The 51774-nt window shown below is 46.6% G+C and overlaps 2 protein-coding genes across 4 annotated transcripts; one reads left to right on the top strand and one right to left on the bottom strand.

Moving 5' to 3' along the window:
• Window positions 1-14044: 14044 nt before the first annotated feature.
• Window positions 14045-28184, bottom strand: LOC132005926 (vomeronasal type-1 receptor 1-like). The gene is given in 6 exon segments (XM_059383443.1): window positions 14045-14671; window positions 16777-16866; window positions 21354-21413; window positions 21546-21652; window positions 27294-27926; window positions 27929-28184. Coding segments are annotated over 6 exon segments (1773 nt in total).
• A 9421-nt stretch (window positions 28185-37605) lies between these two features.
• Window positions 37606-46108, top strand: LOC132005143 (zinc finger protein 549-like). 3 transcript variants are annotated; one of them, XR_009400737.1, is made up of 4 exons: window positions 37606-37841; window positions 38252-38411; window positions 40310-40436; window positions 41724-46108. XR_009400737.1 is itself a non-coding variant. In XM_059381975.1 (3 exons), the coding sequence occupies exons 1-3, from the start codon at window positions 37809-37811 to the stop codon at window positions 42539-42541; spliced, it is 978 nt and encodes a 325-aa protein (XP_059237958.1). In that variant the 5' UTR covers window positions 37609-37808; the 3' UTR covers window positions 42542-46108. The 3 variants fall into 3 exon arrangements, 2 of the variants coding, with proteins under 2 accessions (XP_059237958.1, XP_059237959.1); XM_059381975.1 differs by lacking the exon at window positions 38252-38411 and having other exon boundaries at window positions 37609-37841; XM_059381976.1 differs by lacking the exons at window positions 38252-38411; window positions 40310-40436 and having other exon boundaries at window positions 37609-37841.
• The last annotated feature ends 5666 nt before the right edge of the window (window positions 46109-51774 follow it).

Genomic DNA, 51774 nt, shown 5'->3' on the forward strand with positions numbered 1-51774 from the left:
TCAAGAAAGACATGAAAGGGGGCGCCTGGGTGGCTCGGTGGGTTAAGCCGCTGCCTTCGGCTCGGGTCATGATCCCGGGGTCCTGGGATCGAGTCCCGCATCGGGCTCTCTGCTCAGCGGGGAGCCTGCTTCCACTTCTCTCTCTCTCTGCCTGCCTCTGTGCCTACTTGTGATCTCTCTCTGTCAAAAAAAAAAAAAAAAAAAAAAGAAAGACATGAAAGGCTGCTTATCATCACTTATCAGGGAAAAGCAAATCAAAACTACAATGAGATATGACCTCACCCCTGTCAGAATGGCTAAACAACAAACAACACAAGCAACAACACAAGTGCTGGAGAGGATAAGGAAAGGAGTTCTTGGGCACCTTTGGTGGGAATACAAACTGTTGCAGCCACTGTGGAGAATAGTATGGAGGTTCCTCAAAAAGTTAAAAATAGAACTACCCTAAAAAAATAAATATAAAAATAGAACTACCTTACCATCTAGCAATCGTACTAGTGGATATTTACCAAAAGGATACAAAAACACTAGTTCAAAGGGATACATGAACCCCAATGTTTATAGCAGCATTACTTAACATAGAAAAGATATGGAAGCAGCTCAACTGTCCACGGGTTGAAAAATGGATAAGGAAATATGGTATAGGTACATACAATGGAATACTATTGAGCCATCAAAAAGAAAGAAAGAAAGAAAGCAATGACATGGATAGAGACAAAGTGTAATGCTAGGCATCATAAATCAGTCTGAAAAAGACCTACAACATGATTTCATAATGAGGAATTTTTTTTTTAAAGATTATTTGAGAGAGAACTCCAGAGAAAGAGCACAAGCTGAGGAGGGGGCAGAAGGAGAGGAAGCAGCAGACTCCCTGTTGAGCGAGGAGCCTGATGCAGGGCTGGATCCCAGGACCTGGGATCATGACCTGAGCAGAAGGCATACCTAACTGATTAAGCCACCCAGGCTCCCCTTTTATGAGGAATTTAAGAAACAAGCAAAAGGGGGAAAAAAATAGAAACCAAGAAACAAACTCTTAACAATAGAGAATAAACTGATGGTTACCAGAGGGGAGAGGGGTTGGGGGATTAAGGAGTGCACATGTCAAATTGAACACTTGGTAATGTGTGCAGTTGTGGAATCACAACATTGAATACCTGAAACTAATACAACACTGTATGTTAATGAATGGAGTCAAAAAATTTAACAAAATTTTAGCAAATTGAACCCTCCCGTGCACATATATAAGCCCCAATAAGTCATACCCTGGTGTGGTTTATCAGGTATGCCAGAATGACCTAATAACGGAGTCTAACGCAGACTGTATTACCAGGAATATGAAAGCCACCGAAGACTGGTGGAAGCATTTCACAGACTTAAACCCAGCCTGTGATAAAATCTCGCAGCAAACGAGGGTTAGATGGGAATTTTCTCAGCCTGCCTCGGGCATCTGTGAAAACCAACAGCTTACAAATCAGTGAAAGGATGTCCTGTGCTAACAGATGGAAGAAGTGATTCTGTTAAACTCTGCCTCACCTAAAGCCATCTAGATTCCACACGACCCTGTCAACTTGCCAAAGGCGTCTTCCACAGAATCAGAACAATTGTGAACTCGCACAGAGCTGTCAGAGACACGGAGCGGGTCGCACGGAGCCGTCAGACACCAAGCGGGTCTCATGGGGCCGTCAGAGACACGAAGTGGGTTGCACGGAGCCGTCAGACACCCAGTGGTTGCGTGTTCGCGGAAATGACCCAGCTAGCACCACATCCAAGTGCATGTCCATGCTGGCTCTCCTGACAGGAAAACCTCACTCCGGGCCCCACGGTTCCGGAACGGGACAAGCTCCTGGTCTCGGCTGAGGGCCTTGGGCCAACCACCACTCCCCTCCAGGAGCCCAAACTCAGGTGGGCACAGGGGAGGGCGAGGAGCTCCAGGACCCTTTATATTGGGCCTCTGGAACCGGGAGGGCGAGAGGGTCCCACCGACCCAAGTATCCCCATAGCCTGCACCCACTCGCCTGCCCCCAGCCCACCACGCAAATTGGAAGGGGCCGCTGGGGCCCTGGGAGTTGTCTGCTCCCACCCTGCCAGGTCGCAGGTGGGGGGTGACCGCGGCCCACCGCACTCCCAGCCTCAGTAGGCCTTCTGGAAAAGGCCCCCATGGCCACAGGTGCTGGAGGGCTGGAGACCAGTGTGGGTCTGGGGAAGCAAGGGGCTAGGCTGGCACAGCTCACGCAAAAGGGAGGGGATGGGGTGGGGTTCTGCTCTCCTTCCCTTCTCCCCCCACCCTCAGCAAACAGGCACAGACCACCCCCCAGCCTCTATGACATCATGGGAATGTCTGCACTCACTTCCTCGGAGGCAGGGTAGGGGGACGCCTCCCTCCTGTGTTGTTAGGGGAGGACTGATGGCTGCCACACACATGGCACAGCCTGTTGGGTAATGTAGTTTCTGTCCTGCATGTGACCAGGTTGGGCTGGGCCCTCCCCAGTCCCCACAACCTTGGCCGTCATACTACTGCTGTGGATGTACTGTCATACATAGCACTGTGAGGGCCCATGGGAAGTACTGCTTTAGGACTCCAGAGGCAAGGGCCATGGGGCTGTAAGGGCCTGGTTGGCCGGAGGGAGCCATTTTGTTGCAGTAAACTTAGATTGACCCTATGCAGTGGACTTAGATTGACCCTGCCCCTCCCAGAGGAACTTACTTGCAAAGCCTAGATACAAGGGTGGATCAGGCCAGGTGAAGACATCCAATCAGTGGGGCACTCATATATTTACTGAGGTGAGTTTAAATTCCATTGGCCACCTGTGTTTGGGCGGGGCTCAACCACCCCTATAAAGGTTAGTTTGGGAGGCTGAGCTGTGGGAGGAGTAGGAGAGCTGTCAGAGCTGTCAGAGCCGCCAGAGCCACCAGAGCCCTCAGAGCTGTCAGAGCCATCAGAGCTGTCAAGAGCTGTCAGAGCTGCCAGCAGCCCCACTGCCCCGAGCCACAGTCTTGCCGAACGGCCTTGCAGGAGCAGTGTCATTCTGGGGAGCAGCTTCATTCCGGGAGCAGCTTCCTCGACATGAGGCCTCCTTGGTGAGCGGCCTAGTCAGGAGCAGCATTATCTGGGGAGAGGCCTTGTCTGGAGCAGCCCCGTCAGGGAATGGCCTCGTCCAGAGTGGCCACGTTGGGAGCGGCCTTGCTGGGGTCATCGTCGTCACCTTTTCGTAAGAGATCGCCCTTACCAGTTAGTTTGGTTTTTGATGCTTGGTGTGAAATAAAGCTTTGCTTGACCTTCGCTTTGTATCAGTCTCGTTCCTTTGATCACAGACCCTAACATTGGGGGCTCATCCGGGATTAAACAATGAGAACTGAGCCAACATCAGAATTTTTGGGAAAAGCCTTCGGAGGTATTGGGATCTTGGGTGTTGGGATCTTATCTGTCTGTCTGGTTCCAGAGCTCCAGGGTATAGCCCACCAGGGAGAAGCTGGACGTGGCCATGCTCACCAGGGCTGGAGTGGATGTGGGGACGCCCCATCCCTCTGCTGGTAGATCGACAGGGGGTTCGAGTCCCCCTGGGCGGACAGGGGGTTTGATTCTCCCTGGGTGGTTGGGAGCTTCGAGCCACCCTAGACGGTTGGGGGATAAAGAAAGCCCCCACCAGTGGCAGGTTCTGGGTAAGAATCGTTGGGCCTGCTGTTGTCTTTGCCTGGTTCTTTTGTTGTCTGTTGTGTGGTTTGTTGTGTTTGTAGGGGACCAAGAAATCCCCCACCAGCAGCAGGCTCTGGATGGGGATTGCTGGGTTTGCGGCTGTCTTTGCCTTGTTTTTTGGTTGTATGTTGTGCTGTTTGTTGTATTTGGAGAAATGGGACAAACAGGGAGTAAGGGGCCTGTGACACCCCTAGGTCTTGTTCTTGAACATTTCAAGGATTTTCAAGGTAAAGCCACTCAGTCAGGTGACAAGGTTTATCCGGGAAAACTAAAAACACTCTGCCAATTAGAGTGGCCCACTTTCTCCACAGGGTGGCCGCCGGAAGGAATGTTTGCCTTGACTCAGATCTATTCTACCCTGAGTGAGGTCTTTGATCTACATCGAGACAAAATACCGTACATTGTGGCTTGGCAATATCTGATAGAAGAGCTGCCATCATGGCTCAAGTCCCACCTTCCCCCTGCTAAAGAAACCATCTCTCTCCCTCTAAGGCAGGTCAGAGCACCAAAACCAGAACAGACAGATGAGGGGGAACCAGGGAAGAAGACCGTTCTACCTCCATCGGATATGGAGGATGTGGAATCTCCCCCCAACCCCTTATTTGTCCTCTAAATCTGACTCTCAGTCCCGAAATGCCTTTACCAGTCCACCTCATACACAGTCGGGGTCCACCAAGCAGAGAGACTTCCCTGACCCTTTCCCTTTCCTCTATCCCCCTCTGCTTCTCTTTACCTCACCAATACTGTCCGCGCCAATGCTCCCTCTTCATGAGGTTGCTCTACCAGACGGGAGAGGGCAGCCCCACCTAAGCTATATCCTTTTCTCCTCTTCTGACATTTATAACTGGAAGACTCAGCACAAATCCTTTTCTGTCCACCCTCAGGATTTATTTAGCCTCTTGGAGACGGTCTTTCTTACTCATCAGCCTACCTGGGTGGATATTCAACAGCTCCTTATGGCTCTCTTTAATGGGGAAGAGCAAGATTGCACCATGTGAGAAACCCATAAGGTGATAAGTGAGAGACTTGGCAGGGACCTCGATCCCCGCCGAATAGAGGACTACTGTCCAAGGGAACCCCCTGACTTGGATCCAAACTCTGATGAAGGTAAGGAGAGCTTATGTTTCTATTGCCAGGCTCTACTGGGAGGCCTCCGTGCAGCTGCAAGGAGACCCATAAATATATCTAAAATTAGTATGGTGACTTAAGTTAAGAATGAGTCTCCAGGAGCTTTCCTAGAAAGGCTAATTGAAGCCTATAAAATCTATAGCCTGATCGATCCTGAGGCACCCGAAAATCAGAGGGCAATGAATCTTGCTTTTGCCAGTCAGTCAGCCCCAGATATAAGGAGGAAACTTCAGAAAATCGAAGGATTTGATGGGAAGAATCTGAGTTAGTGGGAATAGCAGAAAAGGTATTTAACAACAGGGATGCACAAGAGGATGAAAAATAGACAAACTGGTTAAGGTTTTGGCATTATATGAGGTGGGGAAGAGACGGGTAGGGGATAGTAAATGGAAGGAAAAGCCTAGCATAGAGAAGGCAGGTGGGAAGACTTAGATTCAGATCAGTGCTCTTACTGTAAGGAAAAAGGACATTGGGCCAGGGAATGCCCCAAAAGGAGAACAGCAATGCTTGCCACCAGAGTCTGAAGGGGTCATGGTTCGGAGCCCCTCCCCAAACCTCGGGTAAAAATTGAAGTGGAGGGGAAATCAGTTGATTTTTTGGTGGACACGGGAGCCCAATTTTCATCATTACTTAACCCTATGGGAAAAGTATCTGGAGAGGAAGTTTGGGTACAAGGAGCAAATGGCACAAAGAGACATAAATGGACAACAGAAAGGACTTTAAATTTGGCCTCGGGGGTAGTTAAACATTGAATTTTGGTCCTCCCTAATGCCCTATATAACTTGATGGGAAGAGATCTCCTCCACAAGTTAAGAGAGGTATTCAGTTCTCGGAAGGAGGCATGACTGTAACCTTGAGACAACCCACTGTACAAGTGCTTATGGCAGCAGTAGATGAATACCTCCTTTACGAGCCAGTCTCAAAACCAGAGGGAACAAAGGGGGGGGGGGAGCCTTCTCCAAATCCTACAGGACGAGTTTTCCCAGGTCTGGGAAGAAGGGAAGCCCCCTGGCTTGGCCAAGGAACAACCTCCAGTGGTGGTACAATTAAAGGTGACAGCTATGGCTATTCACGTTTGGCAGTACCCCCTTCCCCGGGAAGCAAAGGAAGGGATCAGAAAACACATTAACCACCTCTGAGGAGATGGGATCCTAGTTCCTTGCAAATCTCCATGGAACACACCTATGCTGCCCGTCAAAAAGGCCGAGACTGGGGAGTACCGACCTGTCCAGGACTTGCGGGAGGTTAATAAATGGTTTGAAGATATCCACCCAACGGTGCCTAACCCCTATACCCTACTCTCCCTCCTGGGCCCCAAAAGAACTGTGTATACCATCTTAGATCTCAAGGATGCATTTTTCTGTATATCTTTAGCAAGGGAATCTCAGCCCCTTTTTGCTTTTGAGTGGTCCAACCCACAGAAAGAGTTTCAAGACCAGCTCACCTGGACAAGACTTCCCCAAGGATTCAAGAATTCACTCACCATTTTTGACAAGGCCCTACATGAGGATTTGCATGAGTACAGAACCTCCAACCCAGGAGTCACTCTGTAACAGTACGTTGATGACTTGTTAGTAGCCGCTGAGGACTATGAGTCATGTTTGTCGGGGACGAGAGCTCTCTTACAGACTCTGCAGGAAAAAGGGCATCGGGTGTCCGTGAAGAAAGCACAGCTCTGTCAGAGCCATGCCACTTATCTAGGCTTTGATCTCCATGAGGGAGTGCTTTCACTGTCTGAGTCCAGGAAACAGGTGATTACCCAATACCCCCGCCCCACCACATCCCGACAAGTGAGGGAGTTTCTTGGGACAGTGGGCTACTGTAGGCTGTGGATACTGCAGTTTGCGGAGATTGCCTGACCTCTCTACGAACTGGCAAAAGGAGGGAGGGCTCACTATTATAGAGTGGACAGCTGAGGCAGAAGGAGCATTTCAGGAATTACAAACAGCCTTAATGAGTTCCCCAGCATTGGCCATCCCAGATGTTACCAAGCCCTTCCAATTGTATGTGGATTAAAAGGCAAGGATGGCCAAAGGAGTTTTAACTCAGACTCTGGGGCCTTGATGAAGGCCAGTAGCCTATCTTAGCAAGAGATTAGATCCAGTAGCAGCTGGGTTCCCCCCCTTGCCTCCGCATAATTGCTGCCATGGCCCTCCTGGTCAAGGATGCAAGTAAATTGACTTTGGGTCAAAATCTCATCGTAACCACCACACATGCTATTGAGGGCCTTCTCTGGACTCCACCAGACCAATGGATGACGAACACCCAAGTGACGGGGTATCAGGCCCTTCTCCTCAATGAACCAAGAGTGACCTTCCAGCCCCCGGCAGTGCTAAATCCAGCCACACTTCTGCCAGAGGAGCTAGCTGACCATCCACATGACTGTGGGGAGGTCCTAACCCAAGTCACAGGAATAAGGCCAGATCTCAGAGACATTCCCCTCCTGGATGCCAAGATGACTCTGTTCACAGATGGGAGTAGCTACATGGTCAATGGAAAGAGGTATGCAGGGGCTGCGGTGGTTTCTCCTGAGCAGAAACTCTGGACAGCAGCCCTGCCACATGGAACTGAGGCATGAAAAGCGGAACTGATTGCACCACTAAGGCACTGCAGATGGCCAAAGGTAAAACCGCCAACATCTATACTGACAGCAGGTATGCCTTTTCTACTCTCCATATACATGGGGCTATTTATAAAGAAAGGGGCCTATTAACAGCAGAAGGAAAATGAATTAGAAACAGAGGAGAAATATTGGCTCTCCTCCAGGCTATTTGGGACTCAAAAGAGGTGGCTGTTATGCATTGCCCGGACACCAAAAGGGGACTGACCTGATTTCAAAAGGAAACCACTTAGCAGATCAAGCTGCAAAGCAAGCAGCCCGAGAAACAGTGCAAGAACTGGTTACACTCCCAGCTCCAGCCCTACCAGAAAAACCGAACTATTCAGAAGAGTATTTAAAGTATTTACAGAAATGGGTTAAATTGGACTATGAAGGGGACTGGGCTAAGACTAAAGCAGGAAAAATAATTCTTCCTCAAAGACTAGGTAAGAAGTTAGTAGACCAGATACATCAGGGTACTCATTTGGGAATACGCAAACTCAAGGACCTTATAGGCAAGCAACTCCAGGTTTCTAAATTAGGGCGTATGGATCAGGATGTAGTTGATAGATGTGCTCAATGCCAGGCAGTTAATGTGGGAAGAACTAAAATGGAAAGAGGGAAAAGAGAAAGAGGTAAGGAACCAGGAATTTATTGGGAAATAGATTTTACAGAAATGAAACCCGGAAAATATGGGCACAAGTATATGCTAGTTTTTTATAGATACCTTTTCAGGCTGGGTAGAGGCTTTTTCCGCCAAACATGAGACGGCAGGAGTGGTAGCCAAAAAGCTACTAGAAGAAATGATTCCTAGGTTTGGGCTGCCTCTCGCGATTGGGTCAGACAATGGCCCTGCATTTGTGAGTTCAGTCTCACAGGCATTGGCCAAGGCCGTGGGCACTAATTGGAAATTACATTGTGCCTACTGGCCCAAGTTCTGGGAAAGTAGAGAGAATGAACCAGACTCTTAAAGAGACCTTGATAAAACTAATTCTGGAGACTGGCGGTAGATGGGTGGATCTCCTTCCTTTCACCCTCCTCAGGGCATGATGTACACCCTATTTAAACAAGGTGGCCCCATTTGAAATAATGTTCGGGAGACCCCCCCCCCAACTCTGTCCTCGGCTACAGGAGGTTGCCCTAGCAGAAATGACTGATCAGTCTGTACTCCAGTCACTGCAGGCATTACAGTCTGTCTTTAAAAAAGCCCATGCAGGGATCTGGACTGCCCACATTGGAACGGAGACGGAGGTGGAACCACATCCTTACCAATCCGGGGACTTGGTTTGGATATGTCACTATCAAGTGGGGAACTTGGAGCCCTGCTGGAAGGGATCGTTTACTATTATCCTGACCACCCCCATGGCAGTAAAAGTAGAAGGCATTAGGGCCTGTGTTCATGCGGGTCACGTCAAATGAGCAGAGAGTAAGGACGCCCCCCCAGAGATGGAAGCAGCAGCCGACAGACCCCGCTGACCATGGACTAAAGCTAAGACTAAAGAAACTGTGAGTTTATTGTTGCTCCTATTGTTACCTGTTTATGTAAAGTATGGGTGGGAAATTATATGAATGGAATTAGGAAAAATGTGCCGACTGTGTACTAATGTCATTTGTATAAGAGAAAATTAGAGCGATAAAATGTTAGTCTAACATGCTCAATATAACATAGAACTGGCTGAAAAGTCAAGGATTTGACTAATCTCCAAAGAAAAGGGGGTAATGTAAGGGCCTGGTTAGCCAGAGGGAGCCATTTTGTTGCAGTAAACTTAGATTGACCCTATGCAGTGGACTTAGATTGACCCTGCCCCTCCCAGAGGAACTTACTTGCAAAGCCTAGATACAAGGGTGGATCAGGCCAGGTAAAGACATCCAATCAGTGGGGCACGCATATATTTACTGAGGTGAGTTTAAATCCCATTGGCCACCTGTGTGGGGGCGGGGCTCAACCACCCCTATTAAAGGTTAGTTTTTGAGGCTGAGCCATGGGAGGAGTAGGAGAGCTGTCAGAGCCTCCAGAGCCGCCAGAGTCATCAAGAGCTGTCAAGAGCTGTCAGAGCTGCCAGAGCTGTCAAGAGCCATCAGAGCCTTCAGAGCTGTCAGAGCCATAAGAGCGCCACTGGCCCCGCCACCCCAAGCCACGGCCTCGCCAAGCGGCCTTGCAGGAGCAGCGTCATTCCAGGGAGCAGCTTCATTCCGGGAGAGGCTTCCTCAACATGAGATGAAGCCTTCTCGGTGAGCGGCCTAGTCAGGAGCAACATCGTTTGGGGAGAGGCATTGTCTGGAGCAGCCCCGTCAGGGAACGGCCTCGTCCAGAGTGGCCACGTTGGGAGCGGCCTTACCAGGTTCGTCGTCGTCACCTTTTCGTAAGAGACCGCCCTTACCATTTAGTTTGGTTTTTGATGCTTGGCGTGAAATAAAGCTTTGCTTGACCTTCGCTTTGTATCAGTCTCGTTCCTTTTATCATGGACCCTAACAGGGGCCACCTTGGGTGAAAGCCCCATCCTGGGTGAGCTGTAATGGGAGACTTCTCCTTACTGGCCTTAAGCAAGCCTCTTCAACCTCTGAGGAAAAAATTATACTTAAAAACCATAAATAAGCCCTGGGGATGAAATGTGCAGCATGATGACTATGGTTAACAGTACTACACAAAAAGTAATATTTAAGAGGTTTAAAAATAGGTGATATAAAGATAACTTGCAGAATCGTGTACTAACATTAAATAGTGCTCTAATCAAGTACTTCCCAAACCAGTAGCATTAACCTCACACAGGAATAAGTTAAAAATGCATCCAGGAGGACCCCAATCCATGCCTGAACCTGCAGCTAAATCCTGGGGAGGTGTATGCAAACTGAAATCACGGACGCTGGAGAAGATATCCAGTGGAGGAACACAAATGAGAAAGCATAATGAAGATATAATTGCCTAATAACTTCTGCCTGTATTTCATTGCCCAAAACTCATTTATATGGCTCATGTAGACAAAGCTGTGTGTCCATCAAGGGAAAACCAGATTGGAGAGCATCTACCTACTTCCTCATACAATTCATCAGATATCCATTTTATTATTCTTCCTACATATTCAGTACTACTACCCTTTGGGTGGTAACCCAAAATTCCATACCTTCTTTTTTTTTTTTTTTAAGATTTTATTTATTTATTTATTTCACACACACACACAGAGAGAGAGAGAGAGAGAGAGATAGATCATAAGTAGGCAGAGAGACAGGCAGAGAGAGGGGGAAGCAGACTCCCTGCCAAGCAGAGAGCCGGATCCAAGGGGCTCCATCCAAGGATACTGGGATTATGACCTCAGCCTAAAGCAGAGGCTTTAACCCACCAAGCCACCCAGGCGCCCCTCCATGCCTCCTTCTTAATGTTAGTATTTCTATTTTTTTTTTTAAGATTTTAAGTAATCTCTACACCCAAGCTGGGGTTCACACTCAGAACCCTGGGATCAAGAGTCGCATGTTCTACTGACTGAGCCAGCCAGACACACCTAATATGTCTATTCTTAAGACCACACACAAAGTGAGTTACTTGTTGTCACTATATAACTATTGTTCTGTGACACTGCAGAAGGACCCATTCAAGGATCTGCTGAAGGAAAAAACCATGCCAACCTAGATTTCTATATATGTCAAAATTTCAAGAAAGAATACAAAATAAGACTATTTCAAACAAAAAATGAGGAATTTAATGGAAGATTAATACACACAAAATAAAATCCTAAAGGTTATACTTAAGAATTTTGGAAAGTAATCTTAGATGAAATATTTAAAGTGATAGAAGGAATGAGGACCCAAGAGGGGAATACATATGTGGATTGGTATATCTGCCTATTATTTGCATTAAACATGAATAACATTTCCTTGTGGAGTCGGATTAATAAAGTTAAGATTCATAATCTCAACACATATACTGAGATAGAACATATTAATCTTCTAAGTCCCTTATATTGCCTGGGAAGAAGGAAAAGCATTAATAAGTCTGTGCTATACTTTTTTAAGTGTTTGTAAATTTTAGCTTAAACAATAACAAACAGAATGAGCTTTTAAAACTAGATTTTTTTAAAAAAAAATCTGGATTGTAAATAACAGGTTTTTTTAAAGACCAGAAAAATAACAAGTGAGGCAAAGAAAGCCACAAAATAAGAGGACATATAAACCCAAATATGTAAAATATTACATTAGGTAAGTATGAAATAAATTAAATTAGCAGTCAGTCTTTTTCATAGTTAAAACCCCTCTTCACAAGATACTTAATCTTCGTTAATAAATTTCAAGGACAGTTTTCAAATTGCTATTCAAAGAACAATTAACATTCTATGGCATCCTCAGCCACCCCATCTCTACCAGGGAAAGAAACTGGGGCAAAGAATGTCCTGGCTTTGGTTGCTGGGGAACCAAGACCTTGTGCTCACGGTCACCAGAATCTATGATCAAGCTTCTAAAGGTCTAAAATCAGCTGAGACGTCATCAAGACCTGCAGTGTATTTTTACAAACAAATCCCATCAGTACATGTACTGATGAGAAAGGAACAGGATGGCATGAAGGGGTTAACACCATAGTGAAAATCATTTTAACAACAGCTAACATTTGGGGCACCTGGGTGGCTCAGTGTGTTAAACCTCTGCCTTCGGCTCAGGTCATGAACTCAGGGTCCTGGGATCGAGCCCCACATCGGGCTCTCTGCTCAGCGGGGAGCCTGCTTCCTCTTCTCTCTCTGCCTGCTGCTCTGCCTACTTCTGATCTCTCTCTGTCAAATAAATAAGATCTTTAAAAAAAACAGCTAACATTTAAGAATACCCACAAACCTGACACCAGGTACTTTACAACGCTATCCTTTAACCTGCATAACCACCTGGTGAGGTGTGTCAGTCAACACTCTTGTTTCATAGGTAATGAAGCTGAGACTCACAAAGGATATTAGATCACCCACTTTACAGAGGAAGAAACCAAGAACCCAAAAAGTCCCTGGGTTGCACTGTCATGGCCACTAGAAAGAAGCGCAGCTGAGAAGGGTGCTCACCAGCACTGCATGGCTTCCTGCCCAAATTCAACCAATCTGGGTAGTGGTAGGGCCAGGGCCCCACAGAATCAGAGAAATAAAGCCATGGCAAATTCACTGCCCATGTAACCATCAAGGGGAGAGAGTCCTGCCTTTTTTTGTCCAAGAAAGGGAGTCTTCAGCTTCACTTGCTCACTCAACAAACTAGGTGCTGACTGAAAACCTAGAATACAAGGACAGGCCATGTCACATTCCCAAGGATACAAAGGGCTCATTCTTCATGGAGGAGGGAAAGTCATTCCCTGGGGCTCACCCATCATACCAATTATGGACATGTCTTGTTGGCTCTGCCTCCTAACATGTCCCAAGTCATCTTCTACCCACCAAATACAGTGCCACCATTGTGGGACAGTCCAATGACAATGCACTCCTAGACCACCCAGTGGCCTCATCTCTCTATCCCACATCAATTTTTCCCTCTTCAGTCCACTCTCCACACAGCAGCCAAGGGTAAATTCTACCTAGATCATGCTACCTCCCTGCTGAATCCCTTCCTCAGCCTCCCAGAACAGTTAGAATAAAATCCACAAAGCCCTGTGCATCTGGCCCTGTTCTCTCTTGTCTTACTGCTCACCACTCATTTCCTCCAGACACACTGGCATTCAGCTGTTTCCTCTAATAAGGCCAGTTCTTGCCTGCCTCGATGTCTTCACACATACTGTTCCCTTTGCCAAAAATGTTCTTCCTCATTGTTGAACATGGCCGGGGCTCCTCCATCCCACATGGGTCTGCATGCTGTCACCCTTTGTTTACTGTCTGCTCCTCTGTCCATGCTTGACAGAGGAACATACATCTTCCCACTTATACAAGAAAGGCCTGTGGGGAAATGACATGACTGAGGTCACCCAGATGGTGATGGGCACAGCTTGGAAGTGCTAGAATTCCAACTGTCCCAAGAACCCAAGCCCTCAGCCACTGGACCACTCTTCCCAATGGACATCTGTCCTCCATGCCTAAGTGCTGACCCTGATTATGCCACATAAGGAGTCCAGGCACATTACTGTCATAGCAGCAGTGTTGCTACACCACCCCTCTGTGTTACCACATGTTCTTCCCTTCCAGACAGCAAGGCCCATGTCTCAGCCCCCCATGTATTTCCAAGACACAAGGTACATGTGGGTTAATGGGCATGAAGGATGGGGTTCTTGTGACTCCTGCCCATCATACCAGCAAGAGCACAGCAAGCCCATGGAAACACAGAAAGTTAGATGGGGGGAGACAATGGACCATGAGGGAGGAAGGCCCTTCATCTGCAAAGCACATTGGTTCTGCTATGGGACAAAGTGAGGCCATGTCTCTGCAGGTCACATGACAGTAAAGAACTCTCATGTGTGGAAAGAAGGTCCCTCTACTGAGAACCACGTTGTATTTTGGAATACTGGCCTCCAGTCTCTGTAGTGCCAGGGCTCAGCATCAGTTAGAGGTGACGTTGCAGGCATAGCACAAACTGCACATGTATGAAACACACACAGTATGCAGGGAAGCCTTGGGTATGAACTCTCAGATGCCAAGTAACATCCTCCCTCCGGTCAAACACTCTGCCACTGCCATACTTTAAAAAGGTCTCTTTAAGAAGAACTCAGTATGAGTTCTCTGATGTTGACTGAGGCCTGCCTTCTGGTCAAAGGTCTTCCCACATCTCTTACACTTGTAGGATTTTCCTCCACTGTGAATCTTTTTATGAGTAGTGAGGGTTGAGCTGTAGCTGTAGGTCTTTCCGCACTCACTGCACTCATAGAGCTTCTCCCCAGAATGACACCTCATGTGTCGAGTTACAGAAAAGCTGTTACAAAAGGCTTTCCCACATTCTTTGCACTCAAAGGGTTTTTCTCCAGTGTGGGTTCTATTATGGCGTATAAAATCAGAGTGGCGGGCAAAGGCCTTCCCACATTCACTGCATGCATAAGGCTTCTCTCCACTGTGAATCCGCTGGTGCTCCGTGAGGTGTGACCTGCGGCTGAACGCCTTCTGGCATTCGATGCACACATAGGGCTTCTCCCCAGTATGAACTCGCTGGTGTTCTGTGAGGTGTGACCTGCGGCTGAAGGCCTTCTCACACTCTACGCACTCATAGAGCTTCTTCTTAATGTGAATGCGATAGTGTCCAGTGAGATCTGCCTTCTTGAGAAAGGCCTTCCCACACCTTTTGCATTTATAGGGTTTTACTCTAGTGTGAATCCACTGATGTTGAAGAAGGAAGTGATTCTTGATAAACTCTTTCCCGCATTCCTTGCATTTGTAGGATTTCTTCCCTCCATGAATCAAGGGGTCTTTCCTTGGTCTATGTGATTCACACTCCAGGAGACCATCTCCTGGAGAGACTTGCTCCTGTAAATCATTTCTGCCCAGATTTTTACTTGTTACCAAATCATCACACTCAGGGTTCACCTTTTCAGGCCGGGTTTCCTTGTAGGGGACTGTCCCTGTCCTTATATGCTCTCCCTGTTTTTCTGATGGTCTTTCTTGTTCCCTGGCTTCTCCCAATGTGGAAACACTGGAGTCTTCCTCAGTCAGTAACCTGTGGGGCAAGCATCCCTCAAACAAGGCTGGTGGAGAAGCAGAAGGCTCTGTAGTATTGGTTTTTGCTTTGTCATCTGAAGGGAATCCAATGCACAGAAGAGGCCCATTAGCAATGCCAACATACAAGGAACAAACTCACTAAGCCAGTGGGAAAAAGAAGATGGAAACAGGGCCACTGATACCTGATGGATTTTCACATCTCTGAAACTCAGGTTTGGATTTTTTTTTCCTTTTTTGCTGGTCCTTGGATTCTTGACATCTTTAAAGGGACAACCTTGGGGAGAATCTGGGGTAGGGACCAGAGAAGAATCCCTTCCTCACTATCCAGAGGGGAGAGAAATGATGACACCATGTGCTGTGTTTGTTCTAATAAAGGATGTCACAGGGAGCACTACAAAGGGTGCATCTAACCCAGCCCAAATGAGAGAGAAAGACAACTGGGAGGTGTCTTGAGATCTGAGTCCTAACGAAGCAAGAGTTTACAACAAACAGGGCACTGCAGCCAGAGGAGGCAGAGTGTACAAAGGTGCAGAGTCTAGAGAGAACCTTGGGTGCTGAGGGAACTTCAGAGCACTAGAGGATGGGGGAGATGTAGCTGGAGACGCAGCAGGGTGCAGACTGCAGAGTCTGTAAGGGTGAGAGTAAGTACAGCCATGGCCACTCCCAGGACAGTGACTACAAGGCTAAGGGTGAGTAGGACCTGCCAGGGGGACATATTAAACCTACTGTGTGAGGAACAGCTAGGTAGCTAAAACACGGACAAAAGCTAGAGAAATTTGAAATATTTCAAGATATTAAAGAGAAGCTATGCAAATGAAGAAGTTTATAACAAGGTTGTCAGCTCTCCTCAAATCTATCTGTAAATTCATCACCAGTCCAGATAACAAGATAACAAGATTTTCCATGAAACTCAACAAGCTGATTCTAGAATTTATATGCAAGAGTTAAGGGCCAAGAATGTCACTGGAAAAAGAATAATGAGATGGGGCTTGCCCTCCCAGTATTAGGGTTATGATGAAAGTATAGACATCGAGACAGCATGGTACTGGCAGAGCCATAAGGAAAACTAGCAGCAGGACACCACAGTGCTCAGAAATAGACTCAGGAAAAAAAAATAAATAGACTCAGGGATACACACAGCTTTCACTGACTGCAGAAATGGTGCAGGGGGTCAATGGCAGAAGAAAGGGCGATATAACAAATAGAGCTAAAAACCTGGCAACCCACATGCAGGAAAAAGTTACTGCATTTCTACTGCATGTCATACACAAAGTTAGTTCTTAGTAAGCAACAAAAAAGGAATATAACTTGAGCTTGGTGTAAGGAAAGGCTTCCTAGCAAGACATGAAAAGCAGTAATCATAAAACAAAAGATAAATTGATCTGACTAAATAAAATACGAGTTTCTTTTAATCAAGAGATGCTTTAAAGAAAATTTCTAAAAAGCTAAGCTCTAATAGAATACAATCGCAGCATAAAGAATGAGTAAAAGGTTAGTATCAGGAATTTAAAAAAATCTGACAAATCAGAAAGGGAAGAGCTACCATCTTAAGTGATTCCCGATGGAGACAAAGGGAGAGCAGACACATCTCAGCCTAGAACATGGCAGGGACTGTGGGAAGGATGGCAGGTGGCTCTAAAGGCCTTCTCCACCAGCCAGGCCTCAAAAGACAGGAGGAAACCAAGAAGGAGGCTGCACGTCCCTGAATGGAGGTGAAGAGAAGACTTACCTAGTGAGACCAGGAGCCTGCAGGTCTCCCTCATCACCTTCCAGTACAGTGTCCTTTGGGGCAGGTCCAATAATTCCCACTCCTCCCGGGTGAAGGTGACAACCACATCTTTGAAGGTCACCAGTGCCTGGAAAGTCAAACACAGTAGCATTATGTGCTTTATGGCTGTTGGGTGGGACCAGAGCCTGCAACTTAGTGTCTGGTGAAGGTGTACAGAGGTCCATCCCTGAATCATTGAGGCCTCTTGAAGGCTAAGCTCTGAGCTGGACTTAAGAGGGAGGCAGACATGGCTGACAGAGAAGCCCTCCATGGTGGAAACAATGGAGAATGTCAGACAATCACATTCCCACGTGGACCATGGGGACAGATGATAAGTGGTCTGGGACAACAGAGGGACAGGGAAATAACCATGATAATTCCAGTAACAGAAGAGCAGCAGCCCAAGCCAAACCTCCCTGGTTCTTCCTGTGTGCCTGCCTTGGGCTGTGGGATTCACATGCTCTGGTAAAGGGATGAAATGTTCGCAGCTGTGTACCTCATGGAAGCCATTTCACTTCTCTGAGCCTCGATTTCCCCGTCAGTATAATAGTTCTCTCACCTTATCAGGTTATTTGAGAATCCAAGGGAAAACATTCCTAAAGCCAGCACTCGAGTTCTGGCTCAGGGCAGTGCTCTGTACATTTATTAACCCTTCCATCACCATGAAGATAAATGGCATCATCAGCTCCACATCACAGGGAGTTGAGGCTCAGGGAGCTACTGTGAGTCACCTGAGAGTTCCCAGTCTACACCCCAGAGGTAGGATTTGAACCTAGGTCCTTCTGGCCCAGATCTGTAGTAACCCTGACACTGCTCCATTACTGTATGTGAAGCACTTTTTTTTTTTAAGTAAAAATTATTTATTTGAGAGAGAGAGAGAGAGAGAGAGAGAGCATGAGCAGACGGTGGAAGGAGCAGCAGAGGGAGAGGGAGAAGCAGACTCTCCATCAAGCAGGGTACCCAATGTGGATCTCAACCCAAGGGCCCTGAGGTCATGAGCTGAGCTGAAGGCATATGCTTAACTGACCAACCCACCCAGCCGCCCCAGGTGAAGCAGTTCTAGTAACAGTTGCTGTTAATCTACTTCTGCCATCCCTGACCACTCTTCCTTGGACATGGACAGAAGACTTCAGCCATCCTCACCCTCATGCAAGAGGCACAAAAGAGGGTGATACTCATCCTGGGAGTGGTAGTGTCTGGGCCATCTCTCCATACCCACTTGGGTGCGCCAGCCTTCTCAGATGCCCCAGGAGATTCCGCAGTGAGCTATCACTCAGTTTTCCCTTCCTGAGTCCTGATAGCATGTGTCTCTGAGTCAGGAACACCATACATACCAGGGAACCCGAGTGGCTGAGAACAATGCCATAAAGGCAGCAGCCTCTGACTGGCTGTGATGTGTGTCCTGGTGAGGGTGGGGTGAACATCCAGCCAATGACCGCACATGCTCCCCTTCCCAAGACACATCTCAGCAGGTGGCGAGGGAGGGTGCTTGGCAATCACAAGGCCCTCTGGTGCCTCCTTAAACAACTCTCCTCACTGCCTCCATCCACGAGGTTCCCCAATCTGGGACGGCTCCTCTTACTCTCCTTGTTCCCACACTCACCTGTAGGGGAAATCCCTGCCCATCTCACAGAGGTTAATATAGGTGTCATCCTCGGGCCTCCCCAGCCCACTGTGGTTGGAAACACAGGCTCTGGTAGCTGGTAGTTAATGGACAATATGTGATGTTTAACTACTTCAGAGTTGCGTGACCTTGGGTAGGTAACTTAACGTCTCTGAACCTCCAGTTCCTCTTCTGTAAAGCAGGGATGATAATAGCACCTAACCCTGAGGGGACGGGAAATGAATGAGATGAAACACAGTAACTGTTCCTCAAAGCAAATCAAGGGCTCAGTAAAATCCAGCCATAGCCATGTTTGGTTATTCTTATTTTTCCTCCTTGCTCCTCAAGCAACCTGGAAAGGCTCAATCTGGCACTCAACTCTGCACAAAAACGCAAGCTCCCGTGCATGTGAGTTCAGGGGGTACTTTAGCTAGAACTGGAAAGATGAAGTGGCATTTGAGCAGAGGACTGAGGAATGCACCAGCATGCCTGCTGAGCTCCAGAGACCGTGTCCTGGGCAGAGGGAACGGCCAGGGCAAAGGCTAGCAAGTGAGCAAGAGCTCGGCAAGTGGAGGAGGGCATAGCTGAGGGCCGTGAGATGGGGGAAAGGGAAGACATGTGGGAGGACACAGAGCAGTTGCAGGGACAGGTGCAGCAGGCCGGCAGGGGGGTGGTTGAATGTAGATTCTAAGTGTGACAAGAGCCCACTGAGGGGGTCTCATTCTCCAACTAGCTGTCGAGGTCCTGTTATGGCTCTGACAGAGCAGCGAAGAGCAATCACAGCTCCTGCTGGACAAAGATCACCAACGAGGACTAAATAACTGAGCAAGATGATGCCAATGGCATTAGGATTTCTGAGGCCAAGGGAAGAAAGGACAGGATTAGAGAGATGGGTCCTTGTTAAAACAAAAACTGGGGATGGCCTTACTGCAGACAGGTGCCGAAATGGCAGGAAAAAAGGGAGGGGGCACATGCTGGAGATACCTGGGAACTGTTGTATATTCATGTCTAAAGACACACCATGGGGGCACCTGGGTGGCTCAGTGGGTTAAAACCTCTGCCTTTGGCTCAGGTCATGATCTCAGGGTCCTGGGCTCGAGCCCCGCGTTGGGCTCTCTGCTCAGTAGGGAGCCTGCTTCCCTTCCTCTCTCTTTGCCTGCCTCTCTGCCTACTTGTGATCGCTGTCTGTCAAATTAATAAAAAATCTTTAAAGCCACACATGCCCCAGCACTGCCACCGCTGACTCCTTAATGCATCTACTCTTCACATAAAAATAAACGTCTTAAACAGAAAAGTAATCTTGTCATTGTAAGTAGCAAGCCCGCTTTACTCGTAATAAACAGATGGCAATTACAAAGATGAATCCAGTAACCTTCCTGGTTCCCAGGGCCTGAAGGCCCTTTTCATCCCAGCAGAGAAGGAGTGATTCCAAAAATACTGCTCCCACTGTGAGTCTTCCCCTAGGCTTTCTTACCATAGTCTTCGGCTGCATACAAGCCTGAGACAGGGGAAACCCCAGGGCAGGATTCCCCTGGGGTAAGCCCCTAAGTTCATCACAGGACAAGAGGCTCTGCTCCCTGAGAACAGTGTCCAGAGTGATGCTACCTGGGCAGTGTTGGGCACTGGAGGACACACATCACACATATGCCCTCTCTGGCCCCTTCAAGCCACAGGGAGGAAATGCCAATATTCCCACTGACCCCAAGAGATGGAAGACAAAGGCACTGATGAGACTTACTCAAGGTCACAGCCCTGGGAAGGGCATAGCCAGAATGCCTCCTGAAGCCTCTACACTGCTAGTGAGCTCTTTCTGGAAGCTTGGTTCACTCAGACGGAGCAGGGACAGGGGGATTCTGAGCCACATTTCTCTCTCACCACATTGCCAAGAGGACAAGAACAGAGCAAAGGCCTCCTTGGACCCCAAAGATCACAGAAATGAATGGCCACGACCAGCATTTACTGGGCATTCCCTGCATGCACTGCACTGTCTTTCACACTCTGCCTCCCACATCTGTCACCAGGACCCCAGAGGGAAGAACTGCAATTGGCACATTCACAGACAAGGAAGCGAACGGTCCCACGGCGGTGCAGTGGCAGAACACGGAGCTGAACCCAGGCTGTTGGCTTTGTAACCCGTTTTGCACACCTGTGACACATGCTGCGACTGTGAGGGGGCTGAGGGTGACATGGGGAACAGAGTATTCCAAGTATTATGTGGGGCTGCAGGGAGCCTCCTTCCTGCTGTCCCTGCCTCGTTTCCCCTCCACAGATAGAGAAATCCTATTAAGACGTGACCCAAGAGCCAGTCCTCCTTAGTATAGTGGTGAGTATCCCCGCTTGTCACGCGGGATACCGGGTTCGATTTCCCAACAGGGAGGCTGCAGAGAGCTTTGGGGCACCAGTGGGTTGAGCCTCTGCCTTCGGCTGCAGTCATGGTCTCAGGGTCCTGGGATTGAGCCCCACATCCTGCTCTCTGCTCAGCAGAGAGCCTGCTTCTCCCTCTCTCTCTCTGCCTGCCTTTCTGCCTACCTGTGATCTCTCTCTCTCTCTGTCAAATAAATAAACAAGCAAATAAATAAATAAATAAAAACTTAAAAAAAAAAAAAAGGATTTAACCCAAATCACGTTCCTCCTCTACTCCAAATCCTCCAGGGCTCCCACCAACCCCAAAGAGGCCTGGTTCCGGTTCCTCGGCTTGTCATTCCAGCCCTGATCCCGATCTTGGTGCCGTCCTCCCACCAGGCAGAATGGAGAGCTGAGATTCTGCACAGCTCCGCCGCACTTCCCCGCATTCGCACCCCTTGGTGCACGTGCCTGGGACAGCCCTCCACACCTTGCTGGTCCACAGAGCTGGGAACCTATCAAGGCGGTCCCCCAGGCACAATGGGACCCAAGACAATGCTATCTTCCATATGGAGGCGCTGGGATTGCATCGTTGAGGGTCCACAGGGCCTGAGGGGTCGTCCACTCACCTGTGCCGGGTCCATCGGCTCATCTGCTGCCTCCGCGGGACCCTGTGCATGGACGGGGTGCTGCGGAAGGTGGGAGGCCGTGGATGGTCCCAAGGACTCCGCTGAGCTGCCTCACACACCCTCAGCCCTACCTCAGGGCAAGGGGACACGACACCTCTTCAGAACCTCCCTGGCCCGCGGCCTCAAGCCCACTGAGGGTCCCGAGGCTGCAACCTCGCAAGCAGGCCTTGGACCGCCCAGCACAACCTCCACGAGGACCGCGCCGTAGCTCTCGCGGAACGCGGGATCCCAGCTCTGTGCTGTGATTGGCCCAGCGCTACCGCCTCTTGCCGCTGAGCCTGCTGGATGATAAGGTTACCGCAGCTCTGCCTGCTGTCTCAAGGGGCGCTCTTCTAGAAATCACCTCACAGGACCAGCGGCGCCTGCCTGAGGTCCTCTGGGAAATGACGTCACGAGGTTCTGGGGGTGGGACGGGGCTTCTTCGCTTCTTAACCCGCCACCACCGCGTTTCTGGGGTGCGGCTTCTCTGATTGGGGGAAATGTTTGGATGTATTGTCTCGTGTGTGCCTGAAGTGTGCCCGGCTCCTGAAAGGACGCGGTGAATGGTGACACCACGCAGAGTCCACCCCTCGGAGATCAGAGCTAACTAACAGCCTTTGCTGCTCTTCCGTTCCGGGGAGACAAGCTGGAGAGTCAGTTCTGTTGGATGCAGTAGTTGTCAGGGATGACAGGAAAAACGCTTCTGGGGCGCAAGTTGAAGGGGAGAGGGGGGACTCTCGCACAGCTTTACATCATGTGGCGAGAGCACTGTCTCCTTTTCCCTCAGAAAATCTGTTTTTCCCCTGCCTGCATACTCGCGAACTGAACCCCTATCCCAGCCAGCGAGCAGCACCATCTCACTAATGGGGAATTTCTTACCCCGCATTCCAAGGCGTAACCTGTTTCTTTCAGTGATGTGACACCTGAGGTCTATTTGAAAGGGAGAGGTATTTGCCAGGTTTCCTTTTCCGTTGGGATGGTGACCATGACGGTCATGGTCTGGGAGTGTGTAGAAAGTGACCATCTGAACCCCGGGATGAGTGGATCTTCTTGATTTCCATCTGTTTGCTGTAATTGCAATGATAGTATCTACCAGGGGAATTGAAATTGTCTCTGAAACCCGTTTGTGGAAAGTAAATTGCTCCCTACCAGTTTTAGTCTACTAGCAAAATTATGCAGGATGTTACCAATGACCTCGTGCTGTGCATTAACATCAATTCAGTAAAAATCCATCTTGAGAAGGTGTTCTGCGTTCCCATTGCATAGCACCTTCCTAAGAAGTTTCACATGATTGTGGTTACACTGCTCCTCGTCCTCAGGTCAGAAGGTGGCTTCTCCTACACTGGTCACCTTCTGTGTCAGCTTACTCAAGGAGGACTCCAGAGTTGTGTCTCAGGTGGAGGGATGGATTTGTCCTTACCTGAGATGGGGAGGTGTGTTGGTGGTGGTGAGATGGAGGAGCTTGGAAATAGTAGGATCTCACTTTTGAATATATTTAGTTTTAGAATCTATTAAACATCCAAACGAGGCAGGCTGTAGACATTTCAGTGTAGAACTTGGGGATTTTTGGTAAAAAAAATTTCAGCATTTTGATTTACTGATAGATTGATATCTAGAATACTCATAGTCTGCAATCCAGACTCCTCAACAGAAGAGGAAATTAATGTTCAGAGATAACACGAGGCAAAATGTCTCATATATGGATTTCTGCAGTTATAGGTAAGTCCAGTGTTTTAAGAAAAGTAAACACAGAAGCAGTTTAGCTGGGGAGTATTTAAATACTGCTTGATGAAAGGAGTGTTCTTATGTCTCAAACTAGGACCACCTGTGGTGTCATTTATATTCTAGAGCTGTGTGGGAGATAAGGTTGATGGAGATGCCAGATGAGGCCACACCCTTGTGTGGCTCCTTCCCTTGCATCATTCTCAGTCCTTGCCCTTCCATTTTTCCCGATAATTTCTCCTTAATAAACCACACATCATTGAACCCTGTGTCAGCTTCTGCTTCTACAAAACCCAGCCTCAGACAGGACACATGTGGTCAAAACCTAAAATATTAATCATGTGAAGTATATCCAGGATATTGAATTTTCTTTTCCATAATAAGATGAGCAAGGAAAATCAAGAAAACTTGCTTAAATGCGTCCTGATATGAACAACACTCTGCAATTTTAGAGGAGGGTTAGAATGTGATGGTGACTCTCTTTGTTGGGGAGTGCCTGTCTCTCTGGTCCATCCCTGATGAGCAGAGTACATGGTGTTCTCTGTTGTGTGACTTTATGTCTGTGGTGGATCTCTAATGGTTGTGTTTTACACTAGGTAGTTCTTTAATTTTGGCATTTCTTCCTAGTGCAGGTGTTCTCAAACGTGAAGGTACATCAGGATCACTGGGGAAATAAGAACACAGAAGCCCCGATGTGACTGAGGTAAGAAAGGACCTAGCATTTATGTTGATAACAAGTTGCCCAGGTGCTTTTGAAATGACATGGTTTGAGTGTCCTGGCTGTTCAAGGATTGCAAAATAAGAATGAGGATTAAAGGGGTGACAATATATACAGTTTTAAAAATACGGTCTTTAAAATATGGAAATCTGAAAATCATTATTGCTATTAGTGCAGTAATATAAGACTCTGAAGCTAGTTATGAATAGGAAAGCACTCTATGGATTGCTAACTTGCAGCCCATGTTTCCTGGAAGGCACATTGCAAGTCCAGAAGAAAGCACAGGGTGGAGAATGAGACCTCTAACCCAGGTAAAGGAAGTAAGAAAATCTTAATTCTTGAAGAAGCAAGATCCCACCCTAGATAGGTCTCCTGGAGACAGGGAGATTCTTTTACTTTTTAAAGATTTTTATTTATTTATTTATTTATTTATTTATTTATTTGAGAGAGAGAGAGAGAAGAGATAATACAAGCTGGGGGAGAGAGAGAGGGAGAAGCAGACTCCTTGCTGAGCAGGGAGCCTGATGTGCAGCTCACTCCCAGGGGCTGGGGTCATGACCCGAGCTGAAGGCAGACACCTAACTGACTGAGACACCCAGGTGCCCTAGGGAGATTCTTCTATAAGGTGAAGTTACAATCAAGAAGAATGAGTGTGTACCATTAGGTAGAGAGTGATTCTATTTCCTCCTGGGTACTTGAGCTTCTAACATTAGAAATATGCTAAATGGGAGAGAGCTGAATTTCTCAGGCTTGGAAGGGACCTCCAGGCCTATAAACTGGTTTTCCCTGAACTGAGCCAGGGATACATAGTCTCGTTGTTGACTAGACACCCAATTACAGTCACTACACTACAAAATTGTGTTGCCATATAACGGAGTTAGAAACTAGCCTGACTTCTGAAGGTTGGTAGAAGGAGTATCAGATACCTGATTACTCACCTTCCTTACTTACATATCCTCCATCTCCTTTCCTTTCTCAAAAACCCAGTTCTGGTGTCCAGGCAGCACAATAATTTACAAGTCCACAATACAATTCCCAAACCTGGGGTGATATACTGGATCAAGGACGGCCACCGATAAAAGAGATGTCAGCACTTAATTCTGTGATCGCCTCTGACCCCTTAAATTCCCACAATTGACTCCATTTCTTTCATGTGACCATTCTTTTCCCTGATCCTTCCCTTGCCCTTTCACCTCCACAGGTGAGCACTGTCTGACTATCACAGCTTTGGTATGATGTATCAGGAAAGGGATGCTATTGTGTCAAGGGCTGGGAAGAAGAAAGACTCAGGGCCACTGTTACATCCTCAGTGGAAGCTGCTGGAGGTGAAAACACTGACCTCACTGGCAGAGATCCTATGTGATTCATAGGAAATGGCTAGTAAATTCTGAGAGGGGAATTCAGAAGAAAAATTTTCTCAAAAAGAAGGCAAGCAGAGGGGATTTAAGAGAGACTCTGCACAGTATTTGTAGCTAAATTATAAACCTTTTGGCAGAATCTTCATCAGTTGCAGATGGCACTCTGGATTGAGTGGATTGAGAAGATGAGGAAGGAGAAGTGGGGTAGTGTGTCAGTATGAATATTCACTTTAACTTTGTATAGAGATGAGTCAGCTCAAAATATTTATAGAAATAGTCATTTTAATTGAACAGTAACAAGATGAAATTTATGAAATCACTACATATAATAAAAATATATTATAGGACTATAACTTAAAAAAGCAAAAAGTAAGATAAAGGGAAAAGGGAAGAACTGGGAATCACTGAGAATAGACACCATAAAATGATTTGAAATAAGAGATGGTATATAAATAGATATGGCAATTTCTTTCATCAATTTCTTTCATCTTTGTCTTATAGATTTTAGTGTCAAATGTATTCCTTGGTATTTTACTCTTTTTGATGCAATTAAACTGTAATAATATTTATTTTCTTTAAAGATTTTATTTGTTTATTTGACAGACAGAGATCACAAGTAGGCAGAGAAGCAGGCACAGAGAGGGGGGAAACAGGCTCCCTGCTGAGCAGAGAGCCCAACGTAGGGCTCAATCCCAGGACCCTGGGATCATGACCTGAGTTGAGGTCAGAGGCTTTAACCCATTGAGCCACCCAGGCACCCCTAAACTGTAATAATATTTAAAGAGTTCTTAATTAAGGAAATAAATTTGAAATTAAATATATTATTAATAATTTTAAATAAGGAGAGCTGAAATTTTTACCTACAGTTTGAACTCCTGTTATTTTTTTAAAACAAGTGTTCAGGTTTCTTGGCCTTACCTATGTGTTCACTCAGAACCTTCTATCACTATCTTTTCTTATTTTGTAGTCTGCTGCTCTCCCCACCTCTTGACAATCTACTTTTTTTTAGATTTTATTTATTTGAGAGAGAGAGTATATGAGAGAGAGAGAGAGAGCATGGGAAGGAGGAAGGTCAGAGGGAGAAGCAGACTCCCAGCTGAGCAGGGAGCCTGATGTGGGACTGGGTCCTGGGACTCCAGGATCATGACCTGAGCCAAGACAGTTGCTTAACACACTGAGCTACCGAGGATCCCCCACCTCTTGACAATCTGAACACACAGGATTTCTCACAATCCTTGAGGCTCCATAGGATCCTTCCAGGTGATTTTCTTTCTGTCAGAAAGAACTGGACTCAATTATGACTAAAAAATATGTTTAAAAAACCCTTGCATGTATTTTTGTAAGACCCAAGGTGAGAGATTTCTCAAAATTTCTGAAACTTAAAAATTTCCTACTTTTTTTTTTTTTTTTTTTTTTTTTTTTTAAAGTTTTTTTTTTTTTTTTTGACAGAGAGCGATCACAAGTGGGCAGAGAGGCAGGCAGAGAGAGAGAGGAGGAAGCAGGCTCCCTGCTGAGCAGAGAGCCCGATGCGGGACTCGATCCCAGGACCCTGAGATCATGACCTGAGCCGAAGGCAGCGGCTTAACCCACTGAGCCACCCAGGCGCCCAATTTTCTACTTTTTAAAGCTTCTTAAAAGAGATTTTATTTACTTATTTGAGAGAGAGAGAGCGCACAAATGTGCATGAATAGGGCAGGGGCAGAGAGGGAGGAAGACGGAAAAGCAGGCTCCCTACTGAGTGGGGAGCCCCACATGTGGGTCTCAATCCCAGGACCCCAATATCATGGCCTGAGATTTAGTCAGATGCTTAGCCAGCTGAGCCACCCAGGTGCCCCTCTTTTACACTATTTCAAAATTCTCTGAATTTCTCCTTTGAAGATCCTAACAGGGTAAGTAATCTTTGTATACTTAAGTACATGGTATTCATTTTTACCTCTGTTATAAGACGGGCTTTTCCTGGACTTATAAGCCATGACATCATAATTTCCTATCACACAGTAGTAAATAAAATGTTCACAAGTGTTTAAATGAATGAGTAAATGCTATTACAACAAATTCATAGCACTGAAACCAGATTGGGACAACAGTTTGTCTTTGCCCTACAGACAAAGCAGAACCGAGATACTCGAGTGTCCTTGACCATGAGTACAAAGGGGCTGAGTACTGGAAAACAGGATGAGAGGAGCCCAGTGCTGTTCACTTTCCACTGGCCTGGATTTGCAACCATAATCATCCAAACTGCCAAAATAACATTGATTGCATAAAAAGTAGCAAAGAAGCTCACTAGAACCAAGATGGTGCGTGTGGCTCTGGCCTCATGGGATGTTCTGGGGCCAAGGCGGCTGTTGTAAATGTGCTGTACTTGCTGCTTGTGCCTGAACAAGATGAAGATCATAGAGCCGCTAGCCCACACCATGAAGCCCAAACTCAAAAAGTCAAGGAAAAAATATGTGATTGTATTTAATATTTTAAATCTCAATTCCTCATTCCAAGAACACTGTCCATTGTTTCTCACACTAAGGTTTTTGTTATTGGATGGACCATTCATTATTATAAGAATAAATGAATTTATCAAGAGATGTAGTATCCAGCAGAGGAAACAGCAGAAGCCAATGAACTTTGGGGATCTAATCTTGAGTTCCACCCACCTACAAATACTAGGGTTCAGTTTAATAACTTAGTAGCCATTGAGGAGACAGAGAGTGCGGAAGGAAACCCCAGTGCTCACTCTGTAACAAAAAAGATAAGTTTACAGGTAGTGTCATTCAGGAAATATTGGGATCCAAAAGCTACCATTGTTTGAGGGATCCCTTTGGAAAAAAGGACCACAGAGTTGGCTAGGACCAGTTGGTTGAGAATCAAGTCTGTAGGTCTCAACTTGTGTTTAGTGAGCAAAGAGAAAGTGTAAAGACAAAGAAGGGATGAATTTCCTAGGATCCCAACGCCATTGTGAATGACAAAGATAATTCCCAATTCCAATTTTCCAGAACCCATTGCATCAGTACCTAGTGGCTGATTTTAATTGAAGCCAGAAAAATGAGAGGGAAAAAAATGTCTTGTCAACACTATGCAGAGTATTTTTCAGCACTTATTCTAAAACTTATTTTCTCACTTATTTTCCACTTACTTTCTCACTTTAATGGTTATTAACATTTTATGCTTTTTTTTGGTGTGTATGCAAAGGCAATTCACTGATGAATAGATTAGAAATAGCCTCTGATAATCATAAAAGTTGCTGAGAGACTATAACTTAATTATTCCAATGACTAAAATGAAAGGATAATTATATAACATGATGAAGGTGCTAATTATCACTACAATGGCAATCATATTATAATATATAAATGTATCAAATTAACATGCACACATTTACTCCCACGATGTTATGTCAAATACATTTCAATGAAAAAATAAAATCCATTAAAATAGAAAGAAGGAAGAGAAAGAAAATTCTGCCAAATGAACAAAACAAACAAAAGAAATAACCTCAGTGCCCACCTGTAAGTTTCTGGGTGACTGAATGAGGGCAGGACTGCCGAAGTTCTCAACAGCTTGGCGAGGAGGATGGGAGGTCTCTATATAGCAAGGCAGTCAGTATTGTTTCAATCTTTTTCCAACATGACCGAGAAATTAGGAAACATCATGAGCATAAGCAAATTTTATATCTGCTTATGGGTGTTTTTCATCTGTCAGAAAGACTGGATAAATGCAGAAAACTGCCCTCAGCTGGAGCACGCCACACAGGAATTTAAAACATCTACCAGGCGTCTCAGGTCACTGTGCAGAATGCCTCAGACACCCACATCTGGTGCTACCCCTCTCTGCCTGATTTTACTTACGTGGTTTTTTTAAACTGAGGTATAATTATTATACAACATTATGTCAGTTTCAGGCGAGTGAGATAATGATTTTATGTTTGTATGTATTGCAAAATGATCACAATAAGTCTCCTTAACATTGGCACCATACAGAGTTACAAATTTTTTTTCCTGTGATGAGACTTATGAGATCTACTCTTTTAGCAACTTTCCAATGTACAATACAATATTATTAACTCTGATTACCATACCGTTTGTCAGCCCCCCGTGACTTATTTATTTTGTAAGTGGAAGTTTGTTCCTTTTGATTCCCCTCACCTGTTTTGCCCATCGCTCTCCACCTCTTCACAGTAGCTCAGAAGTCATAATCCTTCTGACACTGACATCCACATGCAAAGTTCAGCTTTTTAAAGTAAAGTGTCATATTTATTACAGTATTTGTGTATTTCTAAAATACTTAAAATGTGCAAAACTGTGTTGCTCTGTGTACTAGGTTTCTATCTTCTTTTCTATGTTTCACTGATAGAATTTTCTGGTCTCCCAATAAGCTCTGTGATTTTATTTTGGATCCTGTGTATCACGTTGGTTTTCAGGAGCATAAGCATTGCATCATAGCAGAACTGATTCTACAGAGTTTTCTCCAGGATTTATTCTTTCTTTTTTTCTTTTTAAGATTTTATTTATTCCTTTGACAGAGAGAGCACAAGCAAGGGGAGTGGCAGGCTGAGGTCTAGGGAGAAGCAGGCTCCCCTCTGAGCAGAGATCCTGGTGTGGGCTTGATCCCAGGACTCTGGGATCCTGACCTGAGATGAAGGCAGACACTTCACCTACTGAGCCCCCCAGGCACCCCAAGGAGTAATGTTCTTTCTAAGACTTGAGGATTATGGGAGGGAGGGGGGAGTTAGTATCTCACAGTGAATATTTACTTAAATTTTACCCATACATGGATTTGTTACAAATATTCATATGAAAATGACAATGTTATAACACCATTTAAGATTGAAAGGAAAAATATAGGAAATCACTAGTGTAATGAACATCAGTTACAAAACAAGGACAAATGAAGCAAAATAAGAGAAGGGATAAAGAAAGAACCAGGAATCATCTTCAAGAAGAATCACAAAATGAAGTGTAATGATAAAAACATGTGTCAATAAAATTTGCTGTGGGAATTTAAAATATTTGCTCAAAACTGAGAACCGGACAATTACAATGTTGCTGAGCTACACATCTCACTGGCCCCTGAGGACCTTCAGCAATTTGAAAGCAACAAAGACTCATCATTTCCGCTGATCATAGGGTTTCTCTGGATCCCGGGGGAGGCTCTGAATTCACTGACAGGGTATCTGGTCAGAATATTATTGATTTTTTTGCTTGACAGAGAAGATTCTTATAAATGGAATGCATATTTGGGTGCAATCATACTGTAGCTCAGAGATTTTATGGGCAGAGAGAGAGAGAGAGAGACAGAGAAATACAGGAATGGGTCAGTCCACAGGGTTGTCCTTGGAGGGTAGAGAGTGTCAGATCAGTCTGACAATAAGACAACTGAGGGACTTTGAAAACTGTTTAAATTCCAGGATAACATATCCACTTTGAGATTTCAAGCCCTAATTATTCTTTTATTCATAGCCCCACAAGCTCTTCGCCCTATTTATCTTTACACAATATTTGCATTTCTGTACATGACAGATAGACAAGCCCTTCAATGGTCTAAATGAGAAATAGGGCAAGCAGTCTTCCACTGATGACAGAAATTTAGAGACATGTCACTGAAGACCCCATTTAGCACAACATTTCCCTGCTCAAAACAAAACCGAACAGAACACGAAATCATGCGCGCACACACACCTGCAGTGGATATCACACAGACACTAGCTGTCCCCTCAGAGTGGGGGCTCACCTTCTGTAGGTTGTTAATCACAGCCTGTGTCTTGATGCCTTGAGACTGGACGTTGCTCTGGTCCCTGTGTTTCGTGAGAAGCGAGTGAGAGAAGTTTCAAAACAATGTAACTGAGGATAGAGGGGAGATGTTGGGCAGCCCTGAGGCAGTTTAACGAGACTGCATCTGGTTTCCTCAGCAGATGTCTTTCCTGTTTGTATGTGTTTGGTATCTTATCTACCCTTCCCTCTCTCTGTTTTTCTCTTTTCAACTATCATCTTTCCATCTATCTACTATCTGTCTACCTGTCACTTATGGGTCTGTATATCTATCATCTACTTAAGACATTTCCCACCCGTGCCACAAACTCAGAAGGCCAATGTTTAAAAGAATCATCCTGGATTTCCTGAGATGAGTATTTTCCAAGAATATGATACCTACCTGGAAAGAAAAGCTGTTTGCACAGTTTGCTGTGGTTTGCTCCCAGGACAAGGATTGCCACCACGGCAACTGTGAAGTGTCTCAGTAGGACACAGAGAGATAAATGTTTGGTCTGTGATCTCATCTGCTTGCCGGGAAGTGATTATCATTTCACCTGTAAGTGCAGTGACAGTGTCTGCATGGGGAGTACAGATCAATGCTAATTAATCCCAAAATAACTAAAAAATATTTGGGATTTCAAAGACTTCTGAAAGCTATTAAAAGTGCCAATAGGATGTCCATTAAGAGTGACAGAGGGGAGGCCCCTGGGTGACTCAGTCAGGGAAGTGTCTGAATTTGGCTCAGGTCTTGATCATGGGGTCCTGGGACCAAGCTCCACCCCAGGCTACATGCTCAGTGGGGAGTCTGCTTTTCCCTCTCTTCCTCCCTCCAAATTGTGTGATCTCTCTCTAAAATAAATAAAATCTTCAAAAATTTTTTTTTTTTTTGTTTAAAAAAGGGTGGCAGTGGTGCGCCTGGGTGGCTCAGTGGGTTAAAGCCTCTGCCTTCGGCTCAGGTTATGATCCTAGGATCCTGGGATCGAGCCTGGCATCAGGCTCTCTGCTTGGCGGGGAGCCTGCTTCCTCCTGTCTCTCTGCCTACCTCTCTGCCTACTTGTGATTTATGTCTGTCAAATAAATAAATAAAATCCTTTAAAAAAAAAAAAGGTGGCAGAAACAGATGGAGAGAACCTACTTTTGAAATAGTTTAGTCCTGGGTTGCCTGGGTGGCTCAGTTGGTTAAAGCCTCTGCCTTCGGCTCAGGTCATGATCTCAGGGTCCTGGGATCAAGCCCCACACCAGGCTCTCTGCTCTGCGGGGAGCCTGCTTCCTCCTCTCTTCCTGCCTCTCTGCCTACTTGTGATCTCTGTCTGTCAAATAAATAAAATCTTCAAAAAAAAAAAAAAGAAAGAATTTAGTCCTAATGGAACATGGAAAATACCATTTTATCTAACTAGTGAAAGAAAGAGGTTGATCAAATGTCTTAGTCAGTTTGAAGGCTCTATTTAAAGAAGATAATTCCTTCTCATTTCTGAGAGCACTGAGCACAGTGAAACTGAAGGGAAAAACAGTGTGGATGGAAGAAGAAAGTATATCCAGAGTTGTGTGAATAAATAGGGTATTGCAGGGTGCTTATTGTTCAGTATTTTAACAAATATTTATTGTGTAGTTTATGGGTTTCAGACACATTTCTAGGCATATGGAATATATCAGTACACAAAATATAAATAGAAATCCTGGAATTTACTCTGTAGTTGATGAAAAATGGAACAATGCACCTGTGATTCTAAGTCACACAGTGCGTTAGAAGGTCATACAGAAACAGGAAGAACATGGTACAGGTGATAAAAACATCAAGGATTTGAGATGGATTAAAGTTGTGATTGTCCCTCCCTCCCCCAGACCCCTACCTTCCTGGTCCCTGTTTGAGGGAGAGTGGTTTCATCGGCTCCTCTTTACCTTTTTATCTGGCACTTCTTGCTGTGGGGAACTTGAGGGGTCTCCTTGGCCTGGATTCCGGAATCCTGAATCTAGTCCAGGGCTTATATGATAAAGTCCACATTTCTGGCAACCAGTACAATATGAAGCCAAAGATTGTTCCTGAAATGGCGAGCAGTGTCTGGAGGTTTGGAGTTGAGGCTGAGTGGATAGTGTTCGGGGAATCATGTCTGCTTTATATCTGGTGGGAATTGAGAGGGCAGTGGGGGTGGGATTCTGTACTGGAACTACTGGTTGAGCAGTTGGGCTTCTGTTCTGAGGGTCTGGGGAGCCACAGAAGATTTGGAGCAGAAAAAGGAGGTGATCTGACTCATCAGGAACAAGTCCTCTGGGAAATTCTGAGTGGAGAACCAACTTTGGGGGCAAGGAAGGAGAAAAGTGCAGCAGTCTGGAACACTGATGAAGTTGGCTGGACCAGAATGGTGGCCGTGGAAGTGGGGGAGGTGGTTGGATTCTAGATCTCTGGGAGCTGGATGACTGCAGGGTTTGGGTCCAGCACCTACAAGAATGGAAACACTGTCAACTGAGGTGGGGTCAGGGGTAGGATTCAGTTTCTGGGGCAATACTCAACTGGTAGGAGGAGGAAAAGAAAGGTGACTTGGCTGTAGGAGCCAGTGTGTTCAGATCCTTAGGGATGACAATGAGTTGGGTGTTCAGCGAATGAATTGTAGGTCTTTATTATGTCTGCTGGGCACAGAAAATTGAGGGATGGGGGCAGAAGTCAGTCGTGGAATTGCAGCCTGAGGTGATCCGGAGACTCCAAGGTAAGTTACTACAACAGTCCAGGGGAAGGCTGATGGTAGCATCATAGCAATGGCTTTGAAGTAGGGAGAAGAGGTTGGTTTTTCTTTTTTTTTCAAAAAAATTTTTTAAAGATTTTATTTATTTATTTGACAGACAGAGATCCCAAGTAGGCAGAGAGGCAGTAGAGAGAGAGGAGGAAGCAGTAGAGAGAGAGGAGAGAGCAGAGCCAGATGTGGGACTTGATCCCAGGACGATGAGATCATGACCTGAGCTGAAGACAGACACTAAACTGACTGAGATACCCAGGTGTCCCTGTAGATGAGTCAGTATTTTCTTACTTGTCTTATTTCAGTTTTTATGTTGTTGTTGTTTTTTAATAATGGAAGCCTTTTATTTTCATATAGTTTGTGTATATTTTTTGATAAGTTTTATATTTGGCTTGAGAGCTCCTGCTCTATAATTTCACAAGTATGTTTTCTTCTACCATCTTGTAAGAGTTATATATTTTTATTGAAGTCTTATCTGAAATTAATTTTTCGGTATGATTAAGAGCAGAGATGAAAACTGGAGTTTAACCAGTTGGATACCCTATTACCACTGAACGATTTTTTTAAGCAGCCATTTTCCAATGTTCTGTAGCACCACCACAACCCAGTCTTTCAGGAAGAATCTAAATATGGGAGGCCCTCTCTATAACTTTTATAAATGACTGTTAGTTTTGAACTTGAATTCCAATGCATTATGTCAATCAGACACTCTTTTCTAATTTTATTTTTAAAAGATTTTATTTATTTGAGAGAGAGAGCACACACGCATGTGAAAGAGAACAAGTTGGGTGGAGGGACAGAGAAAGAGGGAGAAGCAGACACCTACTAAGCAGTGAGACCCATTCGGGACTCCATCCCAGGATTCTGGGATCATGACCTGAGCTGAAGTCATACCCTTAACCGACTGAGCCACCCACGCACCCTGTTTTCTAATTTTAAATTCATGACTTGCACTAACCTCATAGAAAAATTACTGCAAACTTTTTAAAAAATATTTTATTTATTTGACAGAGGGAAAGAGATCAAAGGTAGGCAGAGCAGCAGACAGAGAGGGGGAAGCAGGCTCCCCACCAAACAGAGAGCCTGATTCGGGGCTCAATCCCAGGACCCTGAGACCACCACCTGGGCCGAAGACAGAGGCTTAACAGACTGAGCCATCCAGGCGCCCCTAAACTTTTATATGAAAATAATTTTTGTATTTTTATTTTTTTTAAATTTTATTTATTTGACAGAGAGAGATGACAAGCAGGCAGAGAGAGAGGAGGAAGCAGGCTCCCCGCTGAGCAGAGAGCCCGATGTGGGGCTCGATCCCAGGACCCTGAGATCATGACCCGAGCCGAAGGCAGCGGCCTAACCCACTGAGCCACCCAGGCGCCCCATAATTTTTGTATTTTTAAAAAAAGATTTTATTTATTTATTTGAGAGAGAGAAAGAAAGAGAGCGTGAGCAGGGGAATGGGGGAGGGAGGGAAGTTCATGTCACCCTTTCTAAGAGCAGGAGTTACTTAATTTGGATCCTCCCTTTGTTGCCCAACACCCTATGATTATGGGAATATCGTGATCTTTTATTGGATTTGTGTTTCTGAAGTCTTTAAGGGCTGGAATGATCAGTAACTACTGCAATTTCAGATTTATTAGAGTTTGATTTGGACTTTTATATGAGCAAATTTTATTAATTCCAAGACTACATCTTCTTACCTAAGTGTTTTAGATTTAAGTTTATTTTAAAAAAGAGATTTAAATTGGAGTGCCTGGTTGGCTCAGTGGTTTAAAGCCTCTGCCTTCAGCTCAGGTCATAATCCCTGAGGAGGTTTCAGCGGGGAGCTCCCGGCCGCTGCCGCGGGCGCTCAATGTGGCCCCACAGGAAGGGGTCCCCTTGACCTGGCAGATGCATACTGCTCTACCCCGCCTGCTGCAGAACGCGAGTGTGGATCACCCCCCAGCTCGGCAACTCAGCCACCAAGAAGCCACTCACCTGGAACTCCCGGTTTATCCCAGGGGACTTCTAGTTTATAACACTCCTCCCAACTTGCGTCTTTTCTCCATAAAGGTGGGCTCCTCTCCTTAGTCCTTCTGCCTGGGGTTTTGCCATAGCTTCTGTAAGGGCCTGCCGCTGCCAGAAGAACTTGCTTGTGGACCCCGGATGTAGGGGTGGGGGAAGGCCAGGTGGAGATGTCCAATTGGTGCAGCATGTGTATATCCACTAGGGTGAATTGAGATCCGATTGGCCACCTGTATAGGGGTGGGGCTCAATCAACCACATAAAGGTTGCTGTGCCAGGCTAGCAGAAAAAGAGGAGAGCTGTGACAGGAGCAGGAGGAAGAGTCCATGGGAGCGGAAGAGTCGGTGGAGTGGAGGAGCTGTAACAGCTCCACGAGGGGTCCCACCACGGGGGGTTCCTGCACCGGCAGTCTCCAGCCTCTGGCTGTCCTGCCTCTGGCAGCCCCGAGCCAACGCCTGTAGCCCCTAGACACCAGTGGTCCAGTGGTCAGCAGTCCTGACATCTGCAGCCTCTGGCAGTTGCGCTGATGATGGTTCCGAGACGCCGGCGGTCCAGTGGTCAGCAGTCCCGACGCCTGCAGCCCCTAGACACCAGTGGTCCAGTGGTCAGCAGTCCTGACGCCTACAGCCCCTAGAGGCCAGCGGTCCTGAGACCCCAGTGGTCCAGCAGCCCAGCGGCCGGCGGTCCAGTGGTCAGCAGTCCTGACGCCTGCAGCCCCTAGAGGCCTGCGGTCCTGAGACCCCAGTGGTCCAGCGGCCCAGCGGTCAGCGGTCCAGTGGTCTGCGGTCCCCACGCCTGCAGCCCCTAGACGTCAGCGGTGCAGAGACACCAGCGGTCCAGCAGTCCAGTGGCCCAGCGGTCAGCGGTCCTGACGCCTGCAGCCCCTGGATGCCAGGGGTCCCGAGACACCAGTGGCCCTGAGATGCCAACGGCCCCTAGCCGCCAGCAGCCTCGCCGCAAAATGCCTTGCCACCCCGAGCCACGAGCGGCCTTGTCCGCAGCGGTGGCTTCCTCTGGGTGGCAACCTTCTCAGAGTGGCATCGTGGGGAGCAGAGTCTGTGTCATCCAGGTTGTCCTCGTCATCGTCGCTGTCATTGTTGCCTCTTTGTCGTCGGGAGCAGCCTCGTCCGGGAAGCGGTCTTGTCCAGAATGGCCTCATCTTGGGAGTGGCCTCTTCTTGGGAGCGGCTCCGATCATGGAGCGGCCTCATCTAGAGCAGCCTCGTCCGGAGCGGCCTTCTTGGGAGTGACCTTGTCGGGATCATCGTCATCGCCTTTTCGTAAGAGATAGCCCTGACCGGTCAGTTTGATTCTTTTTTTTTTTTTTTTTTTTTTAAAATATTTTATTTATTTATTTGACAGAGAGATCACAAGGAGGCAGAGAGGCAGGCAGAGAGAGAAAGAGGAGGAAGCAGGCTCCTGGCTGAGCAGAGAGCCTGATGTGGGGCTCGATCCCAGGACCCTGAGACCATGACCTGAGCTGAAGGCAGAGGCTTTAACCCACTGAGCCACCCAGGTGCCCCGGTCAGTTTGATTCTTGATGCTTGGCGCGAAATAAAGTTTTATTTGACCTTCGCTTTGTATCAGTCTCGTTCCTTTGATCACGGACCCTAACAGCTTCTTCATCCTGGATTACAATTCTTTTATTCCCAAATAAGCCCATGTTTGACTGATAAGATAACTGGCAGTTTTGTGTTAAGGTTAACAGGTTTTGTGGACTCTTATTTGATATGTTTTTATATGATATGTTTTTACTTTGTCCTTCCATAGGGACCACCCGACTGTCCACCTGTAGCGGAAGCTCTCACCCCGCTGCAAGCCACGAAGAAAGGAACTACGTTACCCAGAAGACTGTGCGCCCAACTTCCTGACCATGCTGACCAATGAGGACGTAGAGAGGGCGTGTCCAAGAGGGCGGAAGGCCAGGGGGCGGGACTTCCCGCTGGCAGCTCGTGGAGGCGGTGCTCCCAATCTGCGTCCGGGGGAAGGAGCTAGAACCTAGGGGAGCCGACAGAAGGCACGTATGCACCGCGCGGTAGCGGGTTCGAGGTTCACTGTGAGCGCTAATGCGGGGAGCTGCGCTCGGGCCTTCTGCCCGCTGCCGCAGTTATCGCGCGTCCCCTGGCCCAGTTGAGCCCGCACGTTACGATGGTGACGGTCGGGCTGGCGTACCCGGCTCAGGTGAGAGCGTGTGTTCTCTGGACCTCACCGGCCCGAGCCCCAAGGGGGTGGGTCTCCTCGAGGGCACTGTCAGGCCCAGCTCCCCAGAACGCGGGCGTTCGTGGGCGGGGGCCCATTTCTGGCCTCCCGTGGGAAGCGTGAGGAAGGGGTCGGCGCGTGCGAAGCCCCGGGCGCGTGTGAGACGAGCCTTGGCAGAGCTGGGGGTCCGACTGCTGTCTGCCGCGAGCAGCTGGGGCGGCGGGGTGGGTTGGCGCTGTGCGGCCCGTCAGCGGCTGCCCGGGGAGGATGGGCTTGGGGCACGGGGGAGACGGCTGCGAAGGACGCGGAACCGTGGTACTGGTGTCCCACGGCCGCGCGTGTGGCTGGAGCAAGACAGGAGGAAAGACTCTACGTCGGCCTTCTGCCTGCAGGTCTGGACGCGCTGCGGCGAGGCGCTGGTGTGAGGAGCAGGCTTCCGGGAGAGCTTAGGAGCTGGGTTTCGGACACACTGTTCCCGAGCTCCCACAGCAGAGGGGATGCTCTGGCGGCTGCAGTCTCTGCTCTGGACTCCGCGGAAGTGGGCGCAGTGATGTCCGTGTCGTGACCGCCCGAGTCCTGTCCCAGGACCGAGCCTGAACTCTCGGGTTTAGGCTGGAAAGATCTGGACGCTTCTTTGAGATAGGCCCTGAGAGGAAGGAACAGAGAGCTGGGACTGGAGGGCAGGTGGAGCACCTGCAGGCAGGAGGGTCCCGTGATCCAAGGCTTTATGGTGGGAGGGGAAGTTGGAATGAGGAAGGAGCCCTGCTGAGGTGGGAAGGGGAGGTGTGAAGGCAGGTGAGGGTCTCTGTTCTGAGGCTCAACAGACTGACTACTCCCCATGGAGCAAGGATATTTGGCTCTAGGAGGAAGCTTGGAAGTGCCATTGCTGAGATGGAAAGTTCATAGCAGCACTGACCTGAGCTCAGTGTTTGCCATGTTGCATCTGAGATATTGCAGGGATCTCTGAGTGGAGGTGGCAGGTGGGCATCTAGAAGCAAACATCTGGATTTCAGGGAAGGGGGTTCAGGTTTGAAGACACCACTCAGTGGTGGCAGGCATGCAGACTGTGTCGTATTTAAGAGGGGGCAGTCTGCAGATCATGGTGGCAATGCCATTACAGGGGAAGGATGGCGAGGATATTCTCCATGAACTGACCCACTTCTTGGGCACATGGATAGGGATGGCTGTCATCACTAAGACCTGAAGAGGTACAGTGACCATGGGAGTGGGGGTGGGGTGTGGGTGTAAGGGAACAGGCCTTAAGTGGGAGTCCAGGTGGTGGCACAGGATTCCCAGGGGCTGGATGCAAGATTTATCAAAAGGCAGAGCAGGGAGCCTAGGTGGCTCCATTGGTTGGGTGACAGCCTTTGGCTCAGGTCATGATCCTGGAGTCCCGGGATTGAGTCCCACATAGGGCTCCCAGCTCCACAGGAAGTCTGCTTCTCCCTCTGACCTTCCCCATTCTCATGCTCTCTCTCACTTTCTCTCTCTTAAACGGACAAATAAAATTTTTTTTAAAAAATTACAAAAAAAAAAAAGAGTAGTAACAGAGATCAGATGACACTGAGTAAGGCATGCTACATTTTTCGCTCCACAGGTTCAGTTTTGTGACAACTCTTGCTGGAACCTGAAGCGTGTCAGATGGGATGACAGATTAGCTTAAGGGAAGAGGAAGTCAGCTGAGTCTCTTGGGCTGCGGTGGGAGAAGTGGGCCCGGCTTTGAATGAGATGAGGTGAAAAGAGGTGTGACTGGTGTGAGAACAACACAAGCAGCACTGGGGAGGAGGAGGGCTTAGGGGGTCTGATGCCTACATGGACTAGAGTGGCTAAAGTTGGAAGACGGAGCCAGGCAACATGGGGTGGTCCTCACCCCAGCACTCAGAGCAGTGCGGGGACTGCGTCTAGCAGGAGGGTCCCTCTGATGCCCTGGGATAGCCTGGGATCCTCTGGCATTTGGCAATTACTGGCTGGGAACCACTTGCAGAGTGACATATGGGGAAGTCAGAGAGGTGCCTGTGACAAGGGCTCTAGGTGTCAGTGGTGTTGTGGGTGAGTGGTTGTGACCTGGCATGTGAGAAAGGAGCGGTTCCATTGTGCAAATGCAGAGGAAGTGTGAAGATGCACTCAGCATCCTTGTACTCAGGGCTAAAGGCAGAAGGCTGAGCGTAAGTGACATAATGGGGCATGATCTGTGTGATCCTAGGAGGGTTGACTCTGAGGAGAGTGGCAGGGACTCTATACAGCGGCCTAGAGCGTGGGTAAGACTGTCTCTCTCCCCATTTGTTCTTACTGATGACTGGCAACAGTGAGGCATTTGACGTGACAGAGAGGGGTACCCTAGAGTGGGACCTGGTGTCTCCTCTGAGTTGGGGAGCTGGGAAGGAGGGCCATGGCCTTGGGGGTCTTGGCTAGAGAGGCTGCTTATGCACTGCTTGTCCTCTTCATGACAGGGCCATGTGACCTTTGAGGATGTGGCCGTGTACTTCTCCCAGGAGGAGTGGGGGCTCCTTGATGAGGCTCAGAGATGCCTGTGCCACATTGTGATGCTAGAGACCTTGGCGCTTATAGCGTCCCTGGGTAAGGACCCTCATTCCCACACCATTGCCTTATATGAGGCTCTGCTCTTCTCCTTTTTCCAAGGATCTCTGTCCCTGCCAGAGCTGGGCCCTGGGCATTGCTTCCTTCCCTGGTCCTGGCATAGGTGTTGTGTTTGCTGGGCCTGGGCTTTATGAAACCCCAACATGTTCTGCCTTAAAGCCTCTCACAGAAGGGTTTGGTTTCTGAGCCTTGGACCTGCCTGATCCGTGCTGATTAGCCTTGTTCCTCCTTACTTTGTTGACTGTTCTCATTTGTGGAAGATCTCTGTCATAGGTTCTGCCCTTCTGTTTTTGTACTGCCTGTGTAGGGAATTATAGACACTGTCATGGTCAGTATTTGCAGGAAGCCCTAAATTATTTTTGCAAGACCATCCTCAGAATCCTCCTCCCAATAAACTTCTTTCCTGTAATCTGTTAGTGTTTGGGTCCCTCTGGGCCAGTGTCACCCACTTAACTGCCCTGTTTTCTCCTGAGGACATCAATCTGCTAGGTCCCAGAAAATTGCCTACATTGAACGGAGGGGTAAGGAGAACCCTGGGTACCTGATAGCTCAGACACCTCTCCAACCATAGGAAGGGGGATTAATAGGATCTGGTGAGGAGGAGCAGTGGGAAGGCATAATTTCAGGATTGAGTATAAATCATACCAGGAAACTGTTCTTTGCTCATTACTGTTTTAGTGCCAAGACTTGTGGCCATACTTTGCTTCAGTCCTTCTTTCCCGCCCTTGACATTTTGCCCACTTGTCATTTCTGCTGTGACTTCTAGTCCCTGGGTCTCCCCTACATCTATGTCCCTCACATCTTTCCCCTTTTTCTCTATCCACAGTGTTCTGCTACATTACCCTGCACTGTGTGTGTCATGAGATACGCATATAGCCCTAAATGATTGACCACCAGCTAAAAGGCAGTTGTCTTCTTCTGGGGTGGGACACACATTCTAAACAGTACATACTTGTCACCAACAGGCAAGGTCCTGCTGAGAACCTCTGACAGAGGAGTGAGTTGTACCAGACCTTTTTTGCTGGCACAGCACTGTATCCTACTTTCTTGCTAGTTGTGAGGTCCCTGTCTTCCCACACACTGTTCTATAACCATCAGAGGCCCAGTGCTACACAGTGTCTCCTTGCCGCACCTGCTCCTGGCTCCCTTGTCCTGAAAACAAACCCATGGATTCAGTCCTGGTTTTGTCCTACACACATTTGTAATGGGCTGTCCTGTCCCACCAAAGTCTCATAATACACTTCACTGGTATTTTTCTGCTCTCAGGTTGTCGGCATGGGGTAAAAGCTGAGGAAGCTTTTTCTGAGCAGTGTGTTTTTGTGGAAAGAGTGTCACATTCCAGGACTCCAGATCCAGCCCTGTCTATTCCAGGGGCTTGTTCCTGTGTTGTGTGTGTCCCAGCAGAGAAAGACATCTTGTACCTGGCTGAGCATGGAGGAGCGTGTGCTGGGCTGAACCTGTGCACTTGTGGAAAACTGTGCTTATTTAGTTCATACTTAGACCAGAACCAGAAGCAGGACTGTGGCAAGGAGGACCTTGGAAGGGAGGACCACAGGGCTTTGTTCATAAAGAGCAAAATCCTCGTGTCAGACAATATTGTCACCTTTGGGGAAGTTGAGGATGGTTCCCTGGGAAGCCTGGGCTCTCTCCAGCACCAGGTGAAGAGCATCCACACAGTGGCAGGTGGAGCAAGGCAGTCTCTCACATTCCGCGAGGGCAACACAGCATGGATGGGCAGGCCTGCCTCAAGAAGGTTAAATTCAAGGAGCGGCAGAGTGCTCACACTGGAGAAAGCCTTCACGAATGTAGTCAGTGTGAAAAGTCCTTCATCTCCAAGAAAAGACTTCTTGAGCACCAGAGAATCCACACTGGAGAACGACTTTATAAGTGCAGCGAGTGTGAGACGTCCTTTGTCTACAAAAGCAGACTTCTTGAGCACCAGAGAGTCCACACTGGAGGAAAGCCTCACGAGTGTAGCAAATGTGGGAAGTTCTTTAAGTACAAATCTAGCCTTAATCAACACTGGAAAGTTCACACTGGAGAAAGGCCTCATCAGTGCAGTGAATGAAATCCTTCCCCTATAAAAGCAGACTTCTTGAGCACCAGAGAATCCACACTAGAGAAAGGCCTTACAAGTGCAGCGAATGTGGGAAGTCCTTCATCTATAAAAAGAGACTTCTTGAACACCAGAGAATCCACACTGGAGACAGGCTTTACAAGTGCAGTGAGTGTGGGAAATCTTTCTTCTACAAAAGAATACTTCTAAGGCACCAGAGAATCCACACTGGTGGAAAGCCTCATGAGTGTAATGAATGTGGGAAGGTCTTTAGACACAGAACTAGTCTTCTTCATGACTGGAAAATTCACACTAGAGAAAGGCCTTACAAGTGCAGTGAATGTGGGAAGTCCTTCATCCATAATAGGAGACTTCTTGAGTACTAGAGAATCCACGCTGGAGACAGGCCTTATAAGTGCAGTAAGTGTGAGAAGTCCTTTGTCTACAAAAGCAGACTTTTTGAGCACCAGAGAGTCCACACTGGAGAAAAGCCTTTTGAATGCAGCCAGTGTGGGAAGTTCTTCAGACATAGCTCCACCCTCCTTAAACACCAGAAGGTTCACAGCACAGAAAGCCATCTCAGCACGGTAAATGTGGAAGTCTTTCATCCACAAAATAAAGATTTCTTTTGCACCAGAGAGTCCACACTGGATAAAAGTTTTAAGAATGCAGCAAGTGTGGGAAAACTTTCATAAAAGGATTTGAATTCAATGAGCACCAGAAACTCTGGAGAAAAGCCATATGAATGTAATGAATGTGGGAAATTCTTTAGACACTGATCACTGATCCACTCACATTCAACACCAAAATGTTCATGCTGGAGAGAGGCCTTGAATAAGTGTAATAAGTATGGGATGTCCTCCATGGACAAAAGAAATCTTGAGCAAAGAGAATTCAAGCTGGAGGAAGAAGCTTTGAGTATAATGGATGTGGGAAATCATAGGAAACCTCGTCAGCCTCAAGGACAGACTTACTCAGCACCACAAAGTCCACACTGGAGAAAAGCATTTCTGTGCAGCAAATATGGAAAGTATTTTGGTGGAAGATATTGCTTCATCAGGCCCCAGAAAGTTCACAGGAGAGAAAACCCTTAGTAGTAGACAAACACCTTATTTTTTAAGCCATGTTGAAGCTTGGAGGTTATGTGCCCTTTGGGGCAGGTTTAGGATAGAATTGTGGTTTGCCAGTGTGAAGGGGTGAACAGCTTTTGTGAGTCACAGTGTCATGTCAGGAGCACAGTATGAGTCAGAAAATACTTCTTATTCCTAATTTAGCATCCTTTGCATTGCTTCCTAAGACATCCTGGGAAATACTGCAGGGCTTTGTGATTAATAATGATGTTGCAGTGCGTTCCTGTGTCATAACCTACTAAGGGATAATCTGATAGGTTGGTATCAGTTTGCATTCTCACCAGAAAAACCAGAACCAGAGTTCCAGGTTCTTTATATCCTTGTACCTGGTATGGTCAGACTTCCTAATTTCAGTGGTGTAGTAGGTGTGTAATGGCACCTGGTGATTTTAATTTGTATATCCCTAAGATGTGATATTTAGATGTTTTTCATGTGTTAATTTCCAGCTATCATATCTTTGGAAATTTCTGTTTGTATGATGTATTATGTTAATTACTGAGTTTTGACATTTGCCCATGGATTATGGATAAAAGTTTTCTATTTTAAATATTTGCCAATATATTCTTCCAGTCATGGTGGTGTTTTTTTCAGTTGCTTTTCTTGTGAAAATAATTTTTTAAATTTTAAGGAAGTCAAATTTGTCCATTCTTTCACTGGATATTCTTTTGATCTTGTATATAAGAAATGTTTGCTGAAAAAAATTGCCAAATTTAAAGACATAATTTTCTCTTTGTTTCTTTAAGTTTTTTTTTTTTTAACTGACATGTATGTGCCTCCTTTTAGTTAATTTTTGGACATTCCTTTAAAAAAAAAAATGGATATCGGGGCACCTGGCTGGCTCAGTTAGTAGAGCATGTGACTCTTGATCTCAGGGTCCAGAGTTTGGTCCCCACCCTGGACATACAGATTACTTAAAAAAAAAAAAAGTAAAAAAGAAAAAAAAACATGGATACCCAAGAGCTGCTACCATATTGATTTAAAAGATTATTCCTTCTCCCTTGAATTGGCTTTTGTATCTTCACTGAAGATCCGTCATTTCTCTGTATGTTTATTTCTGGACTTTCTTCTATTGCATTTATCTATTTCCTATATTTTCATGTGTTGAATAATTTTTTAAAAAGATTTTATTTATTATTTATTTGATAGAGATCACAAGTAGGCAGAAAGGCAGGCAAAGAGAGATAGAGGGAAGCAGGCTCCCTGCTGAGCAGAGAGCCCAATGCGAGGCTCAATCCCAGGACCCCGAGATCATGACCTGAGCTGAAGGCAGAGGCTTAACCCACTGAGCCACCCAGGCGCCCTGAATAAATTTTTTTTTTTAGTTATGTCTTGAAATCAAGGTCATATATTCCTATAACAGTCTTTTTCAAAGTTGTTGTGGTCATTCTTGGTCCTTCACCTTTTCATATGAATTTTAGAATCCATTTGTCAGATGAATGTATAAAGATGTGGTGTACACACACTCACAATGAAATACTACTCAGCCATAAAAAATGAAATCTTGCCATTTGCAATGATGTGGTTGGAACTAGAGAGTATTATGCTCAGCAAAATAAGTCAATCAGAGAAAGACAATTATGATATGGTCTCACTTATATGCAGAATTTAAGAAAGCAGAGGATCATAGGGGAAGTGAGGAAAAAATAAAACAAGATGAAATCTGAGAGAGACAAACCATAAGAGAGTCTTAATCATAGGAAACAAACAGGGTTGCTGGAGGGGATGACAGTGAGGGGATGGGTAACTGGGTGATGAACATTAAGGAGGGCATGTGATTGGGGCACCTGGGTGGCTCGGTGGGATGGGCCTCTGCCTTCAGCTCAGGTTGTGATCTCTGGGTCCTGGGATTGAGCCTTGCATCAGACTCTGCTCGGCAGGGAGCCTGCTTCCCACACCCACCTGCTGCTCTGCCTGCTTGTAATCTCTCTCTCTCAAAAAAAATAAATAAATAAAATCGTAAAGAAAAAAAGGAAGACATGTGATGTAATGAGCACTAGGTATTCTAGAAGACTGATGAATCACTGACCTCTACCTCTGAAACTAATAATACATTATATATTAATTAATTGAATTTAAGTTAAAATACAAGAAAAAAATAGAATCCACTTATCAATTTCTATATCACAAAAAAACCTATAAGGATTTTGTTTCAGATTGCATTTAGTCTTCAGTTTAGAAGAAATACCGAGTGTTCCAATCCATAAACATGATATGTCTCCTTTTATTTACATTTTATTAAAGTTTTGATGGGGTGCCTGGGTGGCTCAGTGGGTTAAAGCCTCTGCCTTCGGCTCAGGTCGTGATCCCAGGGTCCTGGGATCCAGCCCCGCGTCGGGCTTTCTGCTGAGCGGGGAGGTTGCTTCCCTTCCTCTCTCTCTGCCTGCCTCTCTGCCTACTTGTGATCTCTGTCTGTCAAATAAATAAATACAATCTTTAAAAAATAAAATAAAATGTTTTTCACAGTGGGTTTTTTTTTAAGATTTTATTTTTAAGTCATCTGTACACCCAAAGTGGGGCTTGAACCCACAACTCTGAGATTAGTTTGCTTTTTATAGGCCTCACATATCTTATATATCTCCAAGTATTTTTCTCTGTCTGATGATGTTATAAATGGTAAATTTTACATCAAATTTCAATTTGCCAGTTGTTTGGTGTTACACTGAAAGAGATATTAAGCTAAGGATAGAAGCAATCCTCCTCAATCTTATAAATGAGGTCACAAAGAAATGCTTACAAGTATTATGCCTTAACATCCATTATTAAAATTTTCCATGATATTAAAACAAAGGGAAGATAGCTCCTCCTTTCTCTTATTCAGTTATCCTGGAGTTCCAGTTTCATTCAGTAAGGCAAGACGATGGATAGGTAACATTTGGCAAAGAAGAAATAAACCGCCTAAAATATTTCCCATGTTGTTGTCTTCACCTCAAGTCCAAATGTAGATACCAGTTTACCGCCTCCACCCACCCCAGACTCCTGAATTCATCACCCATTCACTGTTCTTTTCTTAGGATCCATCATCTTCTGTTACGCTATGCAACTTAATATAAGTTATGAATTGCATATTGCCTTTTCCATCAACTATGGAGTAAGTTCCAGGAGGGATTTTTTTTTTTTTTACATTTTTGCATTATATATTCCATGTTCCTAGAAATGTGCCTGAAACACATGAGGTATATAATTGATGTGGTCTCTTTAAAAGATTTATTTATTTTAGAGAGAGAGCAGCGGGGAGGGGCTGAGGGAGAAAAAGAAACCTATGCTCAGCTCAGAGCCCAATGCAGGGCTCAATGTCATGACCCCCAGATCATGACCTGAGAGTCAAGAGTCTTAACTAAGGACACCACCCTGGCGCCCTGCAGCCATAATTGATGTTTTAAAATGTTGAACAAAATGACAAAGCACATTTAACATTTATTTGCCCAGCTCTGGATATACTTTTCTAACTTCACCCACAGTGTCTTTTCCTTCAGTTTCACTAACCTCAGCGTTTTCAGGAATGGCAAAAAAACTTTCAAATCTTCTGAAAAGCCCCAATAGGCATTTGATTGGCTTCCATTGCTCACTTATTAGATCTCAGATTCCTTTCCTTCCATTCTTTTGGGATTTTGATTGTGTATTTCAAAAGCAGGTTTTCCCATTTCAGTTTTTGCCACTACTGATGGATATCTTCCTAAGTACTTTTTAATAGCTTTCATTGGTTTGCTTGGTCTGAAATGTTTTCCAGTTAATCTCTACTCCCCATGCAGACACTGTCACTGCCCTTATAGGTGAAATGATAATCATTTCCCAGCAAGCAGATGAGATCCTGGAATTACAGAACTTTGTCTCAGTGTATACATCCCCCTTGCACAGATGCTGCCATGGCCATCCCTGTCCTCGGAGCAAACAGTTTGGGAAGGAGCTCTTTTCAGGTGTCTGATTCTCTCCCTCTTATTCTGCTCTTTCCCCAGCTGTGTTCTCTCTCTCAAATAAATAAATGTTTTAGTGATGAGATCAAATTTACCTTTATTTTTACATACTAATGGTACAAATATTTAAGTGCCATATATTTAAAAGTTTCTTTTTTTTTCAGATTTATTTATTTATTTGAGAGAGCACAGGCAGGGAGGGGCAGAGGGAGAGGGAGAGCAGGAGTCTTAGGCAGACTTTGTGCTGAGTGCAGAGCCCAAGGTGGAACTTGATTTCATGATCCTGAGATCACTACCTGAGCTGAAATCAAGAGTCAGATGTTTAACCAACTGCACCACCCAGGCACCCCAATAAATGTTTTTTTAACAAGTTGATAATGCATATTTATCAGTAAAAATATATCCATATACATATGTGTGTGATTTGTTTTAGATGCTTCTTGTTCTGTGTCCCTGACTTTTCCCTGCATGTGTTTGTGTGTGTGTGTGTGTGTGTGTGTGTGTGTGTGTGTGTTCATGTTCATTCTGGACCATAGTTTTTTTTACTTAAGAATATATTCTGGAATGGGCGCCTGGGTGGCTCAGTGGGTTAAACCCCTGCCTTCGCTCAGGTCGTGATCCCGGGGTCCTGGGGTCGAGTCCCACATCAGGCTCCCTGCTCAGTGGGGAGCCTGCTTTCGCCCCTCTCTCTCTGCCTACCTCTCTACCTACTAGTGCTCTCTTGTCTGTCAAATTAAAAAAATATATATATATATATATATATTCTGGAAGAAAGTCCAGTCAGTTGTGCTATAATGGAATGTATGTGTTCCTAAAAACCATCAAGCTATGCAAAATCCAAAATAAAAATCACAGGGCTTGAGTGCCTGGGTGGCTCAGTGGGAGCTCTGTCAAATAAATAATAAAAATAATAATAAATAAATAAATAAATAATTTTTTAAAAAATTTATTTGACAGACAGAGATCACAAGTAGGCAGAGAGGCAGTCAGAGAGAGAGGAGGAAGCAGGCTCCCTGCTGAGCAGAGAGCCCGATGTGGGGCTCGATCCCAGGACCCTGGGATCATGACCTGAGCCGAAAGCAGAGGCTTTAACCCACTGAGCCACCCAGGCGCCCCTAAATAAATATTCTTTTTTTTTTTTTTTAAAGATTTTATTTATTTATTTGACAGAGAGAAATCACAAGTAGATGGAGAGGCAGGCAGAGAGAGAGAGGGAAGCAGGCTCCCTGCTGAGCAGAGAGCCCGATGTGGGACTCGATCCCAGGACCCTGAGATCATGACCTGAGCCGAAGGCAGAGGCTTTAACCCACTGAGCCACCCAGGCGTCCCCTAAATAAATATTCTTAAAAATATTTTTTTTTATTTGACAGAGATCACAGGTAGGCAGAGAGGCAGGCAGAGAGAGGGTAGGGAAGCAGGCTCCCCACTGAGCAGAGAGCCTGATGCAGGGCTCGATCCCAGGACCCTGGGATCATGAACTGAGCTGAAGGCTGAGGCTTTAACCCACTGAGCCAGCCAGGTGCCCCCAAATAAGTAAAATCTTAAAAGAAATCACAGAGCTTATTGAAATTCTCAAAATGTAATCAGTAAAACATAAAAAAGAAGATAGAATCCTAACAAATGCCATAGCACAGTTTTACACATTTAAAGTTTGAGAAACACATAAATACTGTAATAAATACAGGATTTTAGCCTGAAATTTGTAGAAGTGGGTGTCAGAGGGTTGCAGTTGTGAGTTATTTTATGAAGTAATGGAAGGAAGTTTACTTAAAATCAGTTGCCTAAAATTTACCCACCAGAAGTGAATGGGCTTGGCTCCTAACACATGGTGAATTGGCATAGCCAGTAGATATTTGACTTGTCCTTATGTGTTGCCAGTGGCTTGAGTGGGGCTTCTGAGGAACTAGGATAATGGAGCTGTTATGAACCAAGATGATGACTACTGGAGACAGCAAATTCAAACCCATCTGGACGTGCTGAGTAGGTGAATAGAGGTATGTGTCAGTTCCTGGAGGAAGTGTGATATATAGATGAAAATTTTGGAGTCATACAGAGAATTATCAGAGACAAGCCTGGTTGAGGTTCTATTGCAGTGAGTATGTATAGAAGAGAAGTGAGATCAGAGACCTGAGCCTCACTTGGTGCTCTCTTGTGTTCACCTTTGTGCTCCTCCTAGTCCTCCTATCCTCTCTTCCTTGCCCTTTTCTGGCTGCTTGATCTCCTTACACCTCAGCAAGCTTTTTTTCATCTCTTTCTGGCACTTTCTCTACCATTGTGTTGGATTGTTTTAACCTGGCTTTCTGCATGAGTGACTGGTCCTCATGTCTCCCAGTGTCAACTCCTTTATCACCTGTACAAATGGCTGCCCACACCCAGAATACAGAAAGGAGCTTTTTCCCCCTCCTTTCAGTTTAAACATGTACATAGATCCTTTATCAGTTTAATTTTTGTTCCACTCTAATCCTCCCTGCCCTCTCCCTCAGTTTTATTGATACATCTAGAGCAACAGGAGAACAGGAAGCTTACATTTTGTTAGTAGGTCACTGGCCATAGTGGTGAGTTGTGCCATCATCATTTCGTAAAAGTAATTGAGTATGTTTCAGGATATGGAGTAAGAAATATGCTATGGATAAAATTATGGCTCACTGGGTTGGATGCAGTCACTGATAATTGAAGCAGGAAAGCTATTTTCTGAGGAAACCGGAGCCTGGCTTACCCTTGTCCACCTGCTTTTGAGTGGCCAACATCCATTCCTGCTCCATTTTCATTGCCATGATCCTATCCGGAATCTTCTCTCCCACCCCTGACCTAAAACTCTGAAACTAGCAAAACTGACTGCAGAGTTTCGGGGTACATGCATTTGAAAAGCATGTTTATCAGCTTCCAGCTACGGAGCAAACGCGTTTTATAGAGTAACGATGTGTCCATTTGGATCTATGTCCTTTCGAAGCCATCTGAAATAATACCTTTGGCCTCTGAAGCAACCTGGCTTCGTGGAGTCTGAAATAACATGTTTCTAACACTTTGACGATCAGTTGCTGCGACGAACCCAGAAGTGCGGGTGCTGAGCTTTCTTGCGAAGGGGAGCTCCGGCCTTGTTTGCCAGGCCATTTCCCAGCGATCCTCGCGGTGCTGCCTGGCTTGCCGGGGAGGTTGTTGTGGGTTCATCCTTCATGGGAGTCTGCGGAGCTGTGGGAACTACATCACCCAGATTGCTCTGTTGGAAGGCCGGTGGCGTTGAGCCAATGAAGGCTCAGAAGAGGGCACGTCTGTGCAACTCGTCATATTGGGGCGGGGCTTCTGGCGTCCTCCTCTTGACAGTCGTCTTGGCTGCCTTTTTTTTTTTTTTTTTTTTTTTTACTTATTTGACAGTAGGCAGAGAGGCAGGCAGAGAGAGAGGAAGCAGGGTCCCTGCTGAGTAGAGAGCCTGATGTGGGGCTCGATTCCAGGACCCTGGGATCACAACCTCTGCTGAAGGCAGAGGCTTTAACCCACTGAGCCACCCAGGTGCCCTTTTTGGCTTCTTTAGAGCTTACCTTGGTTTAGAAGATGGTGCAGCAGTGGTTTGGGAGTGAGGTGATAAGATCAGAGGAGGGGCAGGAGGAGGCGCTGTCCCCACTGCACAGATTTGGGTCCAAGACTCGGTGACGCCGCCAGGACTGCCTGCGCCGGGTGCCGGTCCCGGTGTCTGCTTCTCCATAGAGTCCGATGGCGGCAGCCGCGCCCAGGGACTCGGCTGAAGTAAATGCTCGTCCCCCAGGCCCTCCCCCGCGCCCCCCATCCAGACCCCGAAGGCAGGCCCGAGAGCGGGGCGCCTGTTCGCGGCCCTGCCGCCCAGGCCCGGGTGTACGGGACAGGGAGTCGGAGGTGGACGGGGACCAGTGTGTGAGCTGGTTGGGCTGCGTGGGATCTCGGGCTCAGGGCTGAGGGGCCGGCTGGGGCGGGGTTTGCAGGGCGTCTGAGAGGGGAGGATTCTGCCCTCAGGGGACAAGCGTGAGGCGGAGATGCCTGGAATGGTGGGCTGAGCTGGGGACCTTCGTGAGGACCCTGGACGCCAAGGGGACTTTGGCCAAGGGAGGGACTGGATCTCCTTAAGGGTTTTAAGGTTGCTGGGAAAGAGAATAGACGGGGGGGGGGGGGGGGGGGGGGGGGGGGGGGGGGGGGGGGGGGGGGGGGGGGGGGGGGGGGGGTGTTGATGAGGACACTGGGGTGCCAGAGGT

This window comes from Mustela nigripes, chromosome 17 (genome assembly GCF_022355385.1).
Source record: "Mustela nigripes isolate SB6536 chromosome 17, MUSNIG.SB6536, whole genome shotgun sequence".
Taxonomy (NCBI): domain Eukaryota; kingdom Metazoa; phylum Chordata; class Mammalia; order Carnivora; family Mustelidae; genus Mustela; species Mustela nigripes.

What these genes read in the sequence shown, in the direction of transcription:
- LOC132005143 (XM_059381975.1), top strand. Translation starts at nt 37,809, where the DNA reads ATGGTGACGGTCGGGCTGGCGTACCCGGCTCAG. An exon ending in GGCTGGCGTACCCGGCTCAG is followed by an intron (nt 37,842 to 40,309) that starts GTGAGAGCGTGT and finishes TCTTCATGACAG; the next exon opens with GGCCATGTGACCTTTGAGGA. An exon ending in GGCGCTTATAGCGTCCCTGG is followed by an intron (nt 40,437 to 41,723) that starts GTAAGGACCCTC and finishes TTCTGCTCTCAG; the next exon opens with GTTGTCGGCATGGGGTAAAA.